General features: G+C 40.0%; 1 long non-coding RNA gene across 1 annotated transcript; it reads right to left on the reverse strand.

Moving 5' to 3' along the window:
* Positions 1-42,306: 42,306 nt before the first annotated feature.
* LOC118914640 (uncharacterized) lies at positions 42,307-59,375 on the reverse strand. The gene is made up of 3 exons (XR_005025699.2): positions 59,263-59,375; positions 45,761-45,865; positions 42,307-44,756 (listed from the first exon to the last, which is right to left on the reverse strand). It is a non-coding gene; the product is annotated as an uncharacterized LOC118914640 (long non-coding RNA).
* Between the last annotated feature and the right edge of the window lie 1,573 nt (positions 59,376-60,948).

Consider the following 60,948-nt stretch of genomic DNA (forward strand, 5'->3'; position numbering starts at 1 on the left):
CAATATTTCATGCTCAGTGATTTGGGTGGTTTGCAGGCTGACAATAGAGAGGCTGGCCAATAGCAAACAATCCCACATCACCAGACTCTGTCCACACCCTCTGTCTTTCCCATTCCCAACACTCTTAACATCTCCAAGTGAGCAGCACGGAACTCACCGCTGCCACGCATATCTTAAGTCAAAGAGAGAAAAGTACAGCGCTCTAATGTGGGAATCCCAGTCTGAAAGGAACCAACTGTCTTCTGATAAACAACACTTGAGTTTTTTATTTTTTAAATGAAGGCTTTAAACTGACCTTCTTTTGAAATGGGCTAGACAGGATAAACAGGAGAGATCTTGTTTTCCCTTCATCCTGGAAAAATAACATTTCTCCCTTTCCAGCTCAGTACACTTGACTGAATTGGAAAGGAATCTATTTTCTCTGGAAAGATTTATTTGCCCAACAGTCATGTTTTTGTATATGTGTGTGTGTTGGCAGGAGGTGATAGATTTTTTCCAGAACAAGGGTCGTCTTGTTCACAGTTTACAGGGCCCCAGAAATTGACTAAGGAATTTAACATTAGGGAAAGCTCTTGCAGCCTTCATTAATGCTATGTATGACTCCAAAGCATCTCAAGTTGGCCTGGGCGCTAGGACAGGCTGGTGAGTGTGCTGGGGCGTGACTCTGTGGTGCCACCCCACCCACTTTGGAGGACATCAACACATCTCTTCTTTCTTTACCTTGATCTCAAGACATGAAAATCAGGGTCTGTTAGGAAGCATTTGGGTTTCTAATTTTCAAAGGGAGAAATTGTTTCCAAAAAAGCTAAGCAATGTGGAAAGGCTTTCTCTTCCCACAAATCTCTTCCCATATTTTCTCATCTGTGGACACATGTGACAGGATCAAGCAAATAAGTTGCAAATTCCTTTCTAGCCAAATTAGAAGTCTCGTAGTAATGAATTATCAGGTGTCCCTATATCCTGTCTTCTACTCTACTCAGCTTCACAAAAGATTAGTACCACACTGGGAATTTCAGGGCACATTTGTCCTACTCTCTGGACAATGGGCTCTAGTACTTGAATTTTCTCTCATTGTGCACCAGGAATTAATATCATATAAAATAAAATGGTATACCTCGGGACATTTTCTTGAGAACATTTCTTTGAATGTAAATGACCAACTTATTGGTCTTGAGGCATTTTACCATCAAAAAAAGTTGAATACATGTTTATATTCTAACACGGGATATGCACTATATCTTAAGCTGGAGGTTCTTTCCCATGATTTTTGTGTTTCCAAGTCACTGCTGGCTGCATTCAACTGACAGCTCAGCTGGATTTTGTACAAATAACTTTTCACTCAGTTGGTCTTTGCCTCGCCAGGTGTGACTGGCCAATGTAAAGGAAAGGAAAGGTGTTTTTCTTTTCAGCATGAACATTAAAACTTCTACCACATTTTCCATCGCCCAGTGTCTGTTTTCAAGGAAGCACAGATCAGCAGAAAACAGAGGAGTCTGAGATTTCTCCTTTGTAGCTGTTGGCTCCCAGCCTCTTGGTGCATTTAATTTAGCAAAAGTCCATGCAATTAAATGAGGGGAGCATGTAATTTTTCTTTGATGGCAAAATGGTTTCCATGAGGAGAAACTGGCTGATGGCACTGACTCTGAAGTGTTGCTGGAAGACTTCTCAGCCTTCAGGCACCCTCCTTCAGTGCCCAAACCACCTGCATTCCCTGGAGCTGGCAATACTCAGGGTGCAGAACAGCCTTCTGCTTAGTAAGTGCATATCTTCTTGAGTCATTTTTGACTTTTCCAAATACACTCTTATTGTGTGCCAAAGTCCATGCCCTTGGAATAATTAGAAATGTCACCAATCCATATTGTGTTCTTTATTACCCCGGTTTGAAGATAGTTGGGACTGACTCTGGGCTAAATGGGTTCACACTTGCCTTAAAGTTACCCAGCACAGCAGCTCTAAAAGAGTCAGCAGGCATCTCTGGGAAAGACTCCAAAAGTTTTCCAGGACAGGTCCAGGCTTCTCTTCTTGGCCTGTTCTCCAAATATCTACTCCATGCTTGGTGTTAAATAAATATTCATTGGAAACACTGACCATGAGTAAGTGAAAGAAGAGGAGACAAAAGTGGAAGCTTGCTGCCCATTAGCGAGATAAAACAGGGTGAACATGCAGTAGACCTGGGCCTGATTCTCAGTCTCTTGGCTATTCTTGAGGGGCTTTCAGCCACATGAATCTTCCTGGTCTTTCTCTGACACGATCCACTCTGTGAATCAACTCCAGTGAGCCCCCGCAATCGGCCCATTCGTCCTTCCAGCACTGCTGTCCTTTCCTGCCTCCTGGTCCCCACTGTGCTGAGAACCCTGTGGGGCGCATTGCTTCTCTTCCTCACTTGCTATTCTTCCCCTTCTGCCAATGGCCTCAGGGCTTGGGGAAAACTAACACCAGCTTCTTCACAGAGAAGCAGGCAATCTCCAGACGGAATGTTATGCAAGGCTGCATGGACCCTGCACCCTGGATTTCTGCACTGAAGACAAGAGGCAGCTGCCTGGAGTTGTAAGGAGATCATAGGTGGGATGTTAGCATTTGTCAGCTGCTTGTCACGGCTGATTGTCCACAGGGCTGCAGTCCTCACTGGGTGGTGGACAACCTTAATGTCACAGAATGGGGTGAAAATAGATGATCTTAGCAGTGACTTCAGAATTTGTCCTGCTTGATGAGCTGGCCTACAGTGATGACTTGAGCAAGAAGATTAGGCCCCAGGAAAGGTATGGAAGGAAAAGATAGGAAAAAAAGGGAGGGTTGGATTTCTCTGTATATATATATAAAAAGAAAGTGTAATACTTTTTGCTGGTGAGGCTGGGGGTATAAAGGAGGGAAGGGTACTAAACCACCTGGTAGGAGGTTTTGGTACATTGAAGAAGTTATTTCAGCATATCAGTTTTAACTGTTTTATTTGTTTGCACTGGTATGATGTAAACTCCTCTAAGTCTTCAGTAAAGGACATAAAGTATTTACAACTTACAGTAAAGTACCTATAAAGGCTCTGTGTGTATGTGTGAAAATCAAGAGACCCTTTGGATTTTCTACATCCAGATTCACAAGTTCAAGAAAGCCCACAGTCAACAATGAAGTGACACATGTTGACAGAGTCAATATTTCAATGGGAGGAACTGGAACTTGACCTGCAGTATCAAAAGGCACACCTTCCTTATGCATCTAGAATCCAGGAGGCAGAAGGGATGCAAGGCCCCTTATGGGAATGCCAGGCAATTTATTTGAGACTCAAAGGACAGATTTTGTTTTCCTCTGATGCCTTGGTTAAATCAAGAGCACATTTAGCAAAGCAGAGGGAGAGGACTGGGTAGTCATTTATTGACTTGGGTTGAGTCTAGCAGTATTACCCAGGAAGAAAGACCAAACCAAAAGAAATTTGAAACTTCTGTCTAGTACTTTGACTCTATTGAAAGAGCTCCTCACCTTCCTTCAAAAAAATTATGGATCACAGACATGTGGAGTCATCCCACAATGTTGTCATAACCTAAATCTAACAAGGGCCATAGAGCACGTGAATCTAACCTCTGGGACCAACTACCTGATCTTGACTTCCCTTACTTGTAAGTGACCTTATGCAAGTTCCTTGACCTTCCTGTGCCTCAGTTTCTTCTTTAGTAAAATGGAGATAATCATAGTTCCTAGATCATAAGGTCCATGAGAAGATTAAGTGAGTAAGTATGCAGAAAGCACTTAACATGGTTCAGGTACATGCAGAGCCTGAATTATTGCTGCCTTATCACAGGAAGCTGGGAAAGAGATTATGATAGCAAATTTACATACATATCTCAATCCTCTCAACAATTAAATTTCATAACAATGGGACATTATCAAACTTATTTTCTCAGCTGAAGACCTGAGACTAAGAAAGATAAGCAAATTTTCTAAGGTCACATAACTGGTTGGAAGCAGATGCCTTTGTGGATCACCTGTTAGGTACATTCACACAACAAAATTAAAATGATTGATTATAGCTCACACAGGGAACAGTGCAATATCTTACATAGTATTTAAATAGAAAGGGAAAATCAAACAGGAAATAGCTATGTTAAGTGCACTAGCTTAACCACACACCATTTTAAATGGGAAAGTATGAAATGAAATGAAACCATTGAAGTTCATCTCTGAGCAGGAAGTACATGGGATAAATGGTGGGCTGAGCTGGTGTGTCTGAAGAGGTCTTCGTTTCTCTCTTTCTGGTCTGCAGCTGCTCTAATTTTTTAAAACAATATGAAGATTAGATTTAGCTAACCTTTCAGATATTAAATATATTTGTATTAGTTAAAAGAGAAAAAAATTTTCTCCTTAAAGCTATGTCTAAAGCAGAAGTCTCTTTACTCTTACTAGGCCGTTTGGCAAGCCTGGTTTACTTGAGGTTAGTTCCCGTATCCCCCTTGTGGCTTAGAGCCTGATACAGACCCAGTTCTGGGGGGTGGGCCTGAAGGTTGGAGAGACTCCTGTTGCATGTACCACACTAGACACTGGTATCCATCATCCCTTTTTCCCCACCACCATCTTCTGCGGGTGTTTCTACATCCTTTTAAAGATCAGGAAACTGAGGCACAGAGAAGTTAGCTTACTTATGTTCTTACAGCTATTAAGTGGGGCACCAGGTTTCAAACCGGGGGCCTTTGGCTCCAAAGCTGTTATTCATAATTTGCCACTGGTAGCTGAAGATAGATTCAGATTAAATCAAGTTCCAAGCCAGGGTTAGTTGCTATAAGACTCCAATCATCCATTTATACATGAGTGAAAAAGAGGTAGATATGCAGATACTTCCATATAATTACCAGACAGACAAACAAAACTCAAAAGGCCCTTAGAACTGACAGCTGACCAGGGAAAAACCTGTGATTCTCCTATTTTTCACATGTAAAATAAATGGCGAGTTTTATTCCAGTGAATGATACACCCCCACAGGTGTACTCAGCACTATGATGAATTTGCTACATCTACACTACTTTCTCTTCCACTGAAGAAGGCCTGTCAGAAGGCAGGTGAATCCCATGTGGAGCCATAACTTTGAATCCATATTTATATAAGATATCACATCATTTCCTAACTTCAGCACTTCTACCTGTGTTTGTAATAAACTATAGGCAAAACACCAAAACTCTACCCTTCAGACATGTTTAAAGTCTAAATGGAATGGCACGGTGGATGTGTATTTCAGTGCATTTCCAAAGGAGCAATTCTTCTGTTTCGTTCCTTTCTCACACTCCGTGCGGGTGTGTGTGAGGACCCTTTGATGCTGTTTCCTTCAGCAGAACCGACTTGGCCAGTTTCCAGACCCCGCCTCTCAGGGCCGACTCAGCGCATCCTCCCTGCTTCACTATTTCTCTCGTGTTTGTCCCCTTTCCTCCATCCTCAGCTCAGGTAGTCTCTGTTTTACTTCTGGACTATTGTCTGTTTACTTGCACCTTTGCCTATTTTCCTTATAATCTTTTCATTTCACTGTGGCTAAATGAGTCTCCCCAAAATACAGTTTAAATACTATCATTGTATTGTAACAAAACCCTAAAGAGCTACCAGATCCAGTGCAGACCCCTCAATGTAACCCCCTCATGAATCTTACCATATCCTCCCACCGAAAATTCCAGTATCTGTCCCCAGCGCCCCAGACACAGTGTGATAGGTACTTGGTGCCTGCATTTCTCTTTGCTCGTCCCGTCCATCTTTCAAGGTCCTGTTCGTCCTTCTCCAAACACTTCTTGCCTGCTTCTCTTGTTCATTTGAACGCTTTTGTCATAACATGGGCAGAAATTGCTGTATCTCACTGTAATTTCTACTACTAACTCTAGTTCTCTGGTCTCTTGCCCTCCCTCTACTACACACACACACACACACACACACACAGAATTGTCATTTTATTGGCAGTTGGAACTTGTATCCTGTTATGGGTGACAGGTGTTTGGACAAAGAGGTTCCTCCCACCCCTCAGGGCACTGGGACAGGCTTGGATGCACCCTAGTCCCCGGGCCAGTGGCCTCTGGCTATTAGCCCAATGTTCCTCACAGACACTGTATGTGGATCCTGTTATGAAAAAGTCTGGTTTTAGTTGAAGCACTGATCTTAGTTGAATTAGGGCAAATCCATGAACATGGAGGTAAAATGGGAAATGGCTCCACTTGGATTTGATGTCCCCTCTGTGGGCACAACAGCAGAAGCTGGGAACTTGGAGTCAGGCGCTGTATCTCAAGCTCAGCCCTTACATCTGTGTCACTTTGAGCAAATCATCTAAGCTTCCTGGACTTGTGTTTCCTTGGGGATTATTCTCTTTAGGATTTCTTTTTAAGCTGGCTTTATTTGGAGTCAGGGGAAAACCATGATTTGAAGTATCCAGCCTCCTCCCCCATTTTGGTCAGGGCAGCTCCCTGTGATCTGCTTTATACGGTGGGGAAGCAGACAGGCCTCTCCTGGAGAAAGCATCGCCTGCTCTAAAGCGTCCACAAGCCACTGGACTCAGCGCTGTCCGCCCTCCCCTTCAAGGCTCACGTCCTCAGAGTCTATGGAAGCCTGTCCCCTAGCACTCTGTTGAGAGGAAGTAAATGAATATACTTCAGGCCACAACTTTTTCATTCTTAAAATAGATTGTTTTTCTGGTCTGGTCACTGGATCATTTGTGTTTCCGAGACGCCTCTGGGCGAGGCAAAAGCTTTAATGATATGGGTGTTAAATGCATCCAGTCTAAGGCAAAAACTATTCCTTTTCCCCTGGAAGAGGAATGTGAACAACTCTTGGGGGCATCAGATGCCACAGATTTCCTTTTCAGGTGGCTTGATTCCCCCTCTTCCAATTAAATATTATATGACTGTGAGCTAATTTTAGAAAAATGCCATCTTCAGGTTTTGTGCTATTCATTTATTAATTTGACAAATAATTGCTTCTGGTATATCATGGTTTGCCCCAGAATAGTAGATTAGACTTCTTGTGCATTAGGTGACCTCTACTAATTATTTCTAACACTCCTTTTCACTCTGTATATTGAGTACCTTATCTCTGCCTGTAATGGTTGGTGCAGATTTACAAATGACTCAGTTCATTCACAACAGAACTGGGTCAAAACAACCTCCTGAAATCTCTGTTTCTGAACCTGATCAATGGAAGGCAGTTAGTAGTAAATAAAGGACAGTGGAGTCTGAATGAATTACGGAACTCAGAATCAAACCCTGTAACTAATAAGCCCCGATTCCATCTCGGATAGGAAATTTCAGAAGATTCTAAATGCATGCTTTCTTCTCTCTGTTTATGTAATTATGGCTTATAACTGTGATTTTCCACATCAGGATTTGTGTTGTTGGAATGGACACTCACTGGATCTTGATTCAGAGTCCTGCTTCTGGGTCACAAACCAATCCTTGACGTCAGAATTCACTTGATGAATGAAGATACCTTTTAGGTACAAGGTGTCTCCTTCACCATTCACAAGTATATTTCATTCACTCATTTCCACTGGCTTGTCTCCATTCACAGAATTGGAAGAAAAGGGTCTTGTTTATATAGAGGTGTTATAAAATGAATGCGACCCTGCCAGGCTGCATCCTTTGCCACGGGAAGGACTTCCAGACATGCTCTTCACTCTATAAACATACGCTTTCCTCACCCCCAGGCTCACCTGCTCCCGTTACAGCCTGTGAATCCCCGTCCCCGATTCTGACCTAGACATGCTTCTTTCTCACTTAAAGCATGATTGGCTTTCCGGGATCTTCTCTCTATTAATGCTCTACCATGTCAGAGTGTGGTAAGGTCCTGTCTAAACAACCATGTCCAAAGCCTTCACTGACCTTCACTGTGGAGCTAAACCATCCTTCCTCTTAGCTCCTAACATTTCTCAACAACCTTTCTCCTTGTGTTTATCACTTTTTAAACTGACAAAGGGTCTTCATATCCCCATCAGGACTAAGAGGGTGTGACATAATTGAGTCACTTGCCTCAGATGCAAAATTTATGGGGGCACCAAAAACCCAGTCAAAACATTGCAATTAAAAAAAATAAAAATTAGTTAAAAAATGTCATGATGTACAAAACACCAAAATTTTCAATAAAGACACTGTCAGTGTTTTCCCCTTCCTTTTCCTTTTTCTTTTCAGATTTTTCCTTTTGCCTTCCGTATGTCCCAGCACTGTACTGATTGTCTTTATTGGAAGTTCTGATATTTTATTCGTCATAGATTTTTGCATTAATTTTGATTTTTAAAAAATATTGCATTAATGCACTATTTATCTTGGTTCCTGAGTTTTGTAGGGTCACCTTCAATATATTTCAGGCCAGTGACTCCTTTGCCTCTCCCTGGTCCTGGCTCTGATCACCAGAGCAACTGGGAGAGGCCTTTGCCCATTAATATGATACATATTTCATGGATGAATGAATACCAGCAGAGAGAGTTTCGGTACTTTTTTCTTTCTTTTTTCTACAGTTAAATTGACTGAGCCCACAATCCAGCACCTACTTCCACATTTAGACAGGCAACAGCGCAGGGAGGGACGCTGTAGTGGTCTCAAGTGGCCGTCTAGAGTGCCAGTCAGCATTGCTCCTACCAGTTAAAATAGTTGATGCTGGGCTGCTTTCACTGTCACAGAGCGCCCCTCCTCCAGTCTTGCTTTATTTCATAAACAAGACTCAAGAAGCTAACTAGCAGCAAAGGTACTAATCATGAAAAAAAATCATTTTCACCTTCTTCTAGTGAATTGTAATCCACCACCAACAAAAACAACCTCTTTGCAAGTCCAGAATATTGGGAACAGCTGTTCTGTCAATGCGTTTCTGCAGGAGCCTTGATGCTGCCAGGGAGAGAAAGAGGCAAAGGAATGGAAGACCAGATGTGGTGGGGCCTGCCTCCCCCCTACTGTACTGCCCAGCTTGAGAGTAAAGCTTTGTTTTCATCACAACAGCAAAGACACCAAGGAAATGTTCCCGGTTCTCCAGGGAAAAGAGAGATGATATAGGTGTTGAGTCTGAGTCTCAAATGTGTCCTGAAGATCATAGTTCCTCCATGTATTCATCACCATTTATCTTTAAAAGACAAAAATTACCATTCACAAAAACCCTCACAAGATCGTCTCTAGAAAGTTGAGACTGTAAAAGAAAATGATTTCTATGCCCTGTTAGATGGTCCATGAAAATAACGTTTTTGATTTAGTTACAGGAATTCTATCAGCAAACAATACTGTTAAAGCATTTTCTCTGGGTGGCATCCACATAATCATCACTGTCCCTAAGGGGGGAAATGGGTTTTATTCTGTGATTTACACCTTTTGTCCTGTCATCAAATGATTATTAGTCTTTAGCCTCACTCCTGACCTTAAGTAGTCCAACTGTAAAAAAGTTAACTAAATTAACTTTAAAAAAAAAAACAAAGACTAATTTACTCTCCAAATCCAGGATCTAGAAAAAAGAAAATGATTCTTAAAGACAATGCCTCTGTTTCTCTGATAGTCTTTAAATCACTTATTTTTCTATTCTATTTCTTTGTTGTTCCACTGTCAAGTGAAACTGCACTTCACTTCCATTATACCCCTGGAAATTTGGGAATCTGAGACCCAGCAATGTCCTCATTTTAACAAATTATCTTATAGGAAGAATGTTTAGACACTTCCTAGAGTATTAAGTGGGCCTCACTGACACGTTAGGTTTAGATTCCACATTTTCTGAGGGTCCCCTGTGTGCTAGCCTCCTGCTAGGCATGGTGCTCATTTTACCCTTTGATCAGACTACAGGGAGGAAAGGTATTGTAGGGATCATACTGAAGAAATAAAAACCAAGATTCTAAGGCACTGTAATGTGCCCAGGGTTGCAAGACTAGTAAGGGGCAAGGCTGAGGCTTAGACCCCTGTCTCTGGCTTGTCATATTGCATATAGCTGCCTGCTTATTGTCACAGAAGGGAAATTCCACACTGCTTCTGTTCCCAGAGATGCAGAGAATATGTTTATCCATCCCAATTTGTCATGTGGTTAGTTCCACGGTGAAATGAAATCAATCTTAACGGGTTTCAGACATTATTTCAATCTATTTGAAGAGATAGGCACCATCTGTCCAGCTCTCTGGACTCTGTATGTAATATATACACACACACACACACACTTTCCCTGGAAATCTATGCTTTATCAGGGAAACTTCTCCCTTTTCAAAAAGGTCACCCTAACATCCAAAGAGGCTTACAAGCAACAATTTCTAGTAGATCTCCTTGGAAGAACTGGTAAGGGGATTGTGTATGAGAAAGAATGATTTTATCCTATGAAAAGGAAATTGCATTAAAGATTATATGCCTGAATTTTAGGGGAATATGTGGATATAGTTGAAGGTGTGCTGGGGTGGGGGAGAAAGTCTGTAACAGAAATTGAATAATGCTGAAAAACTCACCCTAACCACTCAGGGCCATATTTTTGAATAGTAAGCAGTCAAATATTCATAGTTACACCTTTAATCGATAAAATGACTCAAAATCAGAATGGGGAAGTAAGAGGGACTAAGCACAGCACAGTGATTACCCATGGGAACTCTTAAAGACAGTCATGCGAGTTTATATCTCAGTTCTGTCCCTTACTGGTTGTGTGACATTTGATAAGTCACCTAAAAACAGACAAGCAAACCCTGTGTGTTTGGTATTCCCCTCTATACAATGGACACATTAACAACAAGGATCCATAAAGATGCTGAGAAGATTAAATAAGAAAGTGCACTGAAGTGCCTGATACCTCATGAAGGTGTGCTATTCCCAAAAGGAGGCTGTAGCATTTCTGAGCTTTTTGTAGTCATCTATTTCTTAGGTTCAAGAAAGTGGGAAAGAATTAATCACTGCAGAAATCGTCACCAAGCTTAGAGATAAATATTTTATTAATAGAAGTCATATGACCTTAAAACTCAGGAGCACAGATTACAAAGTTTGGGGAAGAGGACATTTAAGCAATAAATAGTAATAATCATAATATGTTTGGCAGCTGAGCCAATGGAGCATCTACATGTCTTGAACAATCAGGAGAATAACCCTGCTCAGTGGCAGAGGAGTGTGAACCGTACAAGAGGAGTCAGTAAAAGTAGAAAAAAACAGCGGATGCCCCTTGCAGAAAATTTAATTAAAGAACAAAGGCCTGCAATAATGATCCAATTGTGCTCTTGACTTAAATTGGAGAGGCAGGGCATTGTGTGAATTCTCTAGACCAGGAGGCTGGTGTAGAAACGGCAGACACTCTGGGCCTCCTTGGATCCTGCCAAGAGGACTGTGGCTATGCCAATGGGTGATAACTTTGCCAACGTCACAGAGCTTTCAGAGCAGCATGAGTCTGGGTTACAAAACCAGTGGGAAGCCACAGAACTCCAGGTCCTTTAAATGAAGTTAAAGATTATACCATCTGTAACGAAACACCTTCATATCTCCTCCTGGCTGCAATTAGTCACTGATAATACAGTAAACTCTTCAGAAATGATTCATGGAGGTGTGGAATCAACCCCTTTTATGTTCTGAGATGTTAGCAATAGCTCCACCTCTTGAAAGGGGGATGTAAAATCCATTGCACAGCCTCAGGCCATGATATTTTCTTGCAAATGTGGAGACCCTAAATTTTGGAAGGTGGTAGGCAGTTCCACAGGGAGACAGTAAAATGGGTGCCTGTCCTGGAATAGCAGTGTCTGGTCTCAGTTACAGTCTCAGCTCTGTGGCTCTGGACAAATCCCCTCATTCCTTGTGCTCCTCAATTTCTCATGCACAAGATGGTAGTAATAATAGTGCCTGCCTCCTAGGGCAGTTGTGTGTGGCACACTGCGGGTACTAAATAATTGTCAGCTATTATGCCCTGTGGGGAAAATGGAAGTTCCTATGGCTAGGATCCTCACCTGACCCTAATTACTTGATGATGTAACTGGCCTACTGCCAGGCTACTGCTTCCACACCTGTAGGCATGAGACATTATTGATTGAGTCACTATATAAAGAGCTCTGCCCAGTGCTCTGGGCTGAGGCAGAGATGGAGGTGGCTTATGGACCTGCAGACCGTTGGATGCGGGCATGGTGCTAGTGCTCAATCTACCACCTTTTACTCCAAGAATGTTCCATTATTTCTAGGTCTCACTGAATCCATCATGAACTTGCCTAGGGCTGAAACCCTGAGGCAAGACATGTCCATTCTCCTGAGAAGTTAACAATAGCCTCACTTCTTGATAGACTAACAAAGAATTTTTGAAAAAAATTTACAGTTACCAATAAGTGTATATTTCATATAGATAAAATACCTAACATTATTTTGGATATATACCCAAAAGTGGGATTGTTGGGTCAATGGTAGTTTTATTTTTAATTTTTTGAGGAAACTCCCTGCTGCCTTCCATAGTGGCTGCATCATTTTACATTTGGACCAACAGTTCATGAGGACCTCAGTTTCTCCACATCCTTCCCAACACTTGTCTTTTGGGATTTTTTTTAAAAAATGATAACTATCCTAACTGGTATGAGATGCTATATATCATTTGGGTTTGGGGGATTTTTTAATATATCAAGTATATCTCAACAAAGCTGTTTTAAAAGATTGAACATTGTACTGTACACATTACAGAGATCTTACCCAATACGAGTAGCTATTGGCTCTTTGATTGCTGTGTAAAAAGATAACAAGTCTTGCTTCTTCTCTGAATGATATCCTCCTTCTTCTGGTCTATCCACAGCTTTGCTCTTTCCCAGTGGACCTGTTGAAGGGATCACAAATATCTGCCTTTGGCAGGTACTTATAGGGTCCACTGAAATGCATGCATCCAGTCGGTGCTAAGGGTAGAGGGTGCAGGAGCACAGAGAGGAGTGTAGATGGGCTCCCTCCTTCATGGGACATAAAATCTGCTTAGGTAAGTGGTGACAACGAAGCCTAAAAAGTGAGGATTGGAAACTCAGGAGAGAGGGAGTAATGTGTCAGGAGCCCATGCGCAGGGGAAGGAAAAGCTTCCCTAAGAGAGCAAAGTTTAAGCTGGAAACCTTAGCTGCACCTGAGAGATTACTGTAGGTGAGTGGAGGATGTGGTCCAAGACATGAAAGGGAAGAGCTGGGAAATGAAAGGCAGCACCTCCACCTGTCCCTAACAAGAGAGGGAAGGGTGGATGGTGGCCAGATTCTGGAGAAGGCTTGGAGGCAGATTAGAGGGTGAGGCTTGATCCAGAGCATGACAGGGAAATCACTGAAGGTTTTCAAGTAGGGGAGCAAAATCTTCCGACTTGAGATTAAGAAGCATCATTCCACGAGGCAAGAGGGAATGTGGGGATCCTGGTACAAAGCATGAATGCATGGCCCAGACTTGGGTGGTGTGAGGCAAAGAAGTGGGTGGATTTGAGAGAAATTTAAATATTTGGCTTAAAACCAAAGCTAGCCTTCCATCACCGACAGATAGGGATGGAATAGGTAGAAACCATAAACTTCTTAGCCTGCCCTTCCGTTAACAACATCCAGGACATATTCAGTTTGGAAAAAGAAGGAAACTGGTCTTTCAGTAGATTCAAAGGGCTGTCTACCATGTCAGTTATCCGCAGTCATTTACTTGATCGATTGCTTCAGCTTCTGCGGCTGCTTGCTTCCCTTATCTGAATTATGCTTATCCTTGCAAGGCCCTAAAGAAGCCAGGAGCAACTCAACACCAGTCCCCCTAGTTAAACAATCACCAAACAAAGACGACCTTAAAGAATGCCAAGCCCAACTTTATGAGTCCCTTGTAGGCAACAAGGCCATTGGGTCAACAGCTAAGCCACCAGACAGGGTAGCCCAGGGCTGCTTGTTAGTTGGCCTGCTGGGACCAACCCTGACTCATCTGTTTACTGCACAGCAAAGGTAACTTGGGACGCAAAAGCTGGCAGCTGCCTCCCTGGAGATCATCTGTATCTGGAAATGAGGGCACTGGGCTTCAACTGGAAATGTTTCCGTTGGCATGGACCCAGGCTGGATGAGATTACACCACGGGGATGTGAGTGAGCGCACGCACATATTTTAGAGAACCTTCGTAGCTGACTGGCTATTTCAAGTCACTCTTATTGTCTCGCTGAGTGGCTTAGAGGCCAGTGATCACCACTTGTATGTGCTCTGTTATTTACAATTTGGATATAACCAGACTTCCTTTCCTGGCAGAAGTAAGATTAAGGTCAGCAACACTAAAATTACTAATGGTACTGTTGGTATCATTTATGAATGTTATATTGCATTCTGAAGGTACTATGCCATTCAAGTTATACACATTACTTCTAATCTGTGACCACAGTTTGGGTGCACATGTGAATGACCTGGGAACTTTAAAATACTGATGCCTGGGCCCACCTTCCAAAGGCTCTGATTTAACTGACTGGGTCCAGCCCAGGCACTGGCATTTTAAGGCTCTTCAGGGAATTTTAAAGTTCAGCCAGGGTTGAGAACAACAGTTTTAATCCTCATGATAACCTGCAATGTAGGGATTTTTAGCTTCATTATATAGATGAGGAAAGAAAAAAAGATCCCAGAGAGAACAAGTAACTTGGCTAAGTGCAAACAGGTGCCTCCACCTTGAGTCTGTCTGGCCACCAGCCCTCCCTCTCAATTGCTTCCATACTGTCTAGTGAACACTTGGGTGGAGAGGAAGCAGGGAGCGAGCACGGAGGGAGACATGGAAGCAGGCAGCAGCACGCCTGCATACCCGGGGACCCCAAGGAGGAGGCTCCATCCGCCCCGAGAAGGCTGTGCAGCTGCCGAGTAAGGATGCCTGAAGGACAGGAGGCGCATGTGCAAATACCCAGCTTCATGGTTGTAGCAGCTCCTGGCCTCTGTCCAAGTCCCAGGAGATGACACAGAGGAGACACTTGGCAGAAAGCTGAACAAGGCAGGCTAGGCAGGGCCAGGCAGCCCCACGCACTCTCATTTACCCTTGACCTTGACATGTTGTTGCAGGGAGATGAACTTCCTCGCCGGCTTCTGCCTTGTCACCTTGCGCTGGGGCAGCTCTGGGCCGGGGCCGGGGCCCCCGGCTACCTCTGCCCTCTGCTTCTGAGACGCTGACATTAACTCAAGCAGGCCACACTCATACACTATTGAATTGAAAGGCAGCACCCTCTTTTTCTTGCTTCCCGAAACATGAGCCCCCTTAGCTATTACTGCCTGAAATAAACAAGATCAAATAGGATTCTGAAGCTGCCCTTTCTTCCTTCCTGCTGGAAAGGCAAGGACGGGCCCCCAGCTCTCAGCCCCCTACAGTGAAGTACGGGCACACGAAGAGGAGCTGAGCTCCTTTGTATCCTCCCACTTGGTAGGGGAAGGTGAATCTCCCAAGATATTTCTGATATCATTGCTGGGAGTGGCTAAGAAATGACCACACTCTGAGGGATAAAGGAAGGAGGGGAGAAGTTTCTGGAATCCGAGATGGGAGTGTCTGACTATCTCTGTACTTCGGGTGGAAAGGCTACTCATATTCCCACAAAGGCTTGGACTAGCCACCTCCCTTCATTTATTTACTCAGCAGTTATTAAGGGTTTATAGTGCTGCAGATTCTTGGAGGAATAAGACCTGTCCCCTACCTTAGGCAGCTCACGGCTTAGCTGGGGAGAAGTCGCCTGCAGAGCACGGCCGAGGCAGAGGAGAGCCCTGGTGACCCGGGAGGGCCCTGGCCCCGCCGGGGGATGGGGGGCAGGGGGCCTGGAGGGGCCACCCCCCACTTGACACTTCCTGAGTGCCCAGCGGGAGTTGCCCGGGGAGGGTGGGGAACTGGCTTACTAAGGGAAGCGGTCAGCTTCAGCAGAGGAGCAGAGACTCCACCCTTTGCCTCAATGAAGGGCATTCCTTGTTGAAAAGTCACATTTCAGGCTTAGCTGCGGAAAGTCCCCGCTCTCTAGGTTTCGGAGACTTGGACTTCCTTCTCTATGTTCCGGCCAAAGGGCTCAGTCCAAAGTGTGACTGAATTCCTCCCTCAGAATTTCCTCAGCAGAAACAAGTACTTCCCAAGGCCTGCCAGCCACACCGAAGAGCTTTTCCTGGGGAGAGTGTCATGTTTTGGACAAAACACACCTCAGCTGAGGCTAACAAAGCACGGGCACCACATACGGAATCAGTCTTCCCCTTGGTCAGTGTGATGTTTCGTAACAGTACAGTTTGCAACAGGGCAGAACAGGGCGCACAAACAGGCTGTTGGAGGGAGGCGCGCCTGGATTTCAGTCCTGGCCCTGGGAGGACCCGCTGCCGGTTTCTGCGCTTCACCATTTACGTATATATAAAGAAGGGCTGAGGGTGTCCCCACATCCACTGTGGCGGTGAGAGTTAGGTGAGATTACAGCGGAAGAGCCCCTGGCACAGAGAGGGCCCACCTGGCGTGATGCTCTTTCCAGCCCCCTCACCTCAGAGCCCGTGTCGAGCCTCCAGGTTCAGTGTGCTTTGCCCTCAGAAGTATCTACTGCTCCCCGAAGGTGGGTGATTCGGTTTTTGATCCTCTTCTGCCTCTTGAAACCCGTCAACACATTCCTTCTGGGGCTGTCCGGCCGCCTGTGCTCGGTGGGTTTGTCCCCTGGCCGGCTAGGGCTCCCTGAACCGGGGTGCGGCGTGGGGTGCCCCCAGCTCCGCCTGCCTCCTCCTCGCCTCGGGGAGCCGCAGCCGTTCGCCCAGCGGGTCCCTCTGCTTCTCCGTTACCACGGCTTCTGCTTTGCCCCTTTCGGAACAGCACACCCACTAACGTTAAGAAGCTCTTGTTTCTGCCTGTGCTGAGCCCGCGCACCTTGTGAGAGAAGCCACAGTGGTTGTCATAGTTTTATGCCCTTCGCTTCCTGAGTGGAGTTGCACCCTTTTTGATGTCATATTTTATTATTTATAATTAATTGTCTTATATTATGGATCTCTCTTTGATGGTGGGTGGCAGATTATTCATTCCTTTACAATATTTTTTAAATAAGCCCTCAAAATCAAGTCTATTTTATTATCTTCTACTTTTGAATAGAATTTTTAATGCTCACCAAGTTAGAAGCATATTTAAGTGCCTGAAGTCTGTCATACAATGGTGATGGGAAAAAATCCAAAAGAAGAGGAGGGCGCGGAGGTATTTTAGAAGATGGTGCTTGCACACAACTCCCTTCCTTTCTGTGTCCACGGTTGGCACTTGAGGTGCAGCCCTATCACCCCGGACCAGGCCTGCTGTAGGAACTGCATACTTGGTCCTGGTCCGCGGTCTGTGCTGCCCACGGGCCTCAGCCAGCATGTTCCCTGCCAGCCCAGGGTTTCCCAACAGCTCCTCAGAGATGGCAGAATAAATAATTTCCTCCTTAACCAGACTTTCAAGGTGTTTTCTCCTGACTTTCCAGGGCCCCCTGCTGTCAAATGGCTCTACTCATGGCCCTATGACAGTCCTGGGACTCCTTCAGTGTGCCTGGAGTTAGGGGCCCCTCTGTGTCCTCCGCTCAGAAATCCTTCCCTTCATCCTTGTGCAGATCCCATCCATGTTCTCACCACCGAGCTGAAGGCACCATCTCCACCGAGATGTGCACATGGCTCTCTCTCCTGGGAGTAATCATTTTGTACTTTTTCTGTTTGCCCACAAGTGGATGGAAATTAATGAGATACTCTGGGGCAAAATGGTGCCCCTTGCCACTTTTCCTTTCCTGGGCAGCTCCGCTATCCTTCGGTTTCCCTGCTCTAGCTTCTTCCTCGTCCCCTGTCTTCACAAACCCCGAAAGGACTTGCTATCCCTGGAGCATTGCTCTCTGCTACATTCTCTGTCCAGGCACATTTTTATATGGTTTTATAGTTTTGTCTCCCATGTTGTGCATCCCTCCTCAAGACATTATTGAGTAAGAAAGGAGAGAAGGATCACCGATGTTTACTGCCTATCTGCTGTGTGCTGCGCATGGATACATTTGGATACATTTAAATTTACCTACAAATTTGTCTGGAAATATTTTGATCCACATTTTCAAATGAGGCAACTGAAGCTCAGGGGACAGATAATGAGTTTCTCAAGGACAATTTGATGGCAGACATGGTGCCAAAGAGAAAAAAAAAAAGTGGGATGGAGCTTGTTATGACCAGCTTCACAGATGTGGCGGGATCTGAGCCAGACCTTCATCTGGTGGGCAGGAGAGAGAGCGTTGTGGGTGTGAGCAGCATCACAAAGGTTTCACACTCAGTGTGGCAGTGTGACCATTTAGGGCTTCTAGAGATTGTACCTAATCTCCTTTAAGAATGCATAACTAAAGTTAATTTCCTAGTTTTGAGTATGCACACACTGAAATGTACCAGAAAGGCCAAAGTTAGGGGTAAATTAACTTCAGTACTGCATGTTAAGAACAGAATATGTTCTAACAAAGAAGCAGAAATTTTTTATTTTAAATACAAGACAAAAGAGGACTCTTCACACAAGATGGCTAAAGTTGGGCAAACGCACAATCTCAGATGGTCTCATACAATAGAGTAAAAATGAATGAGCCAATGTGGGTTCATCCATGATAACAAATCTACCACTCTGAGTGTGTGTATATGTGGTGGGGGGTATGCAGGAACTCTGTACTTTCTGCTCAATTTTTTCTTTGAATCTAAAACTACTTTAAAAATGGAATACACTTTAAAAAATAAAATAAAACAACTTCAAAAAATTCTTAAATGAATGAGCTCAGGTGCCCAAGCCACCCACTGCAGCATGAATAGAGAGGAGTATATGCCCTTCTCTTGGTGTGGTACCTTGGTGCACAGATACCTATTTTTCTAGTTCATTCACTAATAAAATGGTTTATGAGCATTGATGGCCTAGAAAAGTAAGACATGGAATATGAAAAAGGAGGAAGAGGAAAATGAGGAAAAAGAATGGAAGAATACTTAAGTAGCCTGCATATTAAAAAATAAAAGGCTGGCTGCAGGTACATGTTGCAAAAGCATAACAATTAAGTGCCTGAGAAGTTTTACAGAACATTCAATATATAGTAACCTTGGGAAGTTGCTCACTTCTCTAACTTTCTTTTATATCTTCTCTATACCAGTTTCATATGGTTATGTTGAGGATTAAATGACAAAGCATATATAAAATTCTTTGCCCAAAAGCCTGCATTCATTCATTAAAAAGAATTATTGAGTACCTGATATGAGCTAGACACTAAGGTGAGCAAAAAAAATGTGTTTGGATTCTTCCTGGCTCAATGAGATAGAGGGGGAGACAAGAGTCAGACAAGGAAATGTAAAAATAACTACAAATTGGAAAGTTCTATAAAGAAAAAACTCAGTGTTATGAGAAAATAATAGGGCTTCTTAGTAAGTGGTCGATAAATAGTAGTTATTTAATGACAGACATTTCTTTGCAACTATGACAGTTTACCATCTACCAGACAGACAATTTCATGAAGAATAATTGGGAAATACTGGACAAAATATTTTTTAAAATAAATCTGTTTGAAGGAATATGAGAGCTACAAAAGCAGCAAGAGAATTAGTAGAGAAGATTCTACACAGAAGGTAAATACAAAGATCAAACTGCAGCTTCACTTTCTCCTGGAAGCATTTGCAAAATCCTAAATGGCTGAAGGTAGTTTTCAGCAATTTCATGGAACAAAATTGAAATTTATGACCTATTAAGCAGGAGGTGCACCAAGAAACACTCTAAACTTTCAGCTGGGAGCACTAAAGGGTAACACTATAAGAGTAAAGGCAAACTAGAGACCAGGTCTCACAAGATCTAAAAACAGTTTCAGCTTAAGTTGGATTAAGGTGATTTGCTGTCTTAACCACCTATAAATTGGTTATGAAAAAAGATAATGTCACCCAGAGCCTCAAAGTGTCTCCATAATTTTTCATAGTAACGTTCAGTTCAATATTCAATTTTTTAAAATTCTGGTATATCAAGAGAGAAGTCATTGATCAAAAATTATTTGAAGATAATAGAAACAGATCCATATAAGATATAAATACTGGACAGACACTGGAGTTACCTGACACACATTTCAAATACTGTGTTAAACATAGTAAAGGAAATTGATAACAAGATGGAGAATTTCAACAGAAAAATGGAATCTCTAAAAGAGAGTAAGAGAAATTCTAGAACTGAGAAGTACAATAAAAACATTTTAAATTCAATAAATGAATTAGGAAAGCTTTGAACATTGTTGAAGAGAGAAATAATGAACCAGAATGTAGGTCAGTAGAAAATATCTGGACTGAACCACAAAGGAAAAAAGGATGCAAAATAGAGAGAAAAAAAGGTAGAGATATATGGGACATTGAAAAATATTGTATATAAATATATAGCTGTAGTGTCAGAAAGAGGAGAAAAAGAATGGGCAAAAGCAATATTTGAAGAGATTTTCCCAAAACTGATGAAAAAGCTTCAAGCCACAGGCACAAGAAACCCTATGAATCTTATGATGGACAAATACAAGTAAATTATGGTCAGGCAGAGCGTAATAAAACTGAAGGACCAAAGAAAAATATAAAATGATAAAATGGAAAAAAAAGACACATTGTCTTCAAAGAGAATAAGGCTAACAGTTAAATTCATCAGAAAAGTTATAGAAGCCAAAGACATCAGCATTCTATTCTAAGGTACAGAACATCCCTACCAAACCAGGATTGTAAAAATTGTCCCTCAATACTGACATTAAAACTTACCAATTTTTAATTTATTTTTAATATATTTTTATTATAAAATAAAACAGGTACAGAAACTGCCTAAATTTTATAGTTTAGTGAATTATCATTTTTTAAGACTAACACCTTTGCAACTACCATAGAGAAACAGAACTTTGCCAGCCATTCAGACACCTCTCCTTGTGTGCTGTCCTGATCACAATATGCTGCCATCTCTAAGAGAAGCTCTTACTCTTCCACAACACTTTCATTGTAATCTCATTCTTGTGTTAATAGTGTTATTTTCCAAATGTGTATCATTAGACATTATGGTCTAGTCCTGTCCACTAAACACCTGGCGTGCCTCATAAGCCTCTCTTCATCTACTGAAGCTCCCTTCACTCCTTTCTTGTGGGTTTTACCTGTTGAAGATCCTGGTTTATTTGACTTGCAAAATATCCCAAAGGCTGGATTTAGTTAATCTAGAAATCATGGTGCAGTTCAACAAGTCCCTCTCCTTTCTGTGTTTCTTGCAAATTTTTTGCCGTATCCTGAATCTTGACTGCTATATTTTCTGGGAGAATTTGTCATCAGTATTTGCTTTAAAGAATATATATAAGAGAAGTCTTCAGGCAAAATAAAAAGTGATGCTAAGTGATGGCAAGAAATTATAGGAAACAATAAATAGTAAGGAGAAGATAAATAAGTAAGCAAACCTAAATGAACATTGACTAAATAACACTAATTTAAACAATAAATAAATACTAAATACTAAATAAAACTAATAAAACAATGACATAAACAATACTAATAATATCTTATGGGATGTTAAATATATGTAGAATTAAAGTACATGCCAATGATAGCATAGTCAGAAGGAAGATAAATAAAATCAAAATATTTAAAGGTCTTTCCATTGTACAGGAATTGATTTAAAGATAAGAATTTTACTAAACTTTAAGAAATCCAAGGTTCATGGTGAAACTTTAAAGTAGCCTCTGAATGAATGCTAAATGATGTAACTGCCAACATGTGAACAAATGGCAGAGTAAACCTACTTGATTAATCCAAAAGAAGGAAAGGAGAAAAAAAAAAGCAGTGAATGAATGGGATAAATCAGAAAAAAATAGTAAGATGGTAAATTTAAATCACGTTTCAGCAATTTGCTGAAGTATACTAACAGTTATATATAATTTTTAAAATTTACATTGCCAGACTACATTAAAAAATAGCAGCACCCAACAGTACAATGCTCGTAAGAGAAGCATCTTAAGTAGAAGGATACAGATAAGAATAAAGGGGAAAGATACACCATACAAACTCTAACCAAGAGGAAGCTGACAGTGGGACTAGTATCAAACAAAGTAACTTGGAAGGCCAAAGGGGCTCTTTAAAATGATAGAAGGGTCAATCCACTAGGATGATAAAATAGTCTTAAATTTATACCATTTAATAAGGTGTCTTCAGAATATATTTTAAAAATGATAGAATTAAAGGAGAAATAGGCAAATCCACATAATGAAAGCTTTTAAACACATTTCTCATCGAAGTCGATAAACAAAAAATACAATAGTAAGAAAAATCAAACATGGTCCCTGCCTGAATTGAACTTGCATTAGGGTAAGAGACACAGATAGTAATCAAACAAGCACGTAAATGATTGTAAAATTGCAGTTAACTGAGTGCTCTGAAGGAAAGGAATGCAGTTTTATGACGAAGAACATGATCTGGGCTGAGGGAATCAAAAAGGCTTTTCTGAGAAAGAGGCATGATTTCTGATCTCAAAGGTGAATAATGGTAAATTAAGAGCATGGAAATGGACATACAGAGCAAATGGCATTAGACATTGGGCACCATGGCACCATGACATCTGCAAAGATCCTGTGGTAGGAGGGATCAAACGAACTGGAAGGAGGCCTGAGTGACTGAAGCACAGTGTATGCATGTGCTCAAAATCAGGCTGGAGAGCTGGGCCGAACCAGAGCATTGAGAACTTTGTAAGTCATGTGATGGATCTTGGGTTTTATCCAGAAAGTCATAGGAAAGCAATCGAGAGAGTTAAAGCAGGTTTTTATTGGTATTGGATTTATGTTTGGAAAGATTCTTCTAGCCGTGGTATGAGAATGGGCTGCAGAAGGTCCGAATCAACAGAGGAGGCTAAACAACTCAGAAGTTTGAACAGATGAGAGGTGATGGTGGCAACAGTGAAGATGCAGAAGAGTCAGATTCAAGAGACAGTCAAGAACTAAAAATCCTTAGTGAAGGATTCTACGTAGTGATGAGAGGCAAGGGAAACATCAAAGACGTCTCCTCAGGTTCTTGCTTGTGCTTATGGGTCTGACAACGATGTCATTTTCTGAGATAAGAAACACAGGAAGAAGGCCAAATTTTGGAGGGAAGATCATGAATTCAGTTTTGGGCTTGTGGATATTGAGAGTTTTTTTCTGTTAGAGATTGTTCTATGGAATGCATTCTTAAGGCTTTCAATTGATTTTTCTTTGCAGTGTTTGGTTTGCTGTATTTGCTTGTCTTACCCCTTCCAGCCTAACATTTCAAAAAGCCATTGCAAGCCCGGACCATGGGTATTTATCATGTCACAGAATCAAAATATTGATGCTTGCCTAATTTGAACCTTCCTAGGGAGTAATGCAAACAAGAGAAAAGATGGAAAATTTGTTGAGCTCCCCAGGAATGCTGGCAGGATGTCGGACACTGACCCCAAGTGCAGATGTGTCAGGGTTCTTTCCTGCCTGTCAAAGGCCATCTGATGTGAAGGATCACTTTTCAGATGGCAGGATCACTTTACTTGAAGATGTTGCAAAAGAATGAGCAAGCCAAGTTTAGGAGAACTGGTGCTCAATACACAGGACCATTTCAGAGAAATGCTAAGGAGATCTCTCCCTTCACTGAAAATTAATGTGTCAAGGACATGAATCAGGTGTCATGTGAAAGAGAGGCCAATCAACTCTTAAAGCAAGTTCTGTTAGAGCTCCAGGATGGGAGATGCCATTTTTCTTGCTCCAGGGTGGTTGAAATACTGTTGGCAAGTTGTTTTGAAATCCTTTCCACAAGAAAGACCACAGTGAGGACAACAGCCTGTGTGAAGTAAATTCACACTCAGTAGAAGGGAAAATATATTCACGGCTACTTCTCTAGTTTTTTTTTTTTTGGCATTGACCAGTAATCTTATGAGGGAATATTGGACTCTTTTTCAGTATATATTATTTTCCTATATCTGCTCTACATGTCCTTTAATTCTTTGGGGGCTTAGAAGAAGAGACTGAATTTTTCTATTAGGTTCATAGATTATATGAGGTTTAAATTATGTGTTCTTTTTTAAGACAGTTTGAATTAAGGTTTTGTCCCAAATCATGATTGTTGAGTCTGCCTACAGTTCCAACAGTTGGCAAGCTGGTGGGAAGATCTGCATCCTTTCTTGGAATGGAGTACTGAGTTCTGTAGGTATACAAAGAGGGTAGGGGCAGATGATTTACAACTGTTCCACTAGGAACATAACTCAGTTGTCAAAGGAGCAAAGGTGGTAGATGTTCAGGAACTTTTATTTTATGTGGTTTTCTGTATTTCTGATTTCTTTGAGGATCATCGTCTTAGGAAATTGTAATAAAAGTCTGTGTATGTGTTGCCTGGATCTAGGTCAAAGACTCATGAGTATGCTTAGCATCAGTGTCGCTCAACAAAGAAGTGCCAGAGAATTCTGAAGCAGGGAGGCAGTTGTGCCACTGGGCGGTTCAGGGCTCTTGGGATCCGCGATTTGGGATCCTGGTTTTAATTGTTCCACTCCCATTACCTGTAAGGAAACAGTCCCAGAGGGGAGGTATCCTGATAAAAGTCACATGATTTGTATCTCAGAATTCATCCTCTTATGGATTTTCTTCAGAAACAAGACCCAAGAGCTTGAGCCAGCGTTTATTTTCACTGACTGATGTGGCATATTACATAAAGAAGTCCCAAGTGATAGCACTGAGAGCGGTCCTGCATGAAGTCCTCTGTGCACTCTGGGCTTGGGATGTGCTTAGGCTATTTTATTTCCATTTTGGATTTCTGAAGACTCTGTAATTAGGAGGAAGGCATCAGGTTCTTGGATAGTTGCTGGGTGGAACCAAGGGAAATAAGAGGAAGGAAGCCTCTCAGAACATGTCTGAATTTGCACCTACACACTGATAACTGAGTATGGAACTCATCAGCCGATAAACAAAGATCTTAGACATGAGTGTTGGTTTTTTTTTTCCACATATGCAAGGTTTGTGTTTGTTTCCTTTCCTGTAAGAAAGTATTTGCTTATTTCCCATGTGGTCCCCAGCCATATATTGGGAAGTATGGGCCAAGTTTACCTTTTAATAATTTATCATGCTTTTGTTTGTTCTTGAATTTGATGAAGGAAACAAATGACCCAAAGTTTGTGATGAATGGAACCCTACCCCACTCCAACTTCAGCTCATGAGCAAATGACTTCTACTTGTGCAACAAATAAGCCAGAGGTCTTAATTTAAATCCAGAGCTAAGCTGCTGATCTCAGCTGACATACTATAATTCATTCTAACAATCACTTGATAGAATAGCCTGTTTTCCATCTGTAAAATGAATTCAATGCTGATGACACTGTTACTAAAGTAAAATAACTTTAAGAAAATTGCTGAAGGCTGTGCCATATGATGATCTAGGGTATTATTATTTCATAATGGAGATTTTTGTCTACCATAGAGAAGAGCTATCAGCTGCTTATGGCATTGTGGGTATTTTATTTTATTATTAATGATTTCTAAAAATTTCAGCATTGCAGGGAGCTTCAAGCATCATTACTGCATTAAGTTTTGTTTTTGTGTTAATGGACAGCTATTTTTCACTGTTATTTTCACAGGAAGCAGGAGAGCACATATGAACAATTTAAACAGATATAGGACAGGAAAAAATCATATTCCAGGCTCACTTGTTACTAGTCACTTGTCACTTTTTACTAGTTGAATGATCAAAGTGAGCTTTATCTGAACTGAGAATTCCTGGACATAGACAGTAGTTCCTAAACCCGCTTCCCTATACTGGTGACGGTGAGCTGGTTTCCTCACACCTACTCAGAGGCAAGGATCAGGAAACTTTGAATTTAGTTAGCACTTTCATGCTTAAAGAAATAAGAGATCCAAATCATCAATTTTTTGCTTTTTCATAAGTGAGAAGAAAAATGTCATGGTATAATTTCAGAGAATGGAGAAACTTCTATTCAATTCAGCTTCTCCATGGATTAGAGTAAGGCAGTCTTTTTGATGTCACAAGGGATATCTTCTTCTTATAGAAGACTTAAAAAAAATCATGTCTGGCAAAGGTTCTCTGCTTGGCAGACAGCTCTTGAAGTTAAGGACTTCCTGCTTTCCCTCTGTCTGGAATAACTGAAGTCAAACCTAGTTAACATACTATAGAAGCAAAGCTGTGCTAGCCCTATGTTACAAAAGAATACAATTCTTTCCTGTCTAAATCACAATCTCCATTACACATCTCCAGCTTGGAATTTGTCTCTTTGAAATGTTTGTGCCCTGGGGATGGCTATACCTGAAAGTGCTACTAGTCAGCAGAAATAAGAATATCAAGGGTCTTGTTCTGTCTCATTTTCTTTTCCATGCCTGCCCTTTGGTTAGTTGGTGCTGTGAGAACAAACCTACAAGTTTGAGTGGCATATTTTCAAAGGGAGGAAGAATGCTGAGACAATAGCTCTCTGCCAATGTGGTGCAATTGGGAGATGTAAAAGGTGGAGGAAGGAGATATTTAGCATGTATACATTCATTACTAATAGCTTACAGCTAAGCAGTTTCACATTTTGTTCTGATATCTTTTGACCTCATCGAGTTTTCCTTAATGCAATCCAAAGGTGTGCAACAAAATACTTTTTCATCCAAATACAGATGGCAGTGTATTTTTTCCCCAGTCAGCAGGGTTCTTGGTCGTGTGATAACAGTCAGCAGGAACATTAAGAGTCTTGTTCTTTTCTCCCTTTATTTTCTATGCTTGCCCTTTGTTTGGCTTAAGGTTATTTGATACCATGAAACAATTCTAAATGCATCATATTTCCAGCCAGTAATCAATGCTAATCCAAAGGAGCCTGAGACATAGAGGAGTTCTCTTGCCTTCACTTACAAAACAAGTCAGTGTTTATACCTGGAATCTGTTCTAGGCAAATTAAAGGATAAAAAGGAATGTACTATTCACTAAGTATCATGACTATCTGGCTATAGAAACTCACAATTTGTGCCAGTAAATGGACATGGTGATATCTGCTATCTGTATTATGGTCTATTAAAGTACTTTCTAAAAGGCATTTCATGGAAGAGAAATCCCTGAAGATGCTTCAGAGAATGGATTCTGGAAAGTGTTTCATGCAAGGTTTTCCTCTTTGAGACTCACAGTGCATGATAGAATTTTACAGCTCTGACAACTCCTCCTGTTAAACAATAAATAAAACACAATTTTACTTTGTATAACCTAGCATTTAAAAAATTCATTTGATCATAGACCATATTTTTAAATTCATCTTCTGGAAAAATACCTGTTAGTATCTGAAAGTAGCAAGTGAAGTAAGTGATCCATAAATCATAGTTTGGGCTCGGATACTTTTAATCAAAAGATAAAGTTTTGAATCAGAGGTCTGCTAGTCATTTGCAACACATCAGAAACCACTATTATATCTTGCCCATCAGTAACTTTTACTTTTAAATGGAAATAATAATATAAGTGAAATTTTATTAAGATCTTATGAAGTGTCAGGCACTATATTAAGTGCTATATAGGTCTTTTCTCATTTATTTCTTTAAACTTGTGTTTATTTTTAAATAAAGCCAAGTAGTACAAGAACATATTCTCATTTTTGAAAAGTAAAAAAAAAAAAGCTACAAATACAATTCCTTTATTTCAATATATAAACATCTAGATCTTTTTCTATGCATTTAAATAAAAATGTGTTCTTACAAAAGCATATGCATTTCTCATTTTTCACAAAAAAACAGAATCATATTATGTATACTGTTGTACAGCTAACTTTTTTTGTTTAAAAGTGTGTGTTAGAAATATTTCTTTGCCAATGTATGTACATCTATCATATTCCTTTTAATGTCTTCATGACATTTGTGGTGTATATTTGTTCCCAATTTCTTATTGGTAGATATTCAGTTTACTTGAAAATTTATCAACAATGTAAACAATTATTTTCATTTCTGCTTCTGGTAAAATGGTAGGTAATCTTGAATGATGCCCTAATTGAGATAACCAGAATACTGGAGAAAACATAAAATATGTCCTCTTGTGCATAAAGAAGAAATCCTCAGAGGTCAAAAACAGAGTGAAAGCAGGCACCCTGTGGAGCAAGAGATTGCCAAGGATGTCTTTCTTCCTGAGGTTTCCTACTGAACCCCCCAAAATTTGAGCTACTGCTTGGTGGGATGTGGAAGTGAGGAATTAATACTCAATATGTCCATACATGGAGCTGAAGCCAATAGAAACACCCAGCATAAATCTGGTATCCAAAGGGCTACACCTTCATTGTAATGGTAAACCTTCTTTAGGGATGATAAATAAATTTACCTGGCTCAGTCTGGGTGCTGCATAGGAAATGGGGATAATTTCTCCTGAGAATTCAAAGTCACAAGATGACTTCTTGTGAGTTTGCAATCTAGTCCACGCTGTCTTTGTGTTTCAAAAAACAACAGATAAAGACTATAAAGTGAACCTATGTCCATGGTGCCCCTAGGCATATTATGTAAATAAAGTAAATCCAAACCCTCTTAGAATTCCTCAAAGAATTCCCATGGATAATATTATAACAAAAATGATAAGCTTACTGTCAAAACTACAAAACACATGAAGAACAAAGACACATGAGTGAAAATCAGCAGAAACACTAAACTTGGAAATCAGACTTGCAAAGGTTTCATATACTGAAATTATCATTTACTAAAGGTAAAAATTACATGTTTTGAGAAATAAAGGAAAGCTTGACATATGAACAAGAATACAGAATTTTAAAAGAACTAAGTGTATTTGTAAAAGAATCAATAAAGAACGTCTAGAATTCTAGAAGTTCTAGAAATTAATAAATAGCAAAGAAGACTGACACAGCTAAATAGAGAATCACTCAGTTGGAAGATACAGCTAAAGAAGCCATACAGAATATACTGCAGAGAGATCTAGAGATAGAAAACATGACAGAAGTTAAAGACAGACGATAGAGTAGGAATATCTGACACACATCAAAGTTTCAGAAGTCGGTAATCAAGATAATGGTAAAAAGGGAATATTTGAAGAGGTAATAGCTGAGTACTTCCTTTAATGTTAGTTTTCAAGGAGGCTAATAAGTCACATATATAATAAGCAAGAGAAGTTTATAACTATCACAGTGAAGAAAATACCAAAGATAAAAAGATAAAAATAAAAAAAAAAAGAACCAGTCATCAGAAAGACACTGCAAAGGCAATTACAGTGTTGGCTAATCTCAAAAGTAAAAGTGGTAATAATAATGTCATCATGTTGAAAGGATATAAATAAAAATTTAGAATCTTATACTAAGAAGACATCTTTCAAGATTAGGTGAAGTAAAAACATTTCCTAACCTTTTGCTTAGCCATAGGATGTACAGTCTGCCTCATCACACAATGGTCCTTCACCTCTGAGCATTGCCTTTGCTTTCTGGGTAATAAAAAGAGCAGCAGTAAAGGGCAAAAAAAAAAATATGCCATCTGAGTCTGCTTCTTTTTCCAGGAAGTCCCATCCACACTTCCACTTACACATCTCAGTGGCCCAATTCTATCACACAGCCTCTCTTACCTACAAGGGAGCCTGAGATACATTACCTCTCCCAACAAAATTCAGTTTCTATTTGTAAAAAGGAGGAGTAGGGTGGATATTAGATAAACCATTAATTAATAATTTCTCTCACAATCAAGAATAAAACACATCCTCAAAGACTTCATCATCTAGTGAGAGAGTTGGACTATAAAAAGGGTAAATGTGGAATTCCAGACACTGATTTCTATAGTTGTCTCTATAAATTAAATGCAGAGGCTCCACTAGTATCATTCTGAGTCTTTGTTCATTCATCATTTCATCAGTAAACCAACCAACTAACTTTAATAAGCAGACTCTTGCGCTAGAAATTATATTAGGCCAAGGGTACAGAGAAAAATCAAATGTGGTTCCCACTCTGTAAAGGCTTCTGACCTAACGCAAGATGCCAAGTGGGAAAAAAAATACACTAGTGCAAGAAATTATTACAACATAAATAGAGGAAAAAGAATGGAAGAGGGTGTTTTAGGCTGAACTGTGTTCCCCAAAATTTGTGTGTTGAAATCTCAACCCCAAGAACCTTAGAATGTGATCTTATTTGCATATAGCATGTTCATAGAGGCAATCACGTTAAAATGAGGTAAATGATTATGGCCTAATGGGTAGGTCATAATCCAAAATGACTGGCATCCTTATAAGAAGAGGAGATTTGGACCCAGACTTATGCAGCGAGAAGGCACTGTAAAGAGGCAGGAAGATGATGGCCATTTACAAACCAAGGGGAGAGGCCCGGGGCAGCTCATCCCTCACAGACCCCGGAGGGAACCAGCCCTGCTGGCACCTTGGTTTTGCACTTCCAGCCTCCAGAACTGTGAGACAATCAGTTTCTGTTGGTTAAGCCCCCCAGTCTATTTTACTTTGTCATGATAGCCCTAGCAAATTAAGAGGGAGTCATACACTATCCTTGAGACATGGAGAATGCAATATTATAGCAAAATCTTCATGGATTATCTGCAGGTTAAACTGTAAAATGAGTAGACATTCACCAGGCAGAGTTAGAGAAGGAGGAGCAATAGGAATTCCAGTCCAAAAGGATGTTGTGAGTAGAGTTCAGAAGGGTGCTGAAGCTCAGCAGGACAGCAGGAAGACAGGTTTTGGGGTGCAGGAGATGAGTTGTAGGATGCTCAGATTAAGGACCTTTGGTTTCACATGCATGCACACAAATCTCTTTTTGAAAAGTGAATGTGAAGTAGGGAAGTCTTTATAGCTTGTTTTGTATTTGATTGAGTCTGTTTTTGATTTCTTTGATGTCATTTAAACAAGCTTTCTTCATCAGTTAAAACTTATTCTCACCTGAAATTTGCTCCCTCTCATCTCCAGTGTATTCTGCACAGTACCTAGTATACCTCCAGGTACTCTGTGTTGAACACATAATCATTGATGGAAATATGGAGCTATATATTCAGTGTGCAATGAAGCTATATGACTGGACACACTTTTAAGAAGTCAAGATCTTACTCCTTCTAACAGAAATGTGCTCATTTGATTCCTTTAAGACAATTTAAAAGTTGAGCATTTTTGTAGATTATATTATCTAAGGATAGGTTGACATGTAACTATAATAAGGATGTCTCTTCAAATAATTATAATATTCTTGTATCTTTCTAAGTTGAAATTTCTGGTTTCATGTTTCAATACTCAATGTAATGAAATCAAGTATATGCAAAAAATATTAGAGAAATAGCAGATATAAGCCTTACATGTTCATAACCAGAGAATAGAAAACTCTAGTGTGTTTTCAAATCAAAGCTTTTTCAATTAAACTCCCTCCTGCTCACTAAAGTCTATCTAAATCAAATTTGATGACAGTAGCTCTTACCTGTAATAAATGACTGTAAATAAGCCTGACCTTTGTTATAATAATTGTCACACATTGCTTCAAGGGTATCAAAGAGGTCATTATTTATAAAAGACATTGCTCACATTGTTGTGCCTACCTTCTAAACCAACAGTCCAACTTCTACATAGAAATTAAATTTTAAAAGACATAAAGTAAAATAAAATATCACAAATCCTTGCAGCTAAATACAGGATTTGGAAAGTATTAAACATGAGGGAAGTCTAAATAACATAGCAACTGGCTTCATGTGAAAAGTCTGCCGTCCATTCATTTTGAAGCTTGGGTAACGCCTTCATGACCACAGACTTCTGCTTTCCCATCTACTTACAGAAGGGAGTAACTCATCTGAGAATTTAACAGCTCTTTTATGTCCATTCCATGAGATAGACCATGGAATCTCCACATAGTACAAAAAAACTTTTGAGTCACAGGCACAGACAGACCTGTCAACTGCAAAATGTCAGAACTATGCTGAAAATGAACCACCTCAGAAGGTGCTACTCTCACCAGCTCTGCCTTCGGAAACCCCTGCAAACTATGGTTTGCACATATCTTTGACACTTGGACCATGTTAGAAAAGCAGTAGCAATTCATAAGTGAATTCATAAGAATTCATAAATCTTAGGGTTATGAGTAATTTTAAGGTATTTTTCAACCCAAATTATAGCTCTTTAATCCATAATGTAAACGAATTCCATCATATTTAGGTCACATAATAAATTAAGTAGACATCGTGAGCTAGCTTTAGAAACCAGCCAATACCAGAATTGCTCTGATTGGCACAAAAGTGTGACCCACATGGTAGGCCCTTACTTCTCTTTACTACAGGTATCCACCTACTTACCCACCTGCGTGGAGGGATGGGCACAGGGTGAGGCAGTCAGGAAGACCAAACGTACCTTCCGAGTGGGTTGTACCAAGAACTGGAGGGAAGTCCCAAGCTACCCCTTTCCTGATTACCACCTCGTCTGCCTTCCCCTGAAATGATGGTAAACACCCCAGATACTGAGAATAACAAACCCACTCATACTTTGTCAGTTTCACAGCCTTCCTTACACAAGGAATATCAAGACTTTTCTCCTTTCTCCTGTTTCTTCTGCATCTGCTGAGTGGAGGAGTGAAATCATTTCTCAGTATTTATGGACTGATGGGGGCAGGGTACAGAGGAAGGGCTCCTACCACCTCTCACAACCTTCACGGAGCAGGTCAGCACCACCACCTTTATCTCTTGCTTTGATTGTGGCAGTAAACTCACTGGGCTCCCAGCTCCTACCCTTACAGTTCCTCCACCCGGTAGGTCTGCTGCTGCCTTAGATGCTTTGAACTGCCTCCTTCCTCTTTCTGGACTGCTCTTCCCCCAGACACTCATCCAAAGGGCCACCTACCTCACCTGCTTCAGGTCCCTGTTCAAATGTTAGCTTCTCAATGAAGCCTCTTCTTGTCATCACCCTAGTTAACATCATAGCACATCCCCATCCCTGCCACAGCTTTCTCAGCCAGGAGACCTACTATCCTTTCATTTCCTGTAGCATTTATCAGCTTCTAAAATCATATAGATATGTGTGTGTGTGTGTGTGTGGTATATATATATATATATATGTGGCTACTGGCTCTTACTTCAGATTTTAGATATGCCGAGTCCAGAGAAGTTTAATTTTCCATTTATATATCTAGTGTCATGAGATTGACACTAGCTATGTCTTAGACTAAACTACAAACTTATGTACTTTCCTTTGTAGCAGAAGTAAAATGTATTAATTCTGACTTTACTATTTGGTAATATTTAATAATTCTATCAGGAGCTAAAATTTGCCTAATGATTATTTATATAGATACTTTACTAATTTAAAATGCAAGTAATAATTCAAGTAAACATTAAAAATATTTGTGTAAAAACTAATTGTCAAATATCCTCTACTCCTTTGGAATTACTGATTTGTATTGCCATCTGAGGGAAAGAAGAGAATCTATTTCTCTCTGTATTCCACACCTTGAGTGTTCTTGTTACAGAACAGATGTTTAATAAATAATAGTTGAATGAATAAAATAAGTCATATGTTAAAAGATCACTTATGGAATAAAGAAGATCCCCAAGGAGCACTTTACTTGAAAATGTGTGTTTAGCCAAGTCTTAGGATTATCTGAAAGAGTAGTGCAAATACTTGTCTTTAAAAATATTTCTTGAATTGAAAGCTATTTGGCAATATATTTAAATACCTAAAAACGTTTATAACCTCTAGTCTAGCAATCACACTTTTGGCATTCACCCCTGAGAATGTACAATAAAAACTTAATGTAATTTAAAATACATGTTTTATGCAACCCAACCTAAAATGACCAACAGTAGGAGAGAGTTATGCAGCCAACAATAGCTGTTGATAAAATATTATGCAGATATTAAAGGTTATAGTCACAAAACATTTTATACCATGAAAACATCCTGTAATACTATGTTTAATAAGCTCTTTCTAAGTTACATATAAAGTTTAAATGCAACCAGGCCAAATTTCCATGTAGAAAAAATTCAGAAAGAAATATTAGTCAGTGTTCTCTATGATTGTGTGTGGGTACTGTAATTATAGGGTGTTTCTTTTCTTTTCATATTTTTCCCCTACATTCTTTCAGCCTAGCACCAAGCTGCCGTCATCTTTTGCTTGCACCATTACAACAGTCCTCCAGCTATTATAGGAGATGTGGTCCTTGTTCTTATCAAAAGAAATAATTCAAGGATGGATACAAAAATCCATTGAGGATTAAAGTTTTATTGGAAAATAAAAGTATGGAGAAGAGTGAAAGTACACACCCTAGAGTTGGGTGCAGTAAGATCCAGAGGGAATTGCATGCAGGGAAAAATAGGGAGCCTTTTTTATGTAAAGGAAGCTGAATATTTATTAAGTGGGGATAGGTTTCAAAAGGACCAGGTGGGGTTTTCTCCATACTCACATCTGGTGGAGGAGTTTTTGACTGCATTTGTTCTCATCTGAAATGTCATGGCACAGGGAGGCATGATTTTTACTATGTTAATGAGTGTAGAGTGTATTTTGGGATGAAGTTTGGGTCAACTTCTCCTCCATACCAGAACCAACCAGTTTCCGCTGCTCTGTTGTCTATATTCTCACTCCCCACATCCCATGATTAACACTGAGTAAGAACTTACATGGAATGTGTAGAATGTAGGCGTTCAGCCGAGTGCGCACCTGCCTTCCCTGCCCATGGCTGGCTGTCTACCACTCTAACATAACTAACCTCCCTACTTTCACAATTGCATGGCGTTTTCAGTATCTGTATGTTAGCAGGAGTGATCTTCTTAAATAAGTTGACTTTCTCTTTCAAAGAAAATAAAATGCAAACTCTTTAATGGTTTGACAATAACCTACTTGATTTGACCTGCTATATCAGTCCTGTGTTTATTAGGTACATTTTTCTCCTGAAATTCATCATTGTCTTCCAGGAGGGAAAAAAACACACAAAAAGCTTACACCTTATTTATGCTCTTTAGTTCACTAAATTCCACCTGCTGACTATGGATCATATTTCACAATCACAGGTTACCCAACTTGATAATTTCATCAACTTCTATTAATAGAACATGTATTTCACATTCCAACTATATAAATATAAATGCAAATAAGACAAATCACCTAAAAATGTTGCTAGTGATATCCACTAAGTAAGGGAATGTAAATGAATGATGGACAAGATGAATTCATGTTAAACAGTTTTTTCTTACTGATTATATGGGAAGAGTATGCTTTAAAGTGGCAAAACCATGATTGTTTTAAGAAATTAAATCAATTGCTCTAGGGAAGGAAAACTGCATTAGCATTTATTGAGTCCCTATATATAATAGAAAATTAATGTTTGTCATTTCACTTTAGTCTGGAAGTGTTAGTAAATATCTGATACAAGGAAAATGGAAGATTGCCTAATAGCAGTCTGAAATAAAGCTGAATCTTTTGCTTAGTACCAGTTTAGGGGGTCTCCCTGGGTAGAAATGAAAAGGGCTAGTTCAGTGTTGTCTAATAGAAAAATAATGCGAGCCACCTAGGTAATTTAAAATATTCCAGTAGCTACACTAAAAAAGTGAAAGTTAAACAGGTGACATTAATGTTAATAACATATTTTATTTAATACAGTATATCTAAAATTTCACTATTTCAATATGTAATCAATATAAAAATTACTAATGAGATATTTTACCTGTTTTTGTACCAAGTCTTTAAGTTCCACTGTGCATTTTATACTTAGAATCATCCCACTTTGAATTAGACAATTTCAAGTGCTCAATAGCCATCTATGGCTAGTGGCCACCACACTGGACAGCATAGTGCTCGATAATAAGCCAAGAGGAGAGAGTGACCAAATAAGAGGCCCTAAGTTCAGTTTTCTGGGTAACTCACGAGGCAAACTGCAAATGTTTCTTTGGGCTCGGTTGCCTTCAGAGACACCAGAGCTGTGAAGCCTGCATTCACAGTTTGAAATGGGTTGCCCAACATTCCAGCCAAAGGTCAATCAGTGGATGCGCTTGGTTGCACACCATTGAAATTTGGCAAGATTTCTCTTTGCCATACAAAAAAGTGTGTGATATGCCACAGATGAGAACTGGAATCTTTGATTGCTTCATCAGCCATATTGATCTTTAAATAGGATGGTTGTATAATTTATTATTGAAACAGGGATACTTTTGAGAGACAAAAGAGGTTCTCTTATAAATGTCCTGGGATAACAGGCGTAATCTGAGATAGTCCCTGCTGGCAAATCCGGACACATGGTCATCCCACCTTTAGCCAGTGTTTCTACCTTTCAAAAGAACTTGGGTTACCGCCAGTGGGCACACCATGCATCTCTAGGATCTTTGTAACTCAACGAAGAGCAGCTGATTCCCATAGGATCCCTGCACACAAAGCCCTAAATTTCTCCTATAGAATTGCAGGTCTCATTCCCAGAGCCAGCCTCATAAAGGGTCTTTTACTCCCATGTCTAACAACATTGCTTTTATGCAATTTGCAAGCTTCCTGTTTGCAATTTTCTACTCTGGGTCATGCTTAAATTGGGGGTTTAATGAGAAATGGCTGTTCTCAACTGAATGGAGCTTCTTCTTGGCAGAGTCCCCCAAGGAAACTAGAGGGCCAGTAAAAAAAGCTGTGCATGTACGTGGGCAGGAGATTTTTTTTTTGTCCTTCTCTTTTTCTTTCTTTCTTTTTCTCCTATGTAAAAAAAAAAAAAGAAATAGAGCAATCAGCAGTGACAGCCGAGGGAAATGTTTCTCAGGAAGCAACAGATGGCTCAAAGCCACCTTCATTTCTGAGTGAAAGGGAGAATGCCTGTAGGCCTGGAAAATTGAAAGTTTGGAAACTAATTTTATTTGACTCTTTAATCCATCTCAAACATGGGCCCCAAAATGGAAGATAAAAGGATTTCATTTTTGCTGCTGAGCACATTCAGCTCAGAAAGGTGAAAGACACAGAAGTAGGATGACCATGTGTGGGGCAGCAGGAGGTAGAACAGGAGGAACTTGAGTGATTAGCCTTACGGTAGATGGATAAAATACTCAGATTAGGATTTTGTTGTTGTTGTTGTTGTTTATGTTAAACAGGTGTGTTTTACAAAACTGGAAGACAGTGGGTTACCATATGAGATTACAGTTTACATAGAAACTACAGGCCAGATTATTCAGAGCAAAAAAGGCATAAAGTAAGATTAGAGGTTGTTTAGTATGAGCATTACAACAAAGGTAATGAAAAGCATAAAGGATTCAAGCCCATTCGTTCATTTATCAAATAATTATTGAGTGTTCTGTTTTAGATTCTGGAATCAGCTATGAACAAGGTGGAGAAGTACTCTGTCCTCTACATTACAACAGAAAACATTGACAAGAAAGAAGGAAACAAATAGTAAGATCATTTCAGGTACATGTATGCATGCATGTGACAAAAACTTAAGAAGGTACTGAGTGAAAGACTAAGTGGGATGGAATGGGTGCACTTTGAATACTGCAGTCAGGGGAGACTTCTCTGAGGGGGAGATATTTAACCCGAAACATGAATGATAAGAGGGAGCTCTCCTGGTGGTAGGAAAAATTTTATTTTAATATCAAAGAATCATTATATCACTGCCAAGTAAAATAACAACCTGAAGTTAGGACATCTATTACTTGACAACCACATTCACAATAGATGACTGTACTTTAGCCATGCTGGTAACCCAGTGATAAGAGGAAAGAAATAAACCATGAGATCATATCACCAGCAAGATGTTGAAATCAAGGGGAAAGGTACTGGGATACAAGTTCTGCAATGTCAGTGTGGGTGTATGTAGAAGAGAGAGAGCTGTTAATAGATCATTTATTTTTAGAAAATATATTTTTTATTCTAAAAAGATGACCATTTATCAGATAGCACTATGATCTTCCAACTTGGTAAAAGGAGATGTTGGCTGAGGGGCAGGTGTTAGTAATTATTCTGTGTCTGCTGAAATTTTGAAAATGAGGTGGCAGAATGGCGTAGTCACTTTTCCTCAGTTATGGAAAAATTATGGGTGCATCAGTTATGAGAGACAACACGACGTGGCGGCACTGGTGGACGAGTGCTGTTCTGTGCCCAATCTCCAGTAAGAGCAGTTCCATGAAATGAGTGAATGAAAGGAAGAAATGAACTAACACAGCCTCCAGACTCGGCTTTTCAAGCATCCAGCAAAACTCTAGCCTGTCCTCTCACAATAAAAAGTGCTAAACCATGGGGGGCAATGCTGCAACTCACCCAGCAGGTGATACCAGACAGCGGAAGAAATCCAAGGAGAACAGAGGAAGGAGCCCGAGTCTCTGAATCACAGTAACCAGCATTCAAATTCCCAGGTTTGGTTACTTCTTAACTGTGTGTTCCTGGTCATGCAGCCTGAGTCTCTGCTCTTTCAATTGTAAAGTGAGGATAATATTCTTATCTGGTGATGCTGTTGCACAGTTTAGAAATTTCCCAGAAAAATGAAAGACATAAATAATATCACAAATATTATTGGTATTCTTGTTACCTCCTTCTCAAAACCTCCAAGATAATACGTATATCTAGTTACTTATTATCATGTAATAATTTACATGGAAGACAACTCGCCTTAGAAATTCTTTCAGAATGAACTTCCAATTTTTAATATTAGAAGAGTCATGTGAAAGCAGCAAAGGGTGAGATTATGATTTCATTAAAAAAATTAATAATAATCATCCCAGGATCTATAGCAATTTCTCATGGGGAAACAAAACAATCAAACACTATAAAGTTGAGAAAAAAGGAAATCAAATGAAGTGTAGCCTTTGTAGTTATGATTTGTATTCCATTTATTATTTGAATGCAATGAGATTTCAGTGTAGACTTAGTTCTTTGTCATCAGTGATTAGAAACACAAAATTAACTTGTGGCACAATGACCTCAGCACTGATCCATGTGCTCTTTCGGGTAACACAATTTTAACGACCATTCATAGACAAGAACCTCTATTTTATGAACCTTACCACTACTGTCCATCACCTCTTTCATGTCCTCAACTTCCCGGCTCATGGGTTTAGGACCCCCAGCCCATAATTATAATCACACTGTCTCCCATTCAATTTCCTTGCCTTTTCTCCTCCCATTCTGAAGGTGTGACAAAACACCTAACTTCTGGCTATCAGCCCATTTTTCTTCAAAGAAAAACTCAGATTTTCTATGCTTGTTTTCTACTCCCTTTCCATTCATTCTCCCTTAAGCCTCCCCACCCCAGTCAGGCTGTCACACACATGAGGCCTCTTAAATTGTTATCAAAGACACCAAATCCAGCAGTCAACTCCACATCCTCATCTTACTTAGTAGCAGTGATGCAGGTGATAATTCCCTACTTTTGAAAAAACTGTAACTGGCTATGGGGACACATAATTACCTACTTTGTCTAAGACTCTACAAGCTGCTACTCCTCTGATGGGTCCTGTTCTTTTCTTCATTTCTGATTGTTGCAATGTACTGGGGGCAAGCCCTCGGACTCCTCTCCATCTATATTCTCTCCCTTCATGATCTCATCCAGACTGTGGCTTTAAAAAGAATCTAGTCTCATCAAGTCTAAGATGTGATAGGCTGAATAATGACCCTCAAAGGTATCCAAGTCCTAATCCAGAGTCCGTAAATGTCACCTTCTACAGCACAAGAGATTTTGCAAATGTGTTTAAGTTTAGGGTCTTTATATGGGAAATTTCCAGAACATTTTGCAACCACAAGTGTCCTTATAAGAGGGGAGATTTGACAGCAGAGATAGAGGACGATGTGATGACTGAAACAAGATACTGTTCTGTTGGCTTTGAAGATGGAGGAACAGGCTGCAAGCCAAGGAATGCAAAGATTGCAGTTCTAAGAGCCAGAAAGGCTAGGAAATGAATTTTCCCCTAAAGCCTCCAAAGGAAAGTGGCTTTGGTTTCAACCCGGTGAGACCATTTGGGCTCCTGGCCTCCAGAACTGTAAGGGTAGAAATTTGCATTGTCTTAAGCCACGAAGTTTGTGGTGGTTTATTACAGCAGTCATAGGAGACGGACACAGATAGACGTTTTCCTTACCATTCAACATCTCTGCAGTCCGGATGCACCTAAGAACCATGGCCGTGGCATCTCGGAGCTACTGACAGCCAGATGAGGTTGTGGTCTAGTTGGAACAGCTCAGGTGGCTTAAGTGCATTCACATTGTCGAGCAATCACTCTCCAGAACTCTGTCTTGCAAAACTGAAACTAACTATAAACAACAATTCCGCCTTACCCCCTCCTCCCAGCCCCTGGCAGCCACCCTTCTGCTCTCTGTCTTTATGAATGTGACTCCTCTAGGTACTCATGTAAGTGCAGTCACACTGCTTTTGGCTGTTCAGGACTGGCTTGTGTCACTCGGGTTGCTCCTCCCATGGCTTTTCATGCTTGGAATAAAATCTGAAGTCCTTGCAGTGGTTTACCAGGCCGTCAGATCTGGCCCGTAGCCATCACGCCGGCCTCTTTGCCTTCTAAGCCTCTCCTCACTGTACCCCAGCCGCGCTGACCCCCATCCCACCCAGGCAGCATCCCGTTTCTCCAGGACTGCCCCCTGCGTGAGCCACAGGCCCCTCTTCACTGGCCTAGGGCCCTGCTCAGATGTCCCCTTGGGAGAGGGCACTTCCCCGACCACCTCATCTACAACAGCTCTGTTTCCACCCCGCTATGCTGGTTCGTTTTCCTCCACAGAGTTCACTGCCTGACGTTATTTGTGTTTTTATGAGTGTATTTATTATCTGTCTCCTGACCAGAATAATACTCCAAGAGAGCAGGAATTTTGTCTCACTAAATGTTGAATCCTGAGTGCCTAAAATAGGAATTAACACATAAATAGAAGTTCAATAAACATCCTAGAATATTGAAGTAAAAGAAATCAAATTCAGCAATTCACTTTTGGAGTACTTTTTTTAAATTAAAAGACTATTTCTTAGGGCAGTTTTAGGTTTACAGAAAAAGAATGCACATAAAGTACAGAAGTTCCCATATACTACCTCTCCTCCCCCCAGTTTCTCCTGCTATTAACATTTTGCATTGGTGTGGTACATTTTCATTATGGATGAACCAATATTAATGCATTAGTATTAGCTGAACTCCATAGTTTACATTATGGTTTAATTTTTGTACTGTACATTCGGTGGATTTTGACAAATGCATAAAACACGTATCTACCATTACAGTATCATACAGAACAGTTTCACTGCCCTAAAATCCCCTGTGCTCCACCTACACCCCTTTTCCTTCCCTCAACCCCTGACAACCTGAGTGTTTTAATTTTTTTGTGACTAGGTGACTAGATTCTTCCCAGAACAGAAACAAGAAAGCCTATGTCTACATTTTCTGCTGCTCCTGACACACGGCCCTCATGTTTAATGTTCTTGCTTTTCAAAGCTATTAAGAAAATGCACCACATTTCTTGGGTTAAAAAAGAAAGAAAAACACATCACCTAAGAATGTTCCATCTTGTACTCCTTTCAGAAGGATTGCTTGGTTCCTAATTATCACCCAGCTGAGGTCTCTGAGGCTGATGGTCTAAAAGCTGAGATTAATATGGAGGCTCACTGGGAAATAGTTTCTTACATAAATTAATTTCCTCTTTCTAGGATTTTTCCCACAGCCACTTTTTCCTCTCTTCTTGTCTTCATTTTCTAGCAGGTTTGAGTTAACTGTTTTTATGCAATGACACTTTAATTAGGTAACAGCCACAAGCAAATTGATTTTTCCAGTCAGTTATAGGGGAAGGCTGTGTTTGAAAGTTTCCAAAGGGCAGATGCTGTAGTATTAGTGGCAGTGGGGATTAGGGGATGTGGAGAGCTACCCAAGGGTTGGGAATCTTTCTGTGAGGACGAGGATAGAGGGACTGATAGGATAGAGGACAGAGGCACTGATAAGTGAATGACTTGTCTTTCCTGGTAAAGAAAGGATCTCTATCCTATTTGTTCCCTGACTGCCTGGGAAGGCGCCTGAAGTGCAGCAAGGGGGAGTAGAGTTCTGTGGTCTCCAGTTTGACTCCTGGGGGGTTCCTCCATCTTTCACTCATATGACCACCAGCATGGATCATTTCATTAGCCTTCAATACTCGGCTTCCTCGGAGAAACTGTGCAGTTGTAAAATCACAGCTATTACTAATGCAAAGAAGTCTTCTATGTGCTAAGAGAGAAGATAATGCATTAAAAGAAGGAAATTATTGTTGTTCATCATACAAACCAAGTTCATAAAAATCGTTTGTTTCCCCAAATTGCTTACCATTTCCCAGGCACGTAATTCTTTTACACACGGTTTCCCTGTGCTCACCCCAATGCCACCATTTCCTTTTCCCTCTTCTCCCTCTGTGATGTCTTCTCTGTGACCCCAAGGAGAGCCAGTCACAGCTTGTTCAATCTCCCCTTAGTTCTTTATACATAATTTTTATATATAATCCTTTTACTCCTTTACTAAGTGACAAATTCTTTTTAAAGGCAAGAAGTTCATCTAGAGCTCCAAAATCCATAGTTAGGAGCTCAAGAAACTTTTGATTGAAAGAATGAGCTTAGATCTTTCAAACATAGTGTAGCAGGAGACCTGGCTTGAATGTAAACTGTGGTGACCCCATGTCCACTCCAGCATGTCTGGAGGACAGATGGGGCCAGCCCACTGCAGGCAGTTTTCACGAGAATTGAGACTCTCTGGGGAAAGAATTAGTACTACAAGACTCATTCCTGGAAAGACCTGATCTGTCTTGCCTCCAGGCTTCTACACATGCTCTGCACATGTTCTGCCTGCTATACTTCTCCTTCTTTACTGAGCTAATTTCATTTATATTGCACAGCTGTATTTAAATATCACTTCTTTTGGAAGCGTTTGCTAGCCACCAAGACTGCCAGCTCCCCTTATTCGAACTTCTCAAAGCCCCTTGAGTTCTATATCAATACCTACATCGTACTTAAATACCTGCCCATGTCTGTTCTACTTGCTTGTAAATTTCATAAGGTCAAGATCATCTCTGGTTCACTGCTTTATCCCCGGAACCTGGCCCATTTCCTAGGCACAATAGAGACTTAAAAATATTTGTTAAATAAACAAACGAGTATTTGCAAATGCCTACTTAATGTTCTGCTTCAGCAACTCATAAGCACATCAAACTGAATAGGTTGCAAACTCTTGATTTCTCTTCTGAAGTCTGTTTTTCACTGTCCTCATTTTAGTAAATACATCAACACCCATCCAGTTGCTCAGTCCCGAAACTTGGAGTGGATATTCTCCTTTACCACACCTCCATATTGAATCTATCAACAAATACTTCCTATTCCAAAATACATCTTCCATTTATTTATAAGCACTTCCAGTGTCTGGTCCTACTTCGAGCCACCATCATTTCTCACCTGCATGCCTGCAAATCACCTCCTGTCTGCTCTCCTTACTTGTACTTATTCCCCTCTAATTGCTAATTAAACTGCTAAGTGACTACTAATTCCCCACAGAACAGTCAATATGATCTTAGCAAGACATAAAGAAAATTATTCCATTGCTCTGCTTTTAATGGCTACCCTGGTACAACCCACACACCCAGACATAACTTGACCACTTCCTACTGCTCCAGGCCACTTCCCCACGTTCTGCTTCTCTCTCATTCAGCTCTAACTGCACTCACTTCAAGCTTATTGTAGGTCGTCAGATGTACCACACTCCCTGCTCCTTACGGCATTTGCTTGGAAAATTTTCCAGCTGCCTCCTTAAAGGGTTGTGTCCTTCTCACTCTTTGGGTCTCAAATGAAATGTCATTTTCTGAATGAGGCCACCTTTTGACAGCTCCATTAGCTCTGTTTCCTTATCAAAACATCTCAACAATTTCCTTCTTAGCACTTCATGCCAACAGTTGTTCATTTATTAGTTTGTTCACATGTTTATGCACTGAGATGTAAGCTTCATGATACTTCTTTTGCACATGACTATTCTCCAGGAGCCTATTTTGGTGCTCATCATATAATAGATGTTCAATAAACACTTGTTGACTGACATGAACATGGAAAAAGCTCAAGGGCAGGGGGGATGGGATGGAGTAGAAAGGCGGTTCTGGGATGGTACAGGGTTTGTCGCAGCCAGCTGCAGTGGCCCAGATACGAGCCCCTCTGCCTTGGTTGCCATCAGCCTTGTGTGGAACCCGCAGCAGCCGGCCTCTCCGCGGGCCAGGAGGCTGCGCAGTCACCGAAGGCACAGAGGGGCAGGTGGAGCACCATGGGAGGTTGGACAGGGGGCCCCACTAGGGCCAAGAAGATTAATTGATGGAGCCCTTAGGCAGCACCATATGAAGGAATTTGAGCCTTGCTGGGACCCGAATGAGAAGAATTTGAGGGGACTGACGATGCTACAGTGAAGGAGAGTGGAGCTTGAAAAACACTATTTTGGGAGGGTTGTGGCCAGGGACATGCAGGTTTTGATTACCTAAGTCTTTTAAGCCTTGTCTCTCAATTAGTAGCCTATTTGGGGTTTGATTTTCATCTTTAAGGCATTAGGAGTAGGCAGTATGAATAATCACTTGCATCAGTGGTGGAAGATGAGGCCTCAAGTTGTCAAACAACACCTCAGTCACACCGGTGGTAGTGTCTGCAGTTTTACAAAGTCACTGTGGAAGTACATTAAAAAGCAGACACAAAGGATCTTTGAGCCGTGTTCCAGCTGTTGTAGAAACCCTTCAGGTATTCATGTCAATGAGTACATTAAGAGTCTTAATAGGTCACAGGTGGCTGCATTTGATTTTTTAAAGCATTCTTACAAGGCGATCCAATTTAAGTATACATTTGAACCAAATTCTCATCCTTTATGGCTCTGTGGGGACATGAATTCATTAGTGAAAAGGCACAGAGTTCTTTAAAAGGGAGAATTGTCTGCCAGTTAGCGTTGGCCTGAAATATCAGGAACTCTATACCCTGTTTCCACTTTGTTCATTGTCCTTGGGAGCTGGACTCCCCCCTCAGGGCTGGTGTTTCTTGCTGTCATCCCCAACACGAGATCTGGGAGAGAAAAATGAGACCGCAGGGGATCAACACAGATGAGCCTTGCCCGAGATCCAGCTGCCTCGCGGTGCTCCTTCTGTCACGGAGGCCACCTAAGCCCGGTTTCGAGCTCAGCCATTCCCCAGGCTCAGACAGCAGCAAGATGCTCCAGCACATCCCCTGAATCTCTGCACAAAGTCACCGCACATGCCCCCGGTCAACTCTGGCCTTGCCACAGGCCTCGTGTCTTACACCCAAGAGCCAGCCTTCGCCTCGTGTGCCTGTTCTGAGGCCTGGGCTTCTCCCTCATCCCTGGTGCCTGAGGTTCTGTGCTGGAAACCTAATGCTACCATTTTGTCTCTTTATTTATGTTTTTATTTACATTTTTTTTATTATAGTAAAACATAACACAAAGTTTACAATTTTAACCATTTTTTGCATAGTCCATTCACATGGTAAGTTTATTCACTGTTGTACAGTGGTCCCTGCTAGCCACCTCCAGAACTTTTTCATTATCCCAAATTGGACTCGATACCCATGAAACTCTAGCCCCCATTTTCCCCTCCATACTTTCCCTGGAACCTCAGTTCTACTTTCTGGCCCTTGTCCCTTGTACCAAATTTTGCCTTGATCTTGCCTGCCCATCCCTTTTTTTATTATAGTAAAACTAGCCACAGGGACTAGTCAGGGACTAGTCTTATTTTGAACTTCAGCATAGAAAGTGAAGTCCTGCTACTTGCTATCAAAATTATCATATTTTCTGCCTGCCCAGACTTCTGAGTGTCACTTTGTATCTTAGTTTTCACTGCCTATCTCTGCCTGTCCCTTGTAATTTCCTTACCATTTTGCTTTGAGTTCCCTACCCCACAACACATTCTGCCGACTTCCAGCCCTCCTTTTCCATATCAGTGGCTTTATTTCCATACCCTCTGAAGCAGTGTGTGTTCTGTCTGCAGCCCTTACTTAGCACCGCAGTGTGGTCCTTCCCCCTGCTCCCTCCCAACGTGCTCTTCCCAGGTTACCTGGCAGCCTCTCAAGGCAAGAGAGCGCTGACAGTCAGCTCGTGGGCACAAAGCTCCTGGCTTCACAGCCTCTGGAAGTATGAAACTCTCACTTCCCCTAGGAGACTACAGATTCAAATTCGGGATTATTAGCAAAAGGAATAATAGTCAACATAGCACTGCACAATGGAAGCAGTCAGCATTCAGACACCATAAATTAGATGAGTTTTAATGGACTGGAGTGACCCAATATGAAATTTCATCTATAGATTTAAAAAGCTGACTTCAAAAGTCATTAAGTGCACTTCCCCAGGCCCTTCACACCATCCTGTGAAATGTGTGTCTCTTTGCCAATACCCCCAATGACAACAAGAGCTAAGTACAATCCGTTGTACTTGAACAGTGATCAGGTACCGTAAAACCTAAAGTTCTACCCTGAAAAAAAGCTTGTTCTTCTAATGTTCAGTGCTTCTCTTCCCTTCTATTAAAGACTGATTCAGCTAAAGAATTAGTCTCTATACTATTTTAATAATAAGTATTTTTAGAGGTCAGTGAAATATTACTTTTAAATTGAAAATAATGACCCAATTCCTCATCTTCTTCAGTAGAATTGACACACATTAAGACATTCCTTGAGAAGAGAGATGAGGTAGAATTAGCTATTCATAATAACTCATGGAATTCTCAAGTACTTCATTTTTCAGTGAACCTTAAAAATAGTACAGAGGACCTATGTAAAATAGCATTTGGGTCGTCTCTAACAGTCCAATACTCTTTGTCATGTGTCACTCCTGGTCAGGACCAGGGCAAAACAGGGACAGTGGCCAGGGTGAGTCCCTGGTCAACTGAGAAGTTTAAAGCTGAATTTTTAGCTATGCCATGAATAAGGTCTGAGGACCTAATGTAAATCATGGTGACAATAGTTGGTGACACTGCACTGTATAATTGAAATTTGCCAAGAAAGTAGAACTTAAATGTTATCATCAAAAAAAAAGATACATTTTGCTTTTAAAGCTAAATTATAGTATGAAAGCAGAATCAATTAAGGTACAGAGGGACTGCTCACCAGCTAAGCAGGAATCAGAGACACAAAAGTCTGATTTGATTCATCTAAAAAGCAGAGATGGTGAAAGCATTTGGGGGACAGATTGAAGGAAGAAACAAATTACTAGAATTGAGACTTAGTGATGCTCAGAGGATTTCCTGGTTGGTTTGTACCGGTGCCCGTTAAGAAGTCCAAGCCCATCTTTGGGGCTCTCATTCAACAAGTGACATCTGGTTCTAGAAGCCTGGGGCCGACTATCATGCACCAAAGAACAGGACAGTCTTTCACAAAACACACTTAGTGGTAGAAAGGGTGTTAGGTTTTAATTTACAAGACTAGGCTCAAGTACCATTTCCACTATGTTTTAGAAATGTATTTGGAGCAGATCACTTACCCTCTCTGAGCCTGTTTCTTCCTCTAAATAATAACAACAAAACCACTTCACAAATTCCTTTTAGAAGGCATCAAATGAACTGAGGGGACTTTGAGCACTGGAAAGCTTTCTATAGTTACTGAAGCTAGAATTACCTAAAAGAAATGTCTTGTAGGTCCTAAAAAGAAAAATCCAGATATTTGTTCCAAAGACATCAGCTGCATACAGAAAACAAAGTTAAGAGAGTTTGTATTTTCCTGTTCAGTTTTGTTCAAGGATTCCACGTCATGTTTTTTCAGCTTCCAATAATGGAAACTTCTACCAAATATGTAACAATGATAATACTGACTCAAAACTTTTTCTGGCTATCTGTTCACACTAAGCCAGCACAGAACCAAATGGTACACATTTTTCTGGAACTCATCTGTGTAATATCAGTTGATTGTATCCCAGATTTTCCTATATAGATTCTTCTCTGATCAGTCTTGTAATATTATGAGAGCAGAAATAATTTTCTTCTTTTATAATAAACTTCATTTTTAGGACAGTTTTAGATTGACAGAAAATTCGTGAAGATAGATTTCTCATAAACCCCACACCCAGTTTCCTCCATTGTTTACATCCTCTATTAGTCTGGTATATTTGTTGCAATTAAAGAGCCAATATTGAAACATTATTATTAAAGAAAGTCTATAATGTATTGTTTTCCTTATTTTTCACCTACTGTCTTTTTTCTGTTCCAGGATCCCACCCAGGATACCACATTGCATTTGTTTATCATGTCTCCTGAAGCTCCTCTGACATGTGACAGTTTCTCAGACTTTCCTTGTTGTGATAACTGATAGTTTTGAGGAGTACTGGTCAGGTATTTTGCACAATGTCCCTTTAGGAATTTGTCTGATTTTTCTCATGGCTAGACTGGTTTTGGAAATGAAGATGGAGTGGGGTGGTTACAGCCTATTTCCTGGAGGGTGGTGTATCTACATAAATTACTTAGAATTCTTTGGATAGGAGGTATTTATCTTCCACCCCATTTATTTTTTTCAATTATTTTTTATCAGTAGGGACTCAAGGATATTTATTTCATATTTTGGATTATAATCCAATATTACTTTGTTTGATTTCCTGCCCTAATTATTTCAGCTTTGGACATTGGGAGCTCTTTCAGTTGGCCCTATACACCTTTGTAATAGCTCTCTCATTCTGGGATTTTGTTTATTTGGTTTGCTTTGGGGACATTTTGTGACACTGAGATGCTCCAGGCTCATCTTGTTTGTTTCCTGTCTCAGGACTAGAATCAGCCATTTCTCCAAGGAGTCCTGGATCCTTTCATTGGAGAATGGTGTTAGAAACCAGGATCTGAGTGCTAGGTTGTGCTTGTTGCTATGGTGTATTGGTGCTTCTGAGATCTTGCGGTGATGTTCCATTGTAAGGATTTACTACAATTGTTAGGCATTCATCAGCTGATGGACATCACCTTTTTTGGCTGTTAGTAATGCTACTATGACCATTCACATACAGATTTTTGAGTGGACATATGTCCTCATTTCTCTTGGGTAGATATCTAGGAGTGGAATTGCTGGGCTGTTTGGCAAGTTTATAAAAAGCTATCACCCTGCTTCCCAAAGTGGCTGTGCCATTTTACTCCTACCGACAATGTGTGAGGTTTCCACTTCTTCCACATCCTCACCAATACTTGGAATTTTTAGGTTTTATGAATTTAACCAATCTAGTGGTTGTGTAGTGGTATCTCATGGTTTTCATTTGCATTTTCTAATGACTAATGGCATGGCGCATCTTTTTCTGTGTTAATTAGTCATTTGTATATCTTCCTTGGAGAAATGTCTACTCAAATAATTTGCTTATTTTTAAAGGGGGTTATCTGTGTTATTATTAAATTGTAAAAGTTATTTATTCTGTTTAAAATCTTTTATCAGATAATGTTTTGCAAATATTTTCCCCCAGTCTCTATCTTGTCTTTTCATTTTCTTAGTGGTATCTGTGAAGATATAAAGTTTTTAATTTTGATGAAGTCCAACTTATCAAATTTTGAATGAATGTGTTTTTGATGTCATATCCAAAATCACAAAGATTTTTCTCCTGTGTATTCTTCTAGCATCTTGTAGTTTCAGCTCTTATTTTAAATCTATGGCCAATTTAAAGTTAATTTTCTTTCTTTCTTTTTTTTTTTTTTTTGTAAATAAGCATCCAATTGTTTCAGCTCCATTTGTTAAAAAGATTATCTTTCCCCATTGAATTACCCTGGTACATTTGTTGAAAATAAATTGACCATACACATGTAGGCTTATTTCTGGACTATTCTGCACCATTGATCTTTATGTCTACCATTATGCTTATATCACACAATCTTGCCTACTATTACTTTGTGTTGAGATTTGAAATCAGGTAGAGTAAGTTTTTCAAGTTTGGTCTTCTTAGTCAAAATTGTTTTGACTATTCAATATCCTTTGCATTTACTTATACTTCTTAGGATCAGTTTGATGGTATCTAATCAAAGAAGCCAGCTAAAATTTTGGTAGAGATTATTTTGAATCTCTAGATCAATTTGGGGAAAATTGACACATTAACAATGTCAAGAATGTCCAAGAACATGATATATTTCTCACTTGTTTAGGTCTTTAATTTCTTTCAGCAGTATGTTCTAATTTTCAATGTATAGGTCTTTAAAAAAAAATCATTCTAACTATTTTGATTTTTTTGATGTTGTGAATGGGATTTTCTATTAATTACATTTTTAGATTGTTGCTAGTATATAAGAATACACTGGTGTTTGTTTATTCACCTGGTTTCTTGTGACTTTGATAAGCTTTATTAATAGTTCTGTCTTTTTTTAGATTCTTTAGAATTTTCTACACACAAGATCATTTCATCTGTGAATAAAAGATATTACTTCTTTCTTTCTAATCTATATGCCTTTAGTTTTTTTTTTTTGTCTTACTTCACTGGCTAGATCCTCCAGTACAATGAATTCCCTAATCCAAAGGAGAAAGAATTTAGTCTTTCATCACTAAATATGATATCAACTGTGGGCTTTTATAGATACCCTTTATTAAGTTAAGGAGGTTCTCTTTTCTTCCTAGTTTGTTGGAAATTTTTAACAAAAATGAGTGTTGGATTTTTCTCAGTTCTTTTTTTCCATCTATTGAGATGTTTGTACTGTTTTTGCTTCTTTTTCTCTTAATTGTGTATTACATTGATATTTGAACCCTACCCTTGACAATTCCACTTCCTCATCATTTGTAATCCCTTTCATACACTGATGAATTTGATTTGCTGATGTTTTGCTAAGGATTTTTGTATCTATACTCATGAGGGTTTTTGCTTTATAGTAATTTATTATTCTATAAATAAGATAGTTTTATTTATTTACTTTTCTTGTGATTCCTGCCTTGCTTTGATAGCAGAGTAATACTGACATCATTAAATAAGTAGAAAAGTATTCTCTCCTCGGTTTTCTGAGTTTGTGTAGAACTGGTGTGATATTTTCCTTATATGCTTGGTAGATTTTACCAGTAAAGTCACTTGGTCTCAGCTTTTCTGTTAGAACAAGTTTTATATACTAATTCAGTTTTCTTTACTTGCTATAGATCTATTCAGATTTATTATTTCTCTGTAAGTCAGTTTTAGTAACTTGTGTCTTTCCAGGAATTTGTCCATTAATGTCAATTAATTTTATTTAAATTTTCTCATTTGTTAGTGTAAAGTTGTTTTTATAATATGCTCATAACCATTTTGATTTTTTATGATCTGTGTTAATGTGTCCCTTTCATTCCTGCTTTTGGTAATTTCTGCCTACTTCAATCTTCCTGGGCAGCCCTGGTAAAGGCTTAACAATTCTGTTGATGTTTTCAAAGAACCAAAATTTAGTGTAATTGAAATTCTCTATTATTTTGCTGTTTTCTATTTTATTTCCATTCAGATCACTATTATTTCCTTTCTTTTATTCCTTTTGGATTTAATCTGCTCTTCTTTTCCTTGCTTCTTATTATAGAAACTTAGATTATTCATTTTAGATCTTCTTGTTCAATATGAGTATTTATAACTATAAGTTTCATTCTAAGTACTACTTTAGCTGTGTCCCAAAAATTTTGATATAGTTTGTTCTCATTTTTTTAATTAGTTCACAATATTTTCTAATTTCTCTTGTGGTTTCTTTTTTGATGCATGGTTTATTTAGAAATGGGCTGTTTAATTTCCAAATATTTGAGGATTTCCCAGATTTATCTTTGCTACTGATTTCTGATTTAGTTCCAATGTAATCAGAGAATATACTTTGTATGATTTCAGTATATTGGATTTATTGTTATTTGTCTCATGGATTTACCATAAGACCTATACTGGGACGTTTCCCGTAGGCACCTGAAAAGAATGTGCGTTCTGCTGCAGGTGGTAGAGAGCTTTACATATGCCGATGAGGCCAAGTTGGGTGGTATTGTTCAAATCTTCCTTACTGATTTTCTTTCTAGTTATATCAGTTACTGAGAGAGGAGTATTTAAATCTCTAGCTCTAATTGTTGATTTGTCTATTTCTACTATCATCTTGTCAGTTTTCGCCCCATGTGTTTGGGGCTGTGTTGTGAGGAGCATTACATGTATGTGTTCCTTCTTCCCTTTTATCATCACTGAATGGCCCTCTTCTTCTCTAAGAATATTCCTTGTCTTGAAGTCTATTTTGTCTGATGTTAGTTAGTATAGGTATTCCAGCTCTCTTATGGTTACTGTTGGCATAGTATATTTCTCTTAAGGGTGTCCTTTGTAGCATCAACCTGCCATTTACTTTTTGTTTCTCCATTTGATATTAAACATTGTTTTGCAGATAGTTACTTCAGATGTTCAATTATTTCCTTAGAATATGAAATTTATTTGGTTATCATCCCTCCAAGAAATGTTTCAAATTTTTTCCATTGGCACAGTTGTTATTCTTGGGAAATTATAAATCAATGAAAATAACCATTATCTGTAAAGCATTATATGCTTTATACTTATAATTTAACTTAATCTTCTAAACAATCCAATAATGTAGGTATTTTATTCTTTTTACCGGTGGATAACCTAAGGATCATAGAGATTAGGTAACTAGATCAAGCATAGAAAACAAGCATTAAATGAAGGAGCCAGTATTTGGGTGCCCACCAGAGGACTCCACGATACAGTGAAGGCTTTCTTCCACCTACTCTCCTCTCCTCTCCACGCTCTCCTCACTCACACGGTTTTGATCATGGCAGTCCCCATACCCTTTTCTGTACTGACTAGTTCATATTAATCTATTGGTCTCTTTTTTTCAGGGTTAGGAGACTATGATGAACATTCACAGTTGCCAATAACTGTCAGGGGCTGTCTTATATATGTGTGGCCAAGAGAGGAAATGTTATCCCATTCCTATAGATTAAATGTATTGGTGCAAAATCAGGAAGAAAATCTCAAGATGAGGACTGAGGAGAAGGGAGTTATTTTTGTTGTTGCTGCTAAAGTGGTTGTGTGTGTGTGTGTGAGTGTGTTAGAGTGTGTGTGTGTGTGAGTGTGTGTGTGTGAGAGTGTTTATGTGTGTGTGCTGGTGCCTTTATATTCTGAACCAGATCTCCCAAAAGTGTCCAGTCCTGTCTGTCTGGGCTGAGGAATGATATCCCTTTGGGATGAGAATTAACATCCATCACATATCATTTCACAACAGTTTCTAGGAGGAGAAATGAAACTGCTGTTGAAATTATAGACAGAATTGGCAAATAGATTGACAGTGCTAAAATCTTTGTGTGAGTAATTAGAGAATATTCTGGTGAAGGCAAAGAGGGATGTTCTCTAAATGTGATTTGTATCTATATCTATTTATATAATTCTACATAATAGATATCATTCTATCTATATATACATAGATATAACTTCTCTGTTCTATGCCAAAATAGTGCTCATCCTTCAGCAATGAGCTCCAGCAATGAAACCAGATTTTATTCTACCATCAAAGAGTTAAAAATATATTTGCTCTTTTGTATTCTGTGCCAAAGAAAGAAGCACATAAGGAGAAGATTGGACTTTAAACTTAGATTTGAAGTGCTTGGGGAATTTCATAAATGTTACAAACAATTTTAGATATCTACAGTGTTATTCCATTTTAATACTTTCCCAGAGCCACCACCCTTTTTTGATCCTTCAATGTGGCTTAATTTTGATCTTTTTGAAATGCTCTTTTCTCCTCAAAAGAAAAATCTGCTGAGGAAACAGAAGCAAATGGAAAAAGTGTGGGCATTTCCAATTTCACAAACTAGTTAGAATTCTCAAGTTCTGTTCTTATTTTTTGTTTGGTGAGAGCACTAGGACAAAGGGCAGAACAAGGGGAGTATTCACACCAAGGAGAATATCTAGAAGAGAATTCTGCACATTTCAAGTCTTAGTCTGTATTTCACCAGGTTGGACTTATTGTGAAAGGCAGAGTAAGATGAAGAAAGGGAGTAAGAATAGAAGGAGACCACTGGAGAAAACATAAGGCTTTTTCTGGGATTCTTATGTAGGATATGATCTGTATATGTATATTTGTGTGCTGTGTATATACACATACTTTTTGAAAAAGTTTTGAAAGTCTTGAAAGTTGAACTTGAACAAACAATAGTAGTGAGTATTCTTCTCCATTCAATACCAACTACATTCTATTTAGCTTGGGCCCAGAAAATATTTTCCTGTCCCTCCTCCACCCCCATCCCCAGGCCCTTTTTGCAGATGGCCATCCCAGATGGTTCATCTGGAAATGTGTGTGTGTGGCCAGGGCAGGTCAGGAGCAGAAATAGAGTGGGACTCTGCTAGATAGCAATCGCCTTCTCCTTCCCACTCTAAGGCCATGTTTCTGGACAAGCAAAATGCATTGTCTTTTATTCTGATTTCTCAAATCCAACTGGAAAATCTGAATATAAATGCCTCTTCTCTTTTTTCAAGATGTCTGGAGGGTTACCTGAGGAAGTCGGGAGTAAAATTGACCTTCTCAGGGACACTAGGTTCTTAATTGTTTCTGGAATAATAAAATGTTAGACAGAAGAGGTTCTAGATCAGTATATTACTTTTTCCAAAGAGAAAACTGAACTCCAGAGAGGCTGCAAGGCTTTGTCAGGTCTCACAGCTATAGTTCCCACCCTGCTGGGACTTGCATTTGCTTCTGTGGCCTCATTCTCAGGCCAGCATTCTTTCCACTCAGCTATGCTGCCTCTTTGATGGATGCTAGCAGAAGAATGTTCTGCTGAAAAGGACCTTACATTTTCACAAGAGCTGTTGAAATTTTTTATTTAACATCAAGCAACGCTATGAGTTAGATTTTGTACATAAATGTTATTACTTAAAATTTATTTTTATCCTCATTTTAGACATTAGAAAACTGAGGGTTGAGCTGCAGCACCTCCCATAGAGTCACAGAGTACACACACCCCAGACAGCTTTCCACAAGGCAAGTGCTCAATATGGGCTTCCCATGGAGGAGCGGCTGGAGCAGGACCTGCTGCTGCCCATTCACGCAGAGCCAAGGGCACAGCACCCCTCCACTCCTTCCAACATCAGGTGTCTCCAAGTAACCTGAGATTTGGATTGCCAAAGGCAGTCCTGGGCTAGGGTGCTGAAACTGCCTGACACGGCCTCCACACCTCCATCATTCGATCCAATCAAAGAGCATTTAGTAAATATTTGTGTGAGGCTCCCTGCAGAGGCTTCTCTTTGTGTCTCTGGTAGTCACACTTTCCTGCTTCTCTTCTGTGGCTCTTCATCCCTGCCCGAGAGATCTCCTGATTCCCATGCATCTCACCATTGGAGTTATTCTTACCAAAACCAGAACGGGATCCCTTTTTGGCTCCTCCAGAGGTGTTATTCAAAGTCCAGGATGGAATTTACTCCATTGTACAATCAATCACCCTTCGTGCTTTCATGGGATTCTGTGTAAGAAGCACCATAGCCAGTCGTCAGAGAACACAGGGATGGAATTTCAATGCCTGCTTTCTCCTTTCAGAAGGTCAAGTAAACATTTAGAAGGGTTTTTAAGAAAGCAATTTACAGCCAGTAATTGGAAATGTTTTTGCAAGGCTACTGTCTCAGATTACAGGTTCATGTTTGCTTAAAAATAAATCACTTATTTTAATCTTGTATTTTAAAAAGAAGAAAAATGAAGTCATAGAATGATTTTCTTCAGGTTTTTCCATGAGATTCTTAACCTCAGGAAGGGAGATGTGCGAAGACAAAACGAAGTTTCTGGAGAGAAGATGAATCCAACACTATTTTCCCTTGGTCAGTTATGAGAGTACATTTTCCTAGCCATACACACTATTTCCAATTTATGACTCACTCAGACAATTTGCTAAGTTTAAAATTACATTAAATTCTCTTTGAAATGCTTAGGCCAAATGTACATACTACATATACAGTTGGAAATTCTTCCTCATAGATACAGCTCTGGGTATGGATGTTGTATTTGTGTTCTTGTTGCCATGGAGACTAGAAAAGGTTAAAGTCAAAGCCTCAGAAAACAGTGGCTGAGCAATAAAATATCGCAAATATGTCTGTGCTTCTTAAAATATTGTTCTCAAATATGGATTTTAAAAATCTCAGAACCACTGTCTTAAAGTTAATTTTCCATTTCTAGTATGCAGGTTACTACCTAAAAAGAATACTCTCAAAACAATCTCTTTCAACTCATTCCATTGCCATCTAAACTGTAATCTGATGACCACTTATCCCAAAAGACAGACTGTGTAAATGATGAAAAATGCTTTGGTTTTTAGATGTGGATGAGATAAACCAATGAGAATGAAATTGAATGGAAGTTGTTTTCCAACTGAAACACATCTTTATTCAAATTTCCCCTTTAAATCCATTTGTATAGGAATAATAAAATATTTTTCCCAGTTTATTTAAGAACTTTGTAAATAAACTTGGGCAACACTTGACTGTGCCAGGATGTTAAACATTTACCGGCTGTAAGAATTCAAACTCTTATTTTTGTTGGCTGATGGCCCTTTGGTCCCTGACTAACCCTTTTTATTTCCTTATAACTTTACCCATCCTCTGAAATGAATTTTAAGAGTTTATCCTCAAAAGTGTCCCAAATAGGAGTAGAGAATGTAATTCCTTTTAGGTCTAGAGTTGTTGCAGCACTGGGTAAAAGAGTGTATCTCATTTTCATATGTCTTTCCTACTTACATTTCCAAGTAGGGAAGGAGGATGAGGAAAAACCACTGAATAGTTTTCCCATCCTCCTTTCCTAGTTCATAGGGATACCAGAAAGAGTATTAATACATCCCTTGTTCTGTAGTCCCAGGCTTAACTTTTAACCTCCAACCAAGGACCTAAGTTCTCCACAATCCTTTCTCTACTTCAAGATATTTCCATGTAGGAAGTACAATAAAAATAAAATCATAGCATATATTTCAGTATTTGTTTCCTACCTTTAACACCATCCTACATTTAGTATGTAAGAACCAAAAATATCTGTAGCTCAAAGCACCTGGCCCTTCTTCTGCCATCTGGTGGAGACATGGGGAAGCAGGGAAATTAAGCAACGAACTAAGCCCACTCAATCAGTAGATCCATCAGTCAGCAAGTATTTACAGGGCTCTTTTGTTATTCATTATCTTTATTCAAATAGTACTCATCAAAACACTCGGTACCATTAACCATTATACTCCTCAAGTAGCCAAACTCAGTCCCTCGTCCCCAGAAGGCCTGTGAACTATGACATAATTAAAAGCTCCCCTATAGCTTACTTAATTTCCAGCAATAAATTCAACACAGAGGACAAGGCAGGGACTTTTTAAGACTATGAGATTACCACTTACTAATTTTAGTAGAAATGTGCTTTATAATGATATTCTGACTGTATGATCCTCTTGCTTTTCTAAACATTTTCTTAAAAAATGAGGGGAGAGAAAGAGGGTGGAGGTGGGAAGAGAAAGTCTCTTATGCCTGACAAAGCCAAAAATAAAGTTTTGGGGACATTTTTCAGTAAACCAGTTAAGAGTGCCCAAAAGTTCTCTATGTGAGGAAAAAATAACATCCCTGTAAGCTGTCTGCATGTTTATCCATTCCTAATTTACAAGCTATGGAGAGAAGGAATGTGATAGTAGAGATCTGATAGTAATCATACCAGCTGCCACGGATTTGAGGAAAGTGACAGCCTCCTCAAATTAGTATGAACAAAATGACGCTGCAGGCCTACTGATTTGGCCCACATACAGCCAAATCCAGTTTGCCTTGTTGCCAAAACTCAGAGAAGACACAGCCATTAGTCATGTAGGAGATCCTGTGGTTGTTTTAAGTGTCCTGTACATTTCAAGGGAAGGTGGCTCTTTATGCCAATGGATTCTGGGGGAAGGCATTTCAGACAGAAGGACCATGGTGTTTTATGTTGGGAGGGGCTATAGGCTCCATGTACTGCCATATGTTCTTTGGTTTTAAAGGACACTAGAATCTTAGAAAGGCCCTTCATAATTTTCCAGAGTCATTACCATTGCTGGAAAAGAAGTAGTGCTGGTGCAACCCATGCACTCAGCTCGAAGGGGCCCTGGAAGGGCATGTGGAGTGCAGTAAGCTCCCACCCTACTTCCGCCTCTGCCAGTCAGCATCCCTGTGGCCCAAACCTAGGATGAGCTGACTGCTGGAGGTAACCCTCATGCTGAAAGGAAGGACAGAGGCCCCATTCTGAACATCCCTTATAATTATAACCATCAGTGGTTTATTCTGAATAGACACTGGATATGTGATGCTTTCCTAAACAAAATGAAAATTTATGTAGTCCAAAAATGGCTTCAAAACATACACTCGGGGGGTTTTGTAGCTGCTTCTCTGCCCCAGCTCTTCTCACCACGCATCTTGACCTGCAACAGCAACATGAAAGGTCAAATGCTCTCCAGCCCAGGGCGTCCACTGAAGGGCTCACGGGACATTTTGCCCACAAAGGGAGGATGTGGGACCTATAGAAGAGAAAGTTACAGTCACCAGGAATGAGTATAGGTTCTTAACATCAAGTTAGGTCAGTCTAAATTCATTTTTCACTTCAACTGCTTCTATAGTGTACATGCACTGTAACATCCTAAAGCCTTCCTTATGACAAAAGTGAAGGAGAAAAGTGAAAAGAATCTGAATACACTGGGGTTAATACACATTGAGAAAGAGTTAGCAAAAGAAGGATATTTCTGGAAGAAAGCTAAAATATTCTGTCCTTTTTTACATTTTAATTAAAACTTGGAAAATACAGAAGGCATTTCTTTCGCAGTTGTCTGGCAAACATTTAACTGAATACGCTCTAGATACCTGGCCTTGTGCTAGGATTTGGGGATAGTAACACGGATGATGTCAAAGAGCTGACCTCTTCGAGCCTGGTGTCAGATTCGTTCATTAGGGTGAGACATGGCTTAGTACCTGTTTCATGAAAAAGACTTAGTGGTTTGAGATATAGGATGACACTGTGATGTAGCTCCCTCGAAATCCCATGCAATGTTGGGGTGCATCATACAGATATATAGATACAGGACAAATTGGCAACCAGCTCCTTCCATTCTGCAAGGGTTCTGCTAACATCAATGTTGTATTGTGCACCAATATGACATATTAGTCAGGCCATAAACAAGAGATCCATTGAGATAGCGATGGGCTAGAAACTAGAAACTACACACCAGCAAATATTTACTGAGTGCCTCCTTTGTTTTAGTCACTGACTTTGGTGCTGGGAATAAATGAGGCACAAAACACATACAGTCCCTGCTCACATGGAGATGACTGCTTAATGAAAACAGAAGATAAGTAAATAGTTAATAACTTTACATACTGGTAAGTGCCACTTTAAAAAGCCAAATGATCTCCCAGGAAGCGCATTGGAAGGGAACTAGAGATGTTTAGACTGGAAAGGGGAAGATGGAAGAGATGCATGGATGTATTACCAAATTCGAGAAGGGATTCCTGTAGGAGAGAGACTAAATATATTCTGTAAAGACCTGACAAGTAGAACCATGGCCAGTGAGAGATTTTGAAGACAAAATCAACATAAGATTAAACTTATAAATCTGGTCACTCCAGAGAGATAGAGTCTCTATCAGAAGAAGAAACGTTCTTCACCAATACACTTACCAAAGCAGAAATGTCACAGCCCCTGTCTGTGCAGGAGTTGGAGGCCCACGGCTGGTGGGTCCACCTTTCATCCCCTCAGTACTTTGTAGGTGCCTCTGTTAGCACTTCTCACTCAGCCAGTTAGATATAAGCCAGAGAAAGGCACCAGCCCGTCACCAAGGAAGACTCCTCCCCGGCCAACCAGTAAGCCCTCCTTAGCTCCCAGTTCCACAGTCGAGGATACCTAGTTTACCAGAAAGCCCAGCTGTCAAGAACACCTAGATTGTCAAGACGCCTAGGACCACCGGGCCTTCCCTGATTAGAGGGCACTCGAAAGGCCCGAAGCCCTTGTCCGAAAGTAACCCTACCTCGTTAAAAATAACATCTAAATCTAATTAGCATTGCGGTTTTGCCCCCACTGTAGGTTTCACTTAGGAATTTAAGCGTAAGTTGCCTGCGCAGTGAGAAAAAGCTCATGTAATTTATAGCTGTTAATCAACCTGTCAATCAAATGATGTAAGGCACAGGGCGGGACTTCCTGCCATCTTAATAGAAAATAAAAGCCAATCTAACCCTAATAGCGGGGCTGCTTCTCGTTTCCAGACAGCCACTCTGCAGTCTTGAGAGTGTACTTTTTGCTTTATCCCAATAAATTCCTTGCTGCATTTTCTTGCTATGTAGTTTCTCTGCTGAATTCTTTCTTCAAGAAGACAAGAATGGGGGAAACACAACGTATTCTGCGGGTAAGAAGCCAGCTTCTCTGTTCCCTGAGTAGCTCCATTAACTTCCCTGAAACCAGCCTTCCAGCCTCAACTCAGGTCCTCATGATTCCTGCCGGGTTTCTTAGTCAGGAAGCATTCAGTTGCAAGTGACAAAAAACTAACTCAAGCTCGCTCAAGCAGAAAAGGAATTTGTTGGTGTGTGTGACTGGGAAGTCCCATTGGTATGCTGGTTTCAGACACACCTGGATCTAGGTCCTAGATTTTAGGGGCTCAGACAATACCAATAGAGCTCTGTTTCCCCATCTTTTAGTGCATTTTCATTTAAATATTGGCTTAGTGATCAGAGAGCCCTCTCCATGTAGCAGGAAAGAGGGCCTCAGGAAGCCAAAACCTTCATCATTCCATCTTGGAAAGGAAACAAAAAAGGAGTAATCTGGTGTCCGAAGTCCTTATGTGAGGTTTTACGTGAGAAGTCTGATTGGTGCTGCTTAGATTATGTGCCCACCCCTGAACTAGTCACAGTGAACCAGGGGTAGGGTACTCTAACACCCTGTGAGGGTGGGCCAGGGGTTGAAGTCAGGGTAATTCTCTTCCAAAAAGCAGATGCTAGACAGAAAACAATAATTAAAAAAATAGATGTATACTATAGTCACACTATTTCAATAACTTCCTAATTGCCCCTTGTTTTCCCCAGTTCATGCTTTTCTTTGCTGGAAGAAAATAATCTTCCTAAATGGCAATTGTAATGCCCTGCCTTCCTTAAAACCTTATGCAGCTCCTATTTGCCTGCAAAATAAAAACCCATTAGAATGTGGACCCTGCCTATCTCTCAATCTTATTTCTCCCTAGACTGCTCTCATGGCCAAAGCATCCGCCATTCTGAATAGCTCACAATTCCCCAAACATTTAAAATCATTCTTCCTTGTGTTCCTGGTAATTGCTTTGCAGATAACAGGTACCTAATAAACACTTTTAAGAGGGAGTG

The sequence above is a fragment of the Manis pentadactyla genome, chromosome 17, assembly GCF_030020395.1.
Source record: "Manis pentadactyla isolate mManPen7 chromosome 17, mManPen7.hap1, whole genome shotgun sequence".
Lineage (NCBI taxonomy): Eukaryota > Metazoa > Chordata > Mammalia > Pholidota > Manidae > Manis > Manis pentadactyla.